At 39.3% G+C, this 72089-nt stretch overlaps 2 protein-coding genes across 8 annotated transcripts in view; one reads left to right on the plus strand and one right to left on the minus strand.

Annotated features, from left to right (window-relative positions):
• Window positions 1-5259: 5259 nt before the first annotated feature.
• Window positions 5260-49391, plus strand: rnf2 (ring finger protein 2). 7 transcript variants are annotated; one of them, XM_048602392.1, is made up of 8 exons: window positions 5260-5385; window positions 30308-30396; window positions 36639-36799; window positions 38124-38339; window positions 40601-40879; window positions 42490-42546; window positions 44859-45030; window positions 48316-49391. In XM_048602392.1, exons 2-8 carry the CDS (start codon window positions 30310-30312, stop codon window positions 48415-48417), a joined length of 1074 nt encoding a protein of 357 aa, XP_048458349.1. In that variant the 5' UTR covers window positions 5260-5385; window positions 30308-30309; the 3' UTR covers window positions 48418-49391. The 7 variants fall into 7 exon arrangements, with proteins under 7 accessions (XP_048458349.1, XP_048458348.1, XP_048458351.1 ...); XM_048602391.1 differs by lacking the exon at window positions 5260-5385 and adding an exon at window positions 5393-5649; XM_048602394.1 differs by lacking the exon at window positions 5260-5385 and adding an exon at window positions 6122-6196.
• A 15693-nt stretch (window positions 49392-65084) lies between these two features.
• The window catches only part of trmt1l (tRNA methyltransferase 1-like), a 78354-nt gene continuing 71349 nt past the window's right edge, over window positions 65085-72089 (minus strand). Inside the window, exon 15 of the mRNA XM_048601991.1 lies at window positions 65085-66488. Coding sequence (XP_048457948.1) covers window positions 66221-66488 — 268 coding nt within the window. The 3' untranslated portion in view covers window positions 65085-66220. The remainder of the gene's footprint in view (window positions 66489-72089) is intronic.

The following is a 72089-nucleotide window of genomic DNA, read 5'->3' on the forward strand; positions in this document are numbered from 1 at the left end:
TTTGTAAGTTTCAGTAAGATCACCTCTAACTTTTTGAAATACTGAAGAATACAGGCCCAGTTTGCCCAGACTTTATCATTTGACAGACCTGCAATACCAGGAACAAGCCTGACCGCACTCCCTCTGTGGCAATAATATCTTACCTTAGACAATGAAACTAAAACTGTACATAGTACTCCAGGTATGGTTTATTGAAGCTCCTATACAATTGGAGCAAGACTTCGCTACTTCTGTATTCAAGCCCTCTTACAATAAAAGCTAACTTTCCAACAGCTTTTCTAATAGCTTGATGTACCTTTATGATAGCCATTAGTGACATACCAACAAGGACACCTAGTTCCCTTTGTACATCTACACTTTCCATTTAAGAAATATTGTGCACATCTGTACCTCCTACAAACATGGATACCCTCACACTATCTTTACATAATATTTCATTTGTCAGTCCTTGTCCATTCACTAAGTTTATCCGAATCCTCCTAAGGCATTGGTACATCTTCTCACAACACACATTCATATTTAGCTTTGTATCATCTGTAAATTTTCAAAATATTATGTTTTCTCCCCAAATACAAATCATTGATGAATACTGAGAACAGCTGGGACCCAAGTACTGATTCTTACTGGTATCATACTAGTCACAGCCTCGAACGTGAGACTGTTTTTTGTCTGTCAGTCAATCCTTAATCCATGCCAGTACATTAGCAAAATTAAAGCACATGGTATAGAAGATAACTAACCTCCTGTAGAGGACCTCATAGAAAACCTGCTGAAAATCCAAATATACTACATCCCTTGACTTGCCTCAATCAATTTTGTTAGTAGAATCCTGAAAGTACTCTAACAAGTTTGTCAAGCATCATTTTCCAATCACGAATCCATGCTGACTAGAGCCAATCAGATCATTTTTATCTAAGTGTTCATTAATCACATCCTTTATAAGAGTTTCTAGCATTTTTCCTATGACTGATATGAGGCTGATGGTTCTGTGCTTCCCTGTTTTGTTCCATGCTCTCTTCTTAATTAGTGGAGTGATAGAATACTCTTGTTTGAATCAGCACAGCCCCAATAGCATTTATACAGCTTGACAACATCTAGCAAAAGAAAACTCTACTTGTTTAGCATCACTTGTACCACCTTAAGGATTCATTCATTGCATCAACAGTGCACAGTGGCTGTAAGTGTATACAATCTAATAGATGTACTTTTTAAAATGGGCATGTCACTTCTGCTGACTGGTCCAGCATTTATTATCCAGCCCTAGTTGCTCTTGAGAAGATGGTAGTGTGCTGTGTTCTTGAATGGCTGCAGTCCATTTGGTTTAGATAGTCCCACGTTGCTGTTGAGTAGAGAGTTCCAGGATTTTGACCCTGCAACACGGTAGGAATGGCAATTTTTTCCAAGTTAGTGGCTTGGAAAGGAACTTGCAGGTTGTGATATTCCTATGTATTTGCTATCCTTGTCCTTTGAGATTGTAGCTTTGGAAGGTGCTGCCTAAGGGGCCTTGTTAAATTTTTGCAGTGCATTTTGTAGAGGGTACACACTTTTGCTCCTGTGCCTCGGTGGTGGAGAGAATGAGTGTTTGAGGATATGGTGTGAATTAGGCTGACTGCTTGTTGGAGTTGCACTCATTTAAGCAAGTGGGACGTATTCTATCACACTCCTTGTGCCTTGTAGATGGTGGACAAGCTTTGGGGAGTCAGGAGGTAGGTTATTCACTGCAGGATTCCTAGCCTCTGACCTGCTCTTGGAATTATCATATTTATATGGCTAGTTCACTTCAATTTCTGGTCAATGGTAAATCCTAGGATGTTTGTACTGGGAGAATTCAATGGTGGTAATACCATTGGATATCAAGGGGCAATGGTTAGATTCTCTCTTGTTGGAGATGCTCATCGTCTGGCATTTGTGTGGCACAAATGTTACAGTGACTTGACACAATATCTTTGGTAACACCTTCTAAAACTGTAACCTTCACGATCTAGAAAGCCAAGAAGAGTATATGCATGAAAATACACACTAATAAACAGTTCTTCTCCAAGTCACATACCATTCTGAAATTCTGAAACAGCCTACAACCAGGTGAGGAGGGGGCATGGCTCCCCTCTTCTTAATCACCTTGCAGTTAGTTGCAACAATTTTTTTATCATGCAAGTAACTATCATTTAACTGGGGGAGTATCTTTGCCACCTGGACTGCTGCAGCTCAAGAAAGCAGTTTACCATCACTTTCACAAGGATAATTGGGAAGAAAAATAATTGCTGATCTGACCAGCAAAACACACTTCACATGAATGAATGAATGAAACCAAAATAGCTGTTGCAGAATGGCTGAAGCTATATACCTATGGTGCAAAATGTGTGACTACAGCACAATTGTTGTTCACCAGGATAAATACACAGCTTACATTTCCATATATACTATCTGATGTCTGAAATTAATTATTAAAGTCAAGGAAGTGAGATGGGGTATAAAGTCTGACTTCAAATATTTAAAAGTCATCAAAGGTAGTGATGTTGTATATTATAATATTTACGCAAAATATTTAACTATAGCTTTAGTTTTTGCATTGCTGAAACAAAGCACATATCTTGGCCAGCAGTGTAATCTGATCACTACATCAAAAACTGCCCATGTGGGGTTAGGGAAACCTCTGTATTAGTTAGATACACACTTAACAGAAACAAATCAATGTTTTACTTTATTAATTTCAAAAATCAATTTCATTTTAAATTTTAAATTCAAAGACTTCCTGAATGCCATTCTGTTTCAATGTGGTCAGTATGGTTAAAAATCAATCAGAATAATGTTAAAAACATAAAAGTAAATAATAAAGAAATATTTATGCTAAAAATATCAGAAATTACACCAAAAGCCCAAAATGCTTGCATGAGTTTTGTGGGATAATATTTCATTAAATCTTAAGTGGAGGTAATGAGAGTGTGGTTATTGTTCCAAGGCAGAATGTTATAGTCATCAGAGCCTGATATATGGTGCAATATAATTTTAAGCATTATGAATTTACAACAAACTGTCATTCAATAATCATCAATCTAGGTTCACAGTCATCCAAACATTCACCGCAATTTGTACGTAACAGGGAGAAAACAGATGGCAAACATATAATCTGCTCCCAATTTACAGAAGCAATAAGAAATTATCATTATGGCTAGTTAGTGACCAAATGAGGAAAGGTGAATTGGCTCCTCGTTTTTTAACCTCCTCGGGTGACCAAAACAAATATTTATGTTCTTTTTAGAATACATTTTAAATAAAAATGTATTTACATAATGTCTGAAGTGTCAGTAAGAAATTAATTATAAGATTTTCTTGAGTTAGAGAAGAACAATTTTATTATCTGCTAATCCAAGAAAAATAGTAAACACATGACATCAAGCATACATAAACACAGATACAAAGTTACTAAGGGGTAAAGATCAGTACAAAAGAAAAAAAAAGATGTCCAGTTTCAAGTCCTTAGGATGTCCCTGAGGAGTAAAGGTTTTAACATCAGTTATTTAATTGATGTCTTGTATCCTGAGCAGTCATGAATATTTCAGATCTCTTTAAGTTCTCAGTGCTCAGATGTTTCTTTCTAGTTTGTGTTGCCACCTTGTGCTATGTCCTTTGAGAGGCAGAGAGAGACAGAGAGAGAGAGAGAGAGAGAGCTTTATCCTATTCTGCAGTCACAATTCGATATGGTCAGCTCTGTCAAAAGCAACTCCTTGAAATACAGGCTGGCTTGTATATTTCTATGTCTAAGATTTTTTTTTACAAGCTTAATGATTTCAGGTGATATTTTTAGTCTCCAATACGTGAAACCTTTCATACAGGTGTGAAACAAAATAGGAAATGGGGTTTCTTCATGCCTGACTGGATATACTAGTTTCCTTGCACTTTAACTAAAATGTTAATTTCAGATGAGATTATTCTGTTTATTCTACATTGGTTTCATGAAGCTTGGCTAACCCATGTGATCAGCTGGTTGCTTTCACCATTTAAAATTAGAGCTTCGTAAACTTATTAAAATAATTTCAATTGATGAAAGTCCTAAATGATGGAATTTGTGAACCGGTAGTCCATTTTAATATCACTATCATGACAGTCTGAAGAACAGCTGTATTCTTAGTTCATACTTTATTTGATTTTAATGTGGGATTTGTCAACCTCAATGAAAATGTTCTTCTCACTGATAAATCAAATAGAATGTTTGGAAGGTGCCTATTATATAAGTTAATAATTATTTTTTAAAAATCAAGTTTTGAGTGTGCTTTCTTGAGGCTTCCTTCTGTGAACAGGAGGTTTCAAATATTATACATATTATCCACAAATTGCTCAGTAATGTCAATAAAAGAGCCAACATTGACTACCCCCAGGTCAAATGAAGTATGAACTAAGTGCAAAAGAAACTCACTTGAACTCTGGTCCAAAAGAATGACTGTACCACCATGACGTTTCAATTTTCCACATTGCAATCTTCATAATCTCCCTGATGAAGACAGCCACTTGGATGCCAGTTCATGGTGATTTTTTTAATGTTGTACTGACAAACTGAGCACATTAAGGATTGTGTCAGTCTCATTTAAGAACGAATAGGCCAACTAATACTCTGAGAGCTGACATAATTTGTAAACCACTAATTAATTGTTATAATAAAACAAAAAACTGAAAGCTGGAAATCTGAAACAAAATAGCAATTTCTGTTTTTATAATTAAGTGTTAGCCTTTTAAAAGACAACTTTGCTCACAAAGATATTTTTTCTCTTCTCTGGAGGATTGAACCCTTGAGCGTTGACTAATGCGTATTGCTATGGAAACAGAATTCCGACTGTTGGAATGCAGATGTTTCAGGTGTATCTCTGCTTAGTGACTGTCTCTGTGACTTTGAAAAGTGAGATTGCAGATTGAATAGGAGATTTCATGGCTTTAAAAGAACAGCTGTAAAGACCTTGGGTACTTTAAGCGTTAACTCGTGTTTTGAAATCCTACCGGAATTATACTCAACTTGATAATGTACCAAATTGGGAGCGTGAAACCGTCTAGCCGTCATGCAATTTCTTGAGATGGTGCCAGTGAAAGACACAACCAAACAGCACTGTCAGATTTTGGTTATTTGCTTAAAAGTTGCAGACCATAATGCATCACATTTTGCAGACACGTCTACTGAACGCAACAGAAATAAGCATGTCATATGTTGCACGTGTGAATCTTAACAGCATAATTCCAAACATTACAAAGATTGAGCCAGTCCTTCATCGAATATCGTAACGGTCAACAGCACCGGGATTGTCTGGGAAATCTAGAAGGCATCAGAATATCAGATGACCATCTGTAATTAATTCAATTTCAGGCAAGAATTACGGGGCTGTGATCAAATTACAGAGCGTGAGTATACTTATGGAAGAGAGCCTGGGGTTCTGTTTCACCTGAACAGATGCCAAGTACTTACAGACCCCTTTTGAAAGATAGTTCCAAAAAAAAACAATGACACGCAAAGACGAGGGGTACATCTGAAATATTTAACAAAAATTGGGAAATTCTAAGGTGTAAAGCAGCATCACTATAGCAACAGGAAAGTGGATGTCCCTGATAGAGTACAGCAACGTCAACATCAACCTGTATTTCAGTCCTGATTCAGTGGCAACGTTGGTAAGCTATCATTATTAGTATGTTACTCGATACAAAGTTTGCTGTATAATATTTTAGTTCCTCCTTCAAGTACAGCTAATATCGACCACACAATAGTTGCCAACAAAAATCGATTACAAAATTGCGTTATTTACAGAGATTAAAATAGTGTCGTTGCAACATAAATCGTTTAATTGAATTGCAAACATGCAAGTGAACAATAAGGATAAAAGTAGAAAACAAGGGAATGATTTCATAAATTGTGACATCTAGCTATTTGGATGAGGATGGGGAAACCTGTCTAATCCTATTGAGGTCACAATTTATTATTTAATTATTGTAAAATATGATTTTTTTTTTAAAAAAAGTCCAGTCTATCAGCATGTTAGAGCAGCAAAATCTACTTGTAAAATAATATTGTATATGCTGTGACTGTAAGAAGGCAGCAGGGCTGGAGGCTTTTTGGTTTATCCTCCAGTGTGCAGAGGGGAGAAGACTGTTGTAGTCTGGAGTTTCATTCCAGATGCTGATTTCTTTCCCAATGTCCATTGCGGAGACTCGCCATATTGTGAGTATTGTGGTGCTCCTGGGCTGTTTACATCGGGGGGGTGGGGGGAGTACCGGAGACGTTGCTGTTTTATCCCCGGTTCCTCGAAGGCGGTGAGTATCGGCCTGGGGTTGACCTGGTATTGGGGACCGGCTGAGAAGCGCGCACGGTGCGACGGCTGAACACCCCGGCGGAGCGCTAAAGAAAGGCAGCGACCAGAAGCTCGGTGTTGGGGAGTGAGCAGCACAGCAACTAACCTGGTTGTACACTTGGTTCTGTATATTTGCTTGTTTTTAAAAGAGAATGTACAAGATTTAAAAATAACACACACGATTTTAAAGGTCCATTGGGACACGCATTGAACAAAGAAGGTTTTGGTGTTGGTCTGTGGGTTAGGGGCTTGAACCACTTCTATATCCAGTAACTAATCGCTTTCGTGTGCGTCTCGTATTAATCAATTGATACAAGTGAATGGGAAGCGTTCGCATCGCAGCGACTTGCTTTTGAGTGTTTCTGAGTGATGCTGTACGCAGCTGCATTTCAGTGGAGGTAATACTGGTTAGAATTGCACTGAGCCTGTTTCTTGTTACTATGATAAGTTGCTGTTGAACTTATTATTTGTGTATGTTTTTTTTGAAAAGACTCCAAGCTTTGGTCGCCCCCCCTCCCGATAATCGCGATTGGTTGCAGAGCTTCGCACTAGGCGCTCAGCGATTTGTCAGGGGCTCTGCCAGTCTTCAAAGCAGCTGCATCGCTGCTTCACGAAGGACAAATTTCTACAAAGACAAATACTGCGCTTTCTTTCCGAAACGTATCGGCTTCTCATCATGTCTTTACATCTCTCCTTTCCTAAACACTTGCGCCATGCCCCGGAATAGCTTATTTCTTACACTAATGTTAACGTTACACCGGACGGATCCTAACGCTGTAAATGCATTGTAGATATTTTCTCATCTATCGGGTCAAGAAGGTGTTATGACACACCTCTAGTGCAGGTGGGGACTTGAACCCAGGACTCGTAGTCCGGAGGTGGGAAGCTACCACTGCACACTCGTTAAAAACTCCATACATAAATGCATTGTAGACTGTGGTGCTTACTAATGTCCAGTCCAGTGTTGCGAGCCAACACTATTGTCCAAACTCAAGTGTGTGACTGAACCAACAAGCAGTGGGGCTGAAGGAGTTTGAGTTATTGCACTCAGTATGACCCTGAGACTTTCTCTCAGCTTACAACACATAGTTGCACTCTTCTCCTCGTCCGTTTCCCCCCCTGCCCCATCATATGAAGGACAATGTCAGACCTGTCCTGTCCCCGTGAGCTGTGATCCTGACGAGCGGGCCAGTGGTGATTCCAAAACGGGCTGTGCGTTTGGCTGAGTGCAGTCTTTTCATTGGAATGGTCATGGAAAGTCAAGATTTAAAAAGGAGTAAACAAACGGTGACACACATGAGCATCTGGCAACCTTTTCGGCAAACAGGTTTTACATTGATCTTTTAGACCTCCATTGTTTGAATAATTACCAGTTAGGTTATTTAAACAATTCGATTGTTTCACCTCTACTTAATAAACTTAAACGATTGTTGCTACGTTTTGTTTGTGGGACTTTAGCAATAATTCAGTGAACTAATTTACCACCGGTACAAGACTGGAAGATATCATGTCCTAGGCTCCATCGCCTGTTTTGTATTGGATGGTCCTCTCAATCAAAGTAGCATTGAAAATGCAGCGATCGCAATGAGATACAAGGAGAGGTTGGACATTACTGCTGATCAGCACTGCATTACTAGGCAGGAATATCGTTCAATTCCACCCGAGATATGGAAGTGTGATGGAAACAGTGAGTTTTCATTTGATCCTGCTCACTGTGGTATGAATTGAACTTAAAACTTTATTTTTGTTAAGCAGTGATGGTTATTTATTCTACATTTTCCCCCAAATCATTCAAAACATTTTTTTAATTTAACCAATTTTTCTAATCCACCTGTTCAGAGATGTGATTACATACCTGGAGCATGTTGAACTTGAACCTGGGCCTCCTGGTTCAGGGGTAGAGACACTTCCAGTGCACCACAAGAAGGCCTTCATTATTCAAGTACATCCCACATACATCAGTGATTCCTCTGCTTTTTGCCAGTTTCAAAATTTCCAGTTTGCAGACTCCAGCTGCCTCCTCTTTACCATGGACATGCAATCCCTTTATACGTACTTTCCCTGCCAGGATGGTCTCAGGGCTCTCTGCTTCTTCCTGGAGCAAAGGCCTGAACCATCTCCACCCACCACCACCCTCCTCCGCTTGGCCGAGCTCATCCTCACACTCAACAACTTCTCTTTTAAGTCTTCAGGTCAGAGGGGTTGCCATGGGTACCCGCATGGGCCCCAGTTATGCCTGTCTCTTCGTGGGGTACGTGGAACATTTCTTGTTCCAGGTCTATTCCAGCCCCACCCACAATTCTTCCTGTGATATATCAATAATATCATCGCTGCTGCTTCCCTCTCTCGTCTGGAATTGGAAAAGTTCATTGATTTTTGCTTCCAATTTCCATCCCACCCTCACTTTCACCAGGTCTATCTGACTCCTCCCTTCTCCTCCTTGACATTTCTGTTTCCAATTTTGGGGATAGACTGGCCACTAATATCCACTATAAACCCATGACTTCCACAGCCACCTGGGCTATACATCCTTGCACCCTGCTTCCTGTGAAGATTCCATCCCATTCTCTCAGTTCCTCCGTCTCCATTGTACATGTTCAGATGAGGCCAACTTCGACAAGGGAGCGTCTGAAATGTCCATCTTCTTCCTCAACTGAGGAATCCCAGTTCCGTTGTCGACATGGCCCTCAACCGGGTCCAACCCATCTCCCGCGCTTCTGCCCTCACCCCCCCCTTCCCCTCCCACAACAGCAATAGGGTTCCCCTTGTTTTTAACCTACCATCCCACCAGCATCCAGATTCAGAAGATCGTCAAATGCCATTTCTGCCACTTCCAGCAAGATGCCACCACTGGTCACACATTGCCCTCCCCTCCCTTGTCTGCATTCCGCAGAGACCGTTTGCTCCAGGAGTCGATGGTCCATTTTATCTTCACTCAAACAATCCGCTGCCCCAACAGCTCCTCAGCATCTTTCCCCTGCAAACACCAAAGGTGTAACACCTGCTCATTTACCTCCCTCCCTCCCTAGTATCCAGGGGCTCAAAGCATACCTTCCAGATGAAGCCCCCTCTACATTGGGGAAACAAAGTGTAGGCTGGATGGACACTTTGCAGAACATCTATGTTCTGCTTGCAAAAAAGACCCTGAGCTTCCAGTTGCCTGCCACTTTAACACACCACCCTATTCCCTGGCCAACATCTCTGGCTCAAGCTCACTGTAGTGTTCCAGCAAAGCTCAGCGCAAGTTTGGAAGAACAACACCTCATTTTCCACTTGGGAATCCTGCAGCCCTCTTGACTCAATATCGAGTTCAATAGTTTTTGGGCCTGAGCTCTCCCATGCCCTAGCCCCCTACCTCACACACCGGGCCTTGTTAACACATAGTCTGCCATTACACACTACCTATTGTTAGCCACCAACAGTCTCCATTCACCCTCACAGCTATTCACCCTCCCAGCCAGATCGTTATCAAATCCTTTGTCAATTCAACTGCTCTTCTCTCTGTTTGTACTCTACCCCCACCTATCGTTTACTCCTTATTCCCCCCTCCCCATTTTCTGCATATAAACTGACACTTTCCTAGCTACCATCAGTTCAGAGGAAGGGTCACTGGACTCAAAACGTTAACTCTGATTTTTCTTCACAGATGCTGCCAGACCTGCTGAGCTTTTCCAGCAACTTCTGTTTTTGTTCCTTCATTGTTCAAAACTCTTAACTTCTTCCATGAAAAGGGAACAGGTGGCAACTATCAAATTAAATAATTGGATACTTGCTGTCTAGCCACTACATAAAGAATGGTCTTTTTGGTCGGGTGGCTGAGGATTGTTAAAAGTCCATGCAATCAAAGTCCATTATGAGCCATTGCTTTCGGGGAAGTTGGAGAAGATCAGGTAAATTTAAAAATCAAAAGAACTGCTGATGCTGTAAATCAGGAACAAAAACAAAGTTGTTGGAAAAGCTCAGCAGGTCTGGCAGCATCTGTGAAGGAGAAAACAGAGTTAAAGTTTCAGGTCTAGTGACCCTTCCTCAGAACAGTTCTGAGAAGGGTCACTAGACCCGAAACGTTAACTCAGGTGAATTTACTTTTTCCACTTTGTCATTAACCACTGTGTACATTGTGGTTTTACAATAAATCAAGCTTGCTGAAAAATGGATTATTTAATCTATTTTTCTAATCAACCTGTACAGACATGTTATTACATACCTCCTAGAGTATAAAGTTTTCGAGAAGATTTGTAGTTCAGGTTGTGGATGAAGTTGTAGACCTGCTTGCCCAGCCGGTCGGTTTGGTTGCAAATGTTTTGTCACCCTGCTAGGTAACGTCGTCAGTGTGCCTCCGGTAAAGCGTCTGTGTTCTGTCCCACTTGTTATTTATATGCCTCAGTTTGTTGGGGCATTTAGTACCACTTCCAGTTCTGCTTCTCAGTGATTTATACACCGGGTCTAATTCAATGTGTTTGTTGATGGCGTTCTGATTAGATTACCAGGCCTCCAGGATTCCCTGGCGTGTCTGTCTTTGGCTTTTGTGATTATCGATGTATTGTCCCAGTCAAATTCGTGTCCCTCTTTGTCCAAGTGTAGTGAGACAAGTGAGAATCAGTCGTGTCTTTTGGTGGCTAGTTGGTGTTCGTGTATCGGTATTGTCAGTTTTCTTCCAGTTTAGTCTATGTAGCGTTTCTCACAGGTATTTTGTATATTACCTTAGTTTTGCTGGTTTTGGGTTTGGGATCCTTTACATTCGTCATAGCGTGGTTGTCAGTTTGTGGCTACTCTGATACCTAGGGGTCTGAGTAGTCTTGTGGTCATCTCTGAAATGTCCTTGATGTACGGTAGGGTGATTAGTGAGTCTGGTCGTGTTGTGTCTTCCTGTTGCGGTCTGTCTTGGAGGTAGCAGCGGATTGTGCATTTTGGGTATCCATTCCTTTTGAAGACTCCATATAGGTGCTCCTGTGCAGCAACCCAGAACTATGCAAAGCAAAAATGTGTTGTGGCTCATTTAAATAGCGTCCTGATGCAGCTCCATTTGTGGGCATTGGGGAGGTTGCTAGTGTAATCGAGTATCTGGTCCGTATGCGTGGTCTTTCTATATACGCTCGTCTGGAGTTCCCAGTTGTTTTTGCGTTCTCCTATTTTGTCCAGGAAGGGTAGTTGGTTGTTCTCTTCATCATTCAAAACAACAAAACAGATACGGACCAGATACTATATTTACGCTAGCAATCTCCCCAACGCCCACAAACGGAGCTGCATCAGGACACTATTTAAATGAGCCACAACACATTTTTGCTTTGCATAGTTCTGGGTTGCTGCACAGGAGCACCTATACGGAGTTTTCAAAAGGAATGGATACCCAAAATGCACAATCCGCTGCTACCTCCAAGACAGACCGCAACAGGAAGACACAACATGACCAGACTCACTAATCACCCTACCGTACATCAAGGACATTTCAGAGATGACCATAAGACTACTCAGAACCCTAGGTATCAGAGTAGCCCACAAACCGACAACCATGCTATGACGGCTACTGACAAACGTAAAGGATCCCAAACCCAAAACTGACAAAACCGAGGTAATGTACAAAATACCTGTGAGACTGAGAGAAACACTACGTAGGCCAAACCAGAAGAAAACTGATAATATGGGTACACAAACACCATCTAGCCACCAAGAGACATAACCAATTCTCACTTGTCTCAGTGCACATGAACAATGAGGGACACAAATCCAGCTGGGACAACACATCCATAATCACACAAGCCAAAGAGAGACACTCCAGACAATTCCTGGAGGCCTGGTATTCTAACCAGAACTCCATCAACAAACCACTGGAAAACAGAATCAGAAGTGGTACCAAACACCCCAACAAACTGAGGCATATAAATAACATGCGGGACAGAACACCGACGCTTCACCGGAGGCGCGCTGATGATGTTACCTAGCAGGATGATGAAATGTTTACAACCAAACTCACTGGCTTGGTGAGCATGTCTACAGCCTCACCTCTGAAGTAGATGGGACTTGAACCTAAGCCTCCCAGCCACTGTGCCACAAGAGTGGCCTAAATCCGGGGAGCTTAGGTGTGTTCAAACACCTTGAGCCTAACGTGATTTGAACACACAACCTCCTGACCTGTAATCAGATGCACTACTGTTGCACCACAAGCTTGCTGAAATCCTGGCCATTCAATTTAAAACGGCATCTACTTGCATACAGTTGGCCAGAACCGATCACCATTTCAGTTGTTCAGTTGTGTTGGTCACTTCCTATACATGAAATCATTGTTAGCCTAAGTTTCCCTATGGCAATATAAGACTTTTTCAGTTGTAAAGGGATCATACCTTTAAAAGGATGTGTATATAAAGTTGTAATTGATACAGAAATGTAGTTTGAATTCACTTTCTGAATGTGATTTGATGATAGAAGAAGACAGAAGTTCAAACATGAAATGCAAATTTATTCAATGTGGTAATCACTTTCCGACAAACCTTGAATTTGCAAGTAAAGAAAGGTGGTCAAAAACCATTGGAAAGCAATGGGAATCTACAGTACAAAATTGAGTGATTTGACCCATGGTGGCTGCATCAGCACTTTGTTGAGGAATTCCCAAAATAATCTTATGGCCTAATGAACCTATCTCATTATCTGTTTCAAATGTTTATCTAATTTTTATTTAAATAATGCAATGGCTTCCACATCAGCTACTTGCTGTTGCAAAATATTCCATACCTGAACAACTCATTGTTTTTGGAAAAAATTGTCGAACTCTCAGTGATTCCCTAACAGGAAGAAATAATCCAGAAACCATTTATATAAGTAGAAATGGGGATATGATATTGAGGGAACTGTAGTGTCTTTCTGCATAGATAGCCCATCTTCATTCAACCAACTTTCCTTGTCTGTATTTACCTTACGAATTAAAAATATTAATGTATGTTTTTCTCCCCACCATCTTTGTTTTACTTAATTGTATGATGGGTTCTGAGTGACATAGACACTTTGAAGATTTAACACTGTCCTTTCATCTCTGGGATCTGGGTTCCATTCCAGAGCAGGCTGATTGACAGGAAACTTATTCTTCCTGTTAGTTGCAAAAGCTTCTTTATGAGAAGATTATTGGCTGTCTTGCTTAGAACTAACGATGCAAAGCCAAAAATGACGCCCAGTGTGTGTATAAGGTAAAGTTACCATCATCCCAGAGGACCATAGGGCTGTGCTGTCGTTAGAGGGAGACGACTAGTAGTGTTTTAACCCCTCAGCCAAGAGATGAGTTTGTGAAGGCAGGACCTTTAAGGGTGACCTCAGCTGGTACAGGAATTGAACCTGCACTGTTGACATCACTCTGCAATGCAAACCAGCTGCCACAAGTGTGTGTACCCGTTGACAGTAAACTGGTCATTTCACCATGGCTCCAGGCACAAGGTAATGCAAATACCACAGTGAACTGATGCATGTTTTCTGTAGCTGTGATTAAGATGCATTGGTGGGCAGGTTTAAGCAATATTACTCTATTACAGCTATTCTATATATGGCAGTGAGATTGAGCCAAATAAATGGAAATGCCCCATTCTGCAACACTGACAGTTAATATTACAAAAGCGTAAAAATTGTGTCAGAGTAAGAACTAAAGGTTGTGTATACTATTGACACCAAAACACCTGGAGCAGCTGTAGCAGCTGTATTTGTCTGTAAATATCTTCAATTACCACATGCAAAAAAAATGAGAAGATGGGTATGAAAAGCTAGAGGAGGTATTTATCTGTCTCACCACATTATTACTGTTCTCTCCCTTGGTCTATAATTCTGTCTCAATTTCAGTTATTCTGCCTTAACACAACTGTTGCAAATAGAAGTAAAACAGAAAAGCTTAGGTAGTAACTAAAATTTAAAAGAAAGTTGACAGGTTGATAAAATTGCATGAAATGAACGAGTTTGGTATCCTTTGAGAACGGATTCTGATGATTTGAATATTGGTAGGCAAACTATACACAGCCAGGCAAAGTGGGTATATGGTATGTGATGCAATGGCTCAGAGGTGGCACGGTTGCTCAGCGGTTAGCACTGCTGCCTCACGGCGCCAGGAACCTGGGTTCGATTCCACCCTTGGGCGACTATCTCTGCGGAGTTTGCACGTTCTCCTCATGTCTGCATGGGTTTCCTCCAGGTGCTCTGGTTTCCTCCCACAGTCCAATAATGTGCAGGCTAGGTGGATTGGCCATGTTAAATTGTCAATAGTGTTCAAGGATATGTAGATTAGGTGGGTTATGGGGGATGGGTCTGGGTGGGATGCTGTGAGGGTCGGTGTGGACTTGTTGGGCTGAAGCGCCTGTTTCCACACTGTAGGGATTCTATGATCTATGAATATTCTTTACTGTCAGGCAATATATAACAGAATAAGAAGAACATCTGCGTTACATCGTCTAACTGTGATGTAGGTGTGACTGTTTGTTTGAAAATGATCATTGCCAAGTTCTGTTTCTGGGCAGTGCACCATCCTCGGAAACTGGGAAAGATCTCACTAGGACAGAGTAAGGAAACATTATTGACTTGTAAAAGCAAATTGATCTCTTGGCTCACCTGTCGCCTATTTTACATTTAGTGTTCATAGAATTAACAAATTTACATGTGGCCATTACGACTAGTTTTCTAACATATTCAACCTAATCCTAGTTGCCAATTCTTTGTTTCATAGCCTTGTAGATTATGGCACTTTTATATGTGGAAATAGTATTTAAAGGCAATTAGGGTTTATGTGTCCGCTGCCTTTCAGACAGTAAGCTCTAACCTTCTACCATTCTCTCTGTTACTGCCTCTGGATATGCCAGAGGTGATTCACAGCCCATTTAGAGGCAACAGTATAGCTAAATTTACAGTGCCAGGACCAAGCTTTGTTTTCAACACCAGTGTATAATATATATTTTCCTTGTACAATGGGAGAAAACATTTTGGTTTTATTGAAGAACCTAGGCCCGAAACGTCAGCTTTCCTGCTCCTCTGCCGCTTGGCCTGCTGTGTTCATCCAGCTCTACACCTTGTTATCTTTGATTTTATTGCAGTTTGTTTTTGAGTTGCTAATAAAGATCTCACTGCAATCTCCTGAACTAGGTCGAATATGTCACTTAATTTTACGTCCGGATGACAAAGAGAAGTCGTAAACTAAAAGATTGTGAACAAAAAGGACCAAAAAAAACACCCAGGGAGAGGAAATAAACTGAGGCCACACTAATAAATAATATAAAAATGGACAGCAAGAGCTTCTTTAAATATGTAAAAGGGAAAAGGGATATCAAAGCAAAGATATGCCCCTTAGAGAATGAGGCTGAGGAAATAATAACGCAGAACTAGGAAATGGTAGAGAAGTTGAATAAATAATCTGTATCACTGTTCGCTGTGAAGGACATTAATTGCATTCCAAAATTGCTAAATAACCAAGAGCATAAAGAGGTTGAAGAAGAGGAAATAAACACACTATGACTAATGGAAAATATACTACGGAAGCTACTGGTGCTAAAGGCCAGATAACCTGGACCTGATGAGTTGTTTCCTAGTATTTTAAAGGAAGTGGCTATATTGAGATGGGATGCCCAGATTGTAATCTTCAAGAGTCCTTAGCAGATACAATGGCAGCTTTTGAAACCAATGTAACATGCTTATTTAAATGTTAGGGAGACAAAAAAAAAATGCCAGTAGGCCAGTTTCAACTTAACTGTAGTTGGGGAAAATGTTAGAGTATTATAAAGGATGTAAAATAGAGCATTTAGAAATACATAATATGATCAAGCAGAATCGGCATGGTTTCATGAAGGAGAAATTGTGCCTCACAAATCTATTAAAATTCTTTGAGATTACAAGCGGGATATAGAATGAGGAACCAGTAGGTGTCATATATCCTATTTCCGCAAGACGTTCAATGTAGTACCACATGGTAGGTTAACTAATAAGATAAGAGCCCATAACGTTGAAGGTAACTATCGGGTATTGAGTGAAGAAGAAAGTTGGGAAAGAGGGATGTTTTCAGGATCGTACCCTGTAACTAGTGGAGTGCCACAGGGTTCAGTGCTGGAGCCACAATCATTTACAATATATATTATTGATTTGGATGATGGAAGTAAATGTACTATTGCCAAGTTTACAGATTACACAAAAGTAGATAGGAAAGCAAGTAGTGTGGCTAACAGTAAGCAGAAGGACATAGACAGGTTAAGTGACTGGGGAAAACTAGGCAGATGGAATATAATGTGGGAAAATGTGATGTCACGCAGTTTAGTGGGAAGGATGGAAGATCTGAATATTATTTAAATGGAGAAAGACTACAGAGAGCTGAGAAACAGGGATTTGGGGGTCTACTTGCATGAATCTTATAAAGCTAGCATCCAAGTTCAAGGGGTAATAGAAGGCAGGTGGAATGTTTGCCTTTATTTTCAAAGGGAATGTAGAATTAAAATAGAGATATCTTAATACAACTATACAACCACTAGTTAGTCCACACCTGGAATACAATGACCAGTTTTGAGTCCCATTGTCCAAGGACAGAAATACTGGCATTGTCAGCTGTCCAGAGAAAGTTCACTAGACTTATTTTCGGTATGGATGGATTTTTCTATGAGGAGAGGTTGATTAGGTTGGGCTGTTACTCAGTGTTTAGAAGAATGAGAGATGACCTGAAGAGTGGGTTGAGGCTAAACCCCGCCAACTCTTCTAAACACGTTGGATGAAAAGTTGCATTTTGACATTGTTTCAAAAAACACAAGTGCATTAATAAATGAAACAAAATTATTTTTTAAATTGTCTTTATATTTCTTTCAAGGTGGAACAGTTTATTAACAATGATTGGTATGGAGCCAATCAGCAAAGCCATAGCCATCGAATAGCTTACGTTAAAATTACATGCATTAGCCACCCTGAACAAGAGTTTAACCTGCTGCTGTTGACATTCAAAATTGCTGTTGTTGCCACATTCCCTTCCGACAACATCCTGGATGTTACTCTGAAACCCAACTAATCCAATTACATATGTAGCATACCTATGAGAGCAAGTCAAAGACTAGGTATTTTGTGGTCAATCTTTCACAACCTAACTCCCCAAGAGCTTCTCAACTACCTACTAGCTCTTCACATGTTTAGATGGCTACAACTACAACAAGACTGAAGAGACTAAAGTCAGATGTCTCAGGACATCAGGCTATAGTTCAACAGGTCATTTCACCTGATGAAGGAGCAGTGCTGTGAAAGCTTGTGATTTCAAATAAACCTGTTGGACTATAACCTGGTGTTATGTGACTTCTGACTTTGTCCACCCCAGTCCAATGCCAGGATTTCTGCATCGAAGGGACTCAACCACATTTCAAGGTAAAGCAGTCCACTTGATTAGTACACACTAGATAAAAATCCTTTCCCACTGCCAATGTACCATCTAAGGGATACATTGCAATATCTCACCAAAGCGTCTTGTGCTGTAACTCTCTGATCATCAACTAGAGACTAAGAGCAGCAATTGCCTAGGAATGCCAACATATCCAAGTTCCCCTTCAAGACACACATTATTGACACTCCTTCAGAACTACTAGATTAAAATTTATGGAAATCCAACCTAGATTTGTGAGAACACATTTACTGCAGTTGCTGAGAAGGTAATTCGCTATTATTTTTGACATACAAAGTGTTGTGAACAATAATTGTCAGTCTTTCCATAACATCCAAATCCCTAAAAATAAATTGAAGCACTGATTCTGTTATGAGTAATGCCCACAATCATGATCCTTAAAAGAGGAATGGAATAATTGAATGGGAATAGGTGTGGTTACTGCTATTGCTATTATGAGCCTGAAATGCCATTTATAGTGAGTGGCGGGAAAAATCTGAAGACGAGTTTTTGCTTTGCCTTTTGACCTTCAGAGATGTGATCCAGCAGTACCCGAAGGTTTAGGATGACAAATGGAAACAGGATGCTTTTTCTTTAAAATGCAAGTACTTCAACATCATTTTCCAAGGAATTCATTTTTCATATGAGCTCCCTGAAGTTAATATTTGCGGTAATATAAGTTTTAAACTGACTCATACAAATGCCATTCTACATCAACTTGTGCTCCAATGTAGCACATAATATTTTATATTCAAACCCGAGTTCAACTCCCCTGTAAACATTAGTGAATAACTTATGCTGATCCTTCAGTGCAGCTCTGATGGAGTTGCAACCGTTTTGGATTAGTTGTTCTCCCAATGTCTTCTAAGCTCTGGAGGATAACCATTCAAAGAAGAGCAGGGAGTTCCTTTAGAATCCTGGTCAACATTCTCCCTGGCTATGAAGCAGTTTGAATTTCTTGTGAAAGATGCTACTAAATGAGAGGTTTTTTTTTCTGTTTCATTTATATTTGCAGTTTGTTCTTGAATGGTAAACCATCAACATAAGTGAAGCAGAGCTACTGCTCTAGAGTAGATGCATATCATCAAATGATATGGTTTCTCATAGTGCAGGTATTCATTGCTTGGAGGGTATTTTAATAAATTGTTTTCATCTTCACAGTGGTTTCAAAATGAGGTAATGTTTTCAGTTGGGGCTGCTGACCATGACTTTTATCTATCAGTCAGAACAGTTCCTGTGCATGAATCAAGTTTTTGGTGACTTTACTGCTGCACAAACCTCTGACCTCACGATAGTGTCAGGAGTCATGATATAGTCACCTTATTTAAATGGTATCTTGAGAAAGTGGGTATAATTTCAGCCCACTGCCCAAGTCGCTCCCTTAATTATTGGTCCTCTGTTGAGGAGGTTTAAATGTGAATCTTTAGGTGGGTTTCTATTCTGCCACTCCACTGTTTCTGACATCAGTGGCAATTTTTGGAGTGAACAAAGGTTGCATCCAACCAGGTCCCTGTGCAAACTGTCTACAGAAAGGATTTTGAGCAAAGCCTGAAGCCCTGTCAGAAATTCCACTTCTCTTGGCTTTCTTGAGGTTTGGCTTCCACCCTCTGAGCTTCGTTTACTACCAAAGAGTATTGGTTTCAGTAGTTAGGCAACATCTTGTAAATAATGATGAAGTTTGCATTTGCATGTTTGATAAGATTATTTGTTACTTGCGTTTCTGTGTTTAATTCATAAATTATGTCAAAGTAATCTGAGCGAAAGCTGCATCACCTTTCTCAACACCATTGCTGCAAAGAACATTGTTGGTGGACTAACAGTGGTTTACTAACCTCAGCTCATACATGTTTAAGCAATAGAGACCAATGATGGCTGATCTGCATCCAACTTCCTTAACTAATGGAGTGAACTGTGACCGTTAACCTTTGCACATTCGCAGTCTCTTTAACATGGAGCTGAATGAAGTAGATATCGTTTGTTATAAGCAGGACAGCTTCTAAAGCACAAACACTTCCTGTTTACTCCCAGGTCCAAACCACACAACATCGTATTACATGAGGCAGAAAGATAGAAGAATGGAAAGTATGCATCCAAGCCATGTATTAACTTCAATGAATTGCAATGAATGGCACATGATAATAAAAAAGAACTGAGGACTGCTGCATGAAAGGCAAATGAATCATGGAGACTTTGCAACTAAGTGGTTTTATACTTTAGTGTTAGGCTTTGTCATTCTTCAAGTTGATTGTTTCAAAAATTCTGTCACATAAAACCTTTTTCGCTTCAGCCTTCTGGTGACTTGCTAAGTCTCAGGTTTGGAATACATTTTCATTCGGGGTATTTTCCATTAATTTTCTACTGCTTGAACAGGGTACTTGATGGCTGTAGTTTGGTTGCCTTACAGCATTTAGTTCATAGGTTTTTAGGTTAGAAAACTTGCTTTAACAGGAGGACCATACAAAGTGTGCTGATGCGCTTCCTTCCACACTCCACTGCTGCTGAACTGACAATGGTCTCACCTCTTGATGACTCTGTAACCTGTTAACTGGCCCAAGTGGTGAAGACCCAGGTGACTGCTGTTCACTGAAGATCTCAACAGCCCTCAACTGCTTACAGATAGTAGAAAAGAAGAGTTCACTTTCTCCATAAGTGAAACACAAGGAAAAGCTCAAATTGTGATCCTGGCTGTCCAAGACAGGGCAAACATTCAGTATATGTTTAACCATCTAATGGATGCATTCCTGGTGCCACCACAACTGCTTCCGCTGCCAGAAAAATAAATTAGTCACCATTACTACTTGTAGGTCCATTTGATCTCCAGCTGTACACTCTAATTACCTTCTACCAATGAGATCTCTATCCAAGACTTTACTGATCTTGGTAGGGTCTCCCATTCCTCACTGGTAATTTATATCATATTTTGTCATTTTGAACTGTTTAAAAGTGGCAGATCCATCTTTCACATTTGATTTAGTTATGGTCTAATAACATTGTCCAAAGCAGTTACAGTATGATACAAATTAGTGACAGTCATCAGGACAATTATTTATTTATTTAAAGAAGGAGGTTATCCAGAATAAAAATGAAAAGGAGCAGTGCAACCAACAAACTTGGAGTTGGGAAACAATAGGAAGAAAGAGAAAGTTGGAGAGTGATAATGCATCATAGAGAAAAACCTAAAGAGGAGATGAAAGAATTTGGCTGTGGTTTGGTTGACAGCCTGCAGTGGCCTTCAGCACTGCATTCAAATGATCATTGTTCATGCATGATACTAGACAGTGCTCCCTCAGTGGTTTCTTCAATCATAAAGTCTATCACAAGGAAGTCTAAATTTTTCAGACCTTCACATATGTTCACTTCCAGTCTGTCACTAGCTGGTAAGTATTCTGGCATGGATACTGGGCCATTTTTTCTCACCTTCACAGTCCAATTAATGCACTGATGCTGAATAGCCTGCAAATTGATTTGAGTTATTTATTTATTGTCTCACAAAACTAGAAAGATACAATGAAAAGTGTTTTGTTGCCACAGTCTGGCACCACTTGGAATTACAGAAAGAATAAAAAGAAATTACATAAATAGAGTTCATCTTCTGTACAAGGGGTCTTCAACCACAGCTCCAGGGCACCAAAAGGTGTCCCAGGCCTCAAGGAGTCCCTGCTCTGAGTACAGCAGCAATAACTCGGGCAAGAATCCATGCTTCAGGCAGACCACAGCCAGGAGCCCTGCCTGCCACCAAGAATCCTTGCTGTGAGGACCATCACCACTGCAGCCAATGACCTGCCTAGCACCGCTATAGATAATGTCTTGCTGAGTCCAGTGTTGCCAGCTCATGGCAACCTGAATCCTTTTCTACAGTTCCCGCATGTCCATAGTTTCTCTCTATTGTAACTGCGCTTGTGTCTTGACAGGCAGATCATTAGCTGAAACTTTGCCCACCTACACAACAGGTGTATGGATTCTCCCACTCTGGTGCTTGTTCCTTCCATGTTCACAATCCCGTGATTTTCCAATTACAATAAGTTGACCAAATATCTCGGATCCTGATGTAATGTCTGGTTTCTGTTTGCCGACTGGAAATCCTCCTCCTCTTATACCCTGAAACTCCATGCTCACAATCAAAGATAACATCTATGTCCTGATGGATAGATTGATCCTGGCAGGTTTTGTTGCCGTGTCTCTTGGAATATCACAAGATGTTCACGAAGCATTTCCATCCATTCACCTCATTCATTGCCCCCTCCTTTCCATCTCCGTTTACAATATTTGTGGATCCATAAAAAAGCCATATCCGTCGCTGTCACTTGCTTTGATATTGAAACTAGCACCTGGAATTTCCACAAGGTGTTTTTGAATCTTGTTTCATGACCTTCAGTCAGTAGAATGAGTGCAGCTGTTTAGCTGGGAGTTCAACAGAAAGGCTTCAGCTACCTTGACATTCAGTTGAAGGAATTTGTGTCTCATTCCATGATTTAGATGCTAGTTTGCCTGTTGACGTTATGGAGGTGTTTGCATGGATCAAAGGAGGTGCTGGAAAGCAGGCTGCTGCATCAGTTTCCACATGAGTTTACATGATCTGCCTTTCTGTAGATGATTTCACCAAAGGGCAACATGTAGTTTGGGGTCGGGAGACAAAGTGCCCATGTGAGGAGAAACTATTGGAGATATGCAGCCTGTGGATAAGTATGAATGGGACTGCATATGGGACTGAAGGAGTATAGTATATTTGATCAGTGCTGCAGAACTTTTTCAAAAGATAAATATTAACCACTTCTGTAATTATAGAAGATGCCATTGGTGACTTTGACCTAGATGGCTTGAATCCAGCAGAGAATGGGCTGAAGTGATTGGAGAGTTGATAGCACAACATGGTCAAGGGTCATTGTAAATTATTTGAATAGGAGTAGTAACATTGTAGCTTACTAGACTGAATAAGAGGTTGATTTGCTGCTTGTGTGCATTTAAAGCATGGTTCATCTTGTATTGTGACGACTGCAAGCTATATAATACCAACTTGAACTTTATATGGTTGATACTCACCATTGTTTTAAAAAAAAATGTAGCTATCAACTTGTGCTGTGGATGTCATTCTAAAAGTAACTGTTTGTTTGTTTGTTTTTTTTTTAAACAAAGTGCAGACAGACAAGAGTAAGGGCCTATGTGAAAATGTTTTGGCAACTGTTTGGTGTATGTGGTTTTTGAAACGTGGGTAGATTAGTACTATAATTGTTTAAAAATGAACAGACACTAGAGTTTTTCCAAATTTGAATGAGCTCTGAGTTTTATTTAAATACCCTGCAAAGTACACAGACCTGTCTGGAATACCTTGGAGAAATAAGCAGGAGATATGTCCTATTAACAGACAAGTAAAACTGGAATGTGCAGAGTGCTGTGAATTGTGGGGAGTAAATCCACATTAAGAAGTGCTGTGAGGATTGGTCATCATTTTGTGGTCAGTAGAGCTCAATTTGTAATTAGTAAGGCTGTCCAATTAAACAAAGTTGTTTTTTTTTATTCTTTAAATTCCAGTGGAATTTTCCAATTTTGGCTGCATAAATGTTGTATTAAAAGGTGTTACTCCCTCGACTTCCTGAAGGAAGTTTAAACCTAAAGATTTACTATTGCTACTTGCTGACCAAATAATGAATCATGCCAATTTCAACTTAAATGCTGCCTTTTACCCCAATTATTTGGTAAAATCATTCCAATGGCTATTGTTCTTTTTAAATAAACTTTTCTAAGATCAATGTTTAAATTCACTTCACTTAAATTTCTGTCACTTTGTTCCTGGTTTCACTTGCCTTGATGTAGCACTTATGGGCATAGAGGCAGACCACATCAAGCTTTTAATTTATAGTGGGCAGAAAAGTAACACACATGCTCCTGGAGGAATATGTCAAATGAAAATGAGCAAAACAAGTTATTTGCAAATACATTTTCATTACAAATCCTTAATTGAATGGGTGACTTATACACCTTCAACTTTCAACTTTCACAATGCTGTGAAGAAGAAACACCCAAAAGTCAGGCTGGATTTTAATTCTTGAGTTGGGATTCAGTTGGGTGGGAGAAAGTGGTGGCAAGAATATGGATCAGGAAGTTCGGTTTCCATTTCAAGCGGTGGTGTGATAAAGGCTCAAACGGGCTCTTGTGATGAATGCTGAAACAGATCTTTCAGGATCTTCAAGAGGATGAGTGAGTTATAAAAGTCTTCTAAATCACTGCAGTCAGTCAACATACAAACATCTAAATTTGAGTTAGAAGTAGGCGATTCTGTCTTTCAAGCATTACCATTCAAAAAGATTATAGTTGATCTTTGTGTGTTCTAAATTCTACGTTCTCATTTATCCCTGATGACATTTGATTCCCTTGGCTAATAAGAATCTACCTCAATCTTTTAAACCTTGCCACCATCACATTCTGAGTCAGATAATGCCAAAGTTGCACAAAACTCAGAAAAAAATTCCAGGTATCAATCTTTTTTTAAAAAAATGCCTCTGAACTGCCTCGAATGCATTTGCATCCTCCTTTCCTTTAAATGAGAAGAGCAAAACTGTACCTAGTATTTGAGAGGTGGTTTCACCAATGCCATGCATAACTGAAGCATAACATCCTATTTTTAAGCACAATTCCTCTCGTAATAAAGCCTAGCATCATGTTGGCCTTCTTGATTATGTCCTGTACTTGCTTACTAATATTGTGTGGACCATGCAATAATACACCTTGATAGCTTTATAGTAAAATGAGAGGGAAAGCACCAGCAAGGGTGTTGAAATTGCATGGGCATGGGGGAAAGGTTAGAAGAGGCAGGGGTGACCTCCAAGACATCACAGACTGGGCAAAAATCTGCTATTAACATGATGGAATCAGGCAATTGATCCAGGATGTTATAGACACTGTTCAAAGGAAGGGATGGTGCCACCGCAAATGGGTCCACCTCTGCTGCACCTCCACACCATTGCGCCAGTGCAGAGCCAGCTTCATGCAGCATGAGAAAGGTCCCAGGGCAGCCAGAGAGTAATCCTCAAGGTGGAATTGACTGACTACCACACGGATTCAATGTACAGACCTCGGAATATTATGAAAAAGAAATCCTACCACTGTATCGAATTATTGAGCTCATGTATCACCTCCCCGCTGCTGCCTGTAGAGCCAAGTCTCTTTCAGTTCTCCCACCCCACCTCTGGGTATGTGTTTAGATTTGGGGTGATGAGGGTTACTCTCCCTGAGGAAGTGGTTTCTAACTCCCCTGTGAAATCAGCAAATGGGAAGTGAAAGCTGCCATAACTCCAGAGGACCATAGGCTGCTCTCTCGTTAGCAAGAGGGAAATGACTAGTAATGAATTTAATCTGAAGGTCACCACACCTCAAGAGGGCCAAAGTTGAGAAGGCAAGGCCTTTGTGGTGATCTCAGTCAGTACAGGAATCGGACCCATACTGTTTGCGTAACACTATCATAAACTAGCAGTCTAGCCATCTGAGATAGCTGACCTTGTGCCAGTATGCTGAAAACTGACTGTAAACCCGAGATTCTCCTTGGTTTGAGATCTGATTTGCTGTCTTAACTGCACTAATGGAGCACTCTAATATACAACCACTGGGTCTCCCTCATGGTCAAAATATGCTGAACCATAGGTCACAGCAAAGGGGAGTGAGGAGGCAGAGCATGAGGCAAGCTCGGGTCCTGTAAGGAGGAGCCAACGAAGGAGGAATGCCAAGGGACTACAAGGAAGAGGACTCTGTTACGGACAATGTACTGGAGAGACGTGATTGTTGCCATATCCAGATAGTGAGAGAGGGACCCATGCAGAATGCTTGTTGTGACAGACCCACCGATCTGGTTGTGAGTTAGTTGAATGTCCATGAGTATTTGAGCACCAGAGATGTGCCTGCTGATCTTGGACCAAGTCTGACCCTTCACAAGAAGTTCCTTTTACTATTTTCCCATCACACAAAGGGGTGGACTGTTGGCCGTAGTCTCCACTGGTGCCAAGCAGGGACTTAATAAGATCTTTATATTTAATAAATCATCTTGACATTGAGATGTGAAGGGCGTGCTAATCTTGCAAAAAGATTTCTTAAATTATCTCACCAATAACTAAAATACATGTAACAAACCACAGTAATCCATTTGGTGATCACTGCAATCACTCCTCTGAAGCCACAAGAAAATGTTGTAGGAGGTGTTGGCAGGCTGCTCATTTCTTGAGCTCAGCAGCTGTGAGGGCCTTGGTTGGCCTCGTCATGCATTGGGGCTTTCTGTATCCCTGCAGCACAGGCATTCTATTACATAGCTCTGCATGAGGCTAGTCTCTGTGCATTGGCCTCCATCTCCTGTCGTTTGCTGTGCTCCTCATCAAGTGCCTCAACTCTTCTACTGTGTTGTGATGCACTGTATCTGATGCTAATGCCTGGTGTTCCGATCTGATGTAACACTATATCGTCTGAGTTCTCTTGTTCTTAGTGGGATTCCTCAGCTTGTGGAGGTGGACATGGAGACTCTGAAAGTTTATCAATAATTTACATTTTCATACCCAGCCAGTTCAGTAGATAAACAGTACCATCAACCCAACTGCCCTCCGTCACCTGAACTGCTTCCCTAGCACATATGTTCTTGTGATTCTTTTCCACAGCTGTCTGCATGAGAAATAGGATCCTGCCATCACTATTACCAACGTGCTGTTGTGAGGACTCCCTGGCAATGTCTGTAACCCTCTCTTGCATGACTTGTATAGCCTTCACTGGTGATGTCACTCTCACAGGTATTGTGCACTTTTCATTCTGCAAGAATGAGAGGGAGATGGAGCACAGGAATGCTGCTTGGAGAAAGGCAGCTCCTTGTATGATGTGAGACATCAATTGTTTATTGATAGCTCAACTCTAAAACCATGGGAGCTGCCTTGGTGTCTGACCCCAGGAGGACTCCTCCAGCATCCTCCCAGGTGCTATGAATGGTGCAGGCTGTGAGTCAAGGGGAAAACACCAAATAGCTGGATGTCTCTCTCACCTTTTCCAAAACAGTTCGTAAAGCCATCACCATCTCTGCATTCATGTTTGGCAGTGCTTCCCTGAGGCAATTGCCACCTCAGCAGTCTGGGCCCATATCCTCTGTGAGGGCCAGGAACAACTTGCCATTAAAAGAATGACCCTCCTCTCATTGCCTGCGTACCTGAGTATATTGAGATGTTGGTTGGAGAATCGTGCAGCTCACTAGCTCTGATTCTCCTGCCTGTTGGATGACTATGGCTTTCTGGTGTTGGAGTATATGATGATTGTGGATCAGTGTGTGTGTGTGCCCCATGTACGGTGCATCATTATCTTGGCATGATTACATGATAATGAGAGGCTAATAGCTCATTTCAATAACAGTTGTTGCAGTTTGTAGACTTGATGGCTGTGTAGTTGCTGGAATGCTAGTGCAGTGTGGGTTGTTAGTGCACAGCAATACTGTAGGGGGGCCAGATTTCCAGCACACTAACCCAGTGAAGTGTCACACTATCCGGGACAAACTGCTTCTGCCAGTGGATTGAGGATCTATCTGGTGTGCTATAGCTGCAGCAGGTACTATCTATCAGATACACCTCCTTCCCTTAATTGTTTTGATTAAGACATGAATGGTAGCTAGAGTTCTATCCCTGTTATTCTTTGAAGACCTGCAATGAAATATTTGTTTCCCTGAGCAACAGACTTTGTTTTGGGTTTAAAATCTCATCAGAAATGCATCTTTGAAATGGAGCATCAACTTAAATTATGGATATGGGTTGGGCTTAAACCCAAACCTTTTGATGTTGTGGTAATTGTGCGATAGCTAAATAGATGTTGACACTTAACATGACTGTGGTTATCATCTGAGATGTCATTTATAACACCAATTTGCTTTTGCTATTTTTCAGGACAGCTAGAAGAACTACTCAAAGCTTAAGGGTCACTAGCATGATCTGTATCGTGTTTGAGTATTTCATATTTAATTTTTGTGAAGAAGTGACTGGTTAATAAATGGAATGCAGTAGATATAGCTTGTGGTTTTTCAGAAGGCATTTTATAGACTATATCCAAGAGACTTATTAGAGGTTCAGATCCATGGTATAAAGAAATGTAGCAGGATGAATAGAAAGATAGTTGATAGAAAAAGTATTTGGATAAATGGGTGTTGGTCAGGTTGGAGAAGCAATGGATTATGGTAAATGTGGATGAGTTGCTCATGGGCTCATTGAGTAACGTCTTACTTTGACAATGTGTGGCTGACTCTTAACCGCCCTCTGGGCAATTAGGGATGGAGAATAAATGCTGGCTGGCTAGCAATGCCCATATGTAGAGGGATTTAGCAGAGAATTTAAACAGGGAATGTTTGAGCACAAAGCCATGAAAACAGTTCCAAGCCTTGTGGGTTTTATAAATAGGTACATAGAGTACAAGAGTAAAGAATTAATTTAAAGCTTGAAAGCATTGGCTTGAGTAGAACATGAAATTTTGGTCGCCCTACTATAAAATAGATATTGAAGCCATAGAGCTCAAAGCATCAGTTCATAAAGGTTCATCAGGGATTGGGAACAAATGTCAAGAGACTGATGTACTAGAATCATTTCCATTGGAACAGAAAAAGAAAATGTTTTTAAAAATCACAATGGGTTTTGAGGGAATGAACAGAACTATACTTTTTGATCAGAGGTCATTTAATTAAAATGGTCATTAAGAGAACAAAATAAGAAGGTAGGAGATACTTATGCATGCAGCAGGATATTGGAGCACAGAATGTTTAATAATCGGGCTTAGTTAAAGCAGCAGCCATTACATTTTTTAAGGAATGTTAGATAAACATCTGAAGCACAAGAAGGTATATCACTTTGAAGCAGTATTTGTTTTGATTCGCACCTACAAAATGTCAACACAGACAAAATAAAAAAGGTTTCTTTTTGTACTGGATATCTACAAATGTTCACTGGAGGTACAGCAGTTATTTTAATAAATACATTAGTTAAGAGATGCATATTGTGTGTGATCAGCTTCATAAGACCATGAGAAATAGGAATAGGAGTAGGCCATTCGGCCTCTTGAGTTTTTCTGCCATTCAGTAAGATCATGGCTGATCTAAAATACCTCTGTGTGGCAAAGAATTCCAAAGACACTCAACTCTCAGAAAGGAAATTCTTCCTCATCTCAGTCTTAAAATGGCACCCCTTTATTCTGAGACTGTGCCCTCTGGTTCCAGACTCTCCCATGAAGGGAAACATCCTCTCAGCATTTACTCTGTCAAGCTCCTTATGAATCCTATATTTTTCTGACTATCAGTTTGTAAACAACTTATTGACTGCTTTATTGCTCTCTGATGTCAGCATGCAAAACAACCCTTTATTCCTGTAGGTTTAATTCAATATGTTTTGCCCAATGTGCACAAACTCTGCATTCTTTCTGTTGCATTACTAACTGATGTGTTACAATTTTGTTGCTATGCATTTTAGAACTTTTTTGAAGCATTAAGCTATGAGCCTGTTTTCCTTTGACACTTATGCAATGTCAGATGAAAATTATTGCTTTAACAGTGCATTGCACAGTGTTTCCGTCGTTACAAAGAAAGGTATATTCGACTTAGTGTGTTAAAAATGGATAGCAGAATCAGCTTGTGGTTTGCAAGAACAGTGACAAGTATAGCTCGTGCTGTCATGATGATAACAGAAAACGTTTGAGTGCTTGGTGGACTATATCGTGTTGTGTGACATCTCGTGGGTCAGTTGTTGGCAGTGCTGCCTGTCATCCAGAAGACCTAGGTTCAAATCTCTCTCCAAAGATGTTGTACATAGTATCTGAATCTGATTTGGTATCCACCTGGAAAGGAGAGGGAAAATAGAAAGAGCACATCACCTGAACTGTTTGTGCCTGACTGTGGTTTATTAGGGAACGCAGTTGATGTGCTTCAATACACGTAGGGGGAAACTTGTACCATTTACCAAATTAGTTTTAATTTGATTTCGTTGCATACCCTAAAACTCCAGGATCATGATTCTTATTGTCTGTATTCAAAGTAACGGTGCTAATGGTCTTGCATTTTGAACTGATCACTGTATGTGTAATGAAGCTAGACATAAGTCTTCAGAGGTGGGGTTAGTGGATATAGTAATGAGTCTCCATGGTCTTACCATTGCCTGTGAAAATAATGCACTTCTGTTCCTTGCCAAATTGCAAAAATGTTCCTTCTCCATGAAGGCGTCCATGAAGAAAAGCTGGAACTTTAAACTGTGGACAAATATTCCTTTTTAGTTACCAGTTGGTTGATGCTAACATAGATCATATAGGGAAAAAGGATGGACAGCAACCTATACTAATCCCTGAATTATACTGGTACTACATGAATCATTACTGAACCTGCATTGAGACTTTATTAGAATCATTACTAATTCCATGGGAACACCTGCAATCCACATGCTGCAGCTTTAACTCCACTTCTGTCTATAATTTGCAGTGGGTACCAATCTGTTTCTCGCTCCAGAACTCTGATGATTAATGCTATTTGAATAAATCTGGTATATCTAATATTTGGTTTATTGGAGGGATTTTTAAGGGTTGGCCTGATGGCGACAATTAAATAGATTTTCAAGTTTCATATGATGCACTATGTTTCTTACAGAAATGGCACAAATAGTGCAGACCAATGGAACCCAGCCTCTTAGCAAGACATGGGAACTCAGCTTATATGAGTTACAGAGAACACCTCAGGTAAATATAACAATTACATCATTACTTCTACTCTCTAGGATTAATGTTGTATACCTCTTAAGTGGACTAGGTCATTCTACAGCAAATAACATCTATATGGAGAAAAATAGGAAAATAGCTTGTGCACCTGATCTTGCCACCTTGAATTCTTATCTCAGTAGAGGAAGAAAGCATTTTCTTTAATTATAAAATTAATGGCATCTTTGGTAAATTGGCACAATAAGGCTTGAGTGAACAGGAAATAATACTAAATTTAGGAATCCACTAAAGAACAGCTCGCTTTTATTCATTCAAGGGATGAGGGCGTCTCTGGCTAGGCACTATTTATTGCCCATTGCATTGCTGTTGGTCTTGAGTCACATGTCACATGGTCACCAGACCAGGTAAAGATGGCAATTTCCTTCCCTAAAGGATGTTAGAGAACCAGATGGATTTTTCCTGACAATCTGAAATGCTTTCATGGCCATGTTTAGACTCTTAATTCTGCATTATTATTAAATTCAAATTCCACCATCTGCTGTGGCGGGATTTGAACCTGGGTCCCTGGAACGTCTGGGGTCTGGGTCTCTGGATTAACAGTCCAGTGATAATACCACTAGGCCATTGCCTTCCCTATAGTTGTTACCCAACTATAAGTGAAATTACCAAAAGCACCAGCATTCAATGATCCAATTAGAGATTTGTGTCAGCTTCAGATCAGATGTGAATTTGAGAATCTCTTCCTTTTGTAAACGAATGTAATAGAAACTACATGCAGAATTTTCCTATCACTTGAGTGGAATGAGCAATGACAAAAATTGTAAGAAAAAATGAAATTGAAAAATAGCTCATTCACAATATTAAGAACCTTTTGATTTCACTTTAAAGTTGCAACAGGAAGTTCTGAATCTCAGAATGGTGATTACCTTTTCCCTGTGCGTTTGGAAGCAATTATGGACTATTCTCTCTTCATTTCTATACAGCCTGCAATTCTCCCCTCCTCTTCTGAGAAACTGGCTGGCAACAATTCCTGACTTCAGTCAGAGCAGTTACCTGATGATATAGTTCACCACTTGTGTCTCCAGGCCACCGTTTTAATGTCCTTTGAACAACATTTCCTTGAATGTTGCGTGGACAGTAACCTCCTAGACCCTTTGTCCACCAAAGTTGACATCATCAAACCACCAGCTTCAGTACGTTATTATGACTGATCTTGGACCAACACTGAATCCTCTTCAGCCTTTCAGGATTTCACTTTGGAGCTCCGGGGCACACAGATACATCATGAACCTAGACTGGATTTATCTGATAGTTCTTAGCCTCATTTCCTAGTGATCACACACTTTTTTTTGTTCTTACTTGGTGGCTGCCAGCCTCTTTGGATTGCATAGTTTTATTTTTTACCAGAGGACAGGAAGGATTGCTTGTTGTAGAGGATGATGTGGGGGACAACCATTGGTGCTATGTGCAATAGTGACATTGGTAGTGCATGACCCTGCTTTCTCTGTCTTGGCCAAATGTGTTTGCTGTTTCGGCCACCCAACTCTGGTGGTCTCTCCAATAGAGAATGGCCTGCCCCTTCACCAAAACCGGGTGCTTGCTTTCCTTTCTGAGACTTCTCAGTTTCCTAATAGGACAGTGTTGGGGTATCTTCTGGAATGATGTGCAGCTGGGCGCCAGTGATTTGAACAGCAGCCGGTCCCAGCAGCGACGACAATTATCCCTCTCCTGCCACATTATTTCACGTGAAGGGTGTTGGTGAGGAGCAGAAGGTAATGAGAAATGCCACTGTGAACCATGATGACACCACTGCCATCAAGCTCTATGAAAATAACCGTTGACCTCAGAATGGGAAAGTCCAGCCCCATGACACTATTTGAAGGGGAGCAGGAAATTCAGACAGTGATCAACACCATGAAAAACAAGAGCTGGCGACTGTTTGATGTTTGTGGGATTTTGCTATGCAAGTACTCCCTAATACATTTTCTTATATATCTGTGAGGACACACAATCACAGAATTGTTCTGGTGCAGAAACAGGCCATTTGGCTCATCATGTCTCTACTGGATTTCTGAGCGTTTTAACTTAGTTTCAATCTCCAGTCTTTTGCCTGTAAACCTGCACATTGGATATTATTTAAGTAAAAACAGTGCTCTCTAGAATGCCTCCGTGAAATCTGCCTCCACCACATTTCCAGATGGTGCATTCATTCCCTAAGTACTTGCAGTGTGGCAACAAAAATTATCACCTCGTTTACTTCTGTAAGAAAACACATTAAAACTGTGCTTCTGGTTCTCAATCTGTTTGAGTGGGAACAGTTTCTCTCTATTTACTTTATCTATTCCCCTCATAATTTTGAAATCTTTTTATCAAATCTTCGTAGTTTTCTCATCTCCAAGGAAAACTGTCTCAACTTCTCCAATCTTTCCTCATAACTGAAGAGTCTTATCCCTGAAACCATTCTTATAGTATGGTGGCTGCACACTGTATGCAGAACTCCAGCTAAGATCTATCTAGGGCCATTTATAAATTCATCATAATCTCCATGCTTTTGTATTCTGCACCCCTGTTTATGAAGCCTACTAGAGTGCTGGAACACTTCAGTAATTAATTGACTGTAAAGTGCTTTGGGACATCCTGAGGAAGTGAAAGACACCACGTTATTGCTACTTTATTCTTTATGTGATCTGTTTGTAAATTAAACCTCTGCTCTTTAGTAAAAAAGAAAAACGGGGAAATGCAGAATTTGCTGGAAGTCAATTGTCAGAAAAGGATTAGAACATGTTTCTAAATAAATCTTAGCAACGCAGCTTATAAAATCATAGTTTGAGATGAAGTCAAGGTAGTTCTGCGAAAGTGTTTTATGGAGTTGTTCAGAATGTAATGAAGATGGCATATAAAGAGAATCAGTAAGTATTACATACTTCAATTTTTGCAAAGAATTTAGTAAGATGAGGTAAATATGCAATGAGTTAGGCTAATATATTAGCATGGATAGAGGTAATGTAATGTAACGTAAAGTTGCCATAGTTCCAGAGGACCATAGGGCTGCTCGCTGATTAGGGATGACTGGTGGTGAGTTTAACCTGAGGTTCAGCACTCCTTCTCAGTGACCTCAGCCGGTACGATAATTGGCACCATACTGTTGACATTACATTGCAAACCAATTGTCTGGCCAACTAAGCTAATCTACCACCTTTTGAGGGCATTTTCGAGTTGGCAGATTCTGACTAACTGTCATGAGGATCATTGCTGGGACAATCTATATGAATGTCTTTGAAGATAGAGTAACGTGTCCAAGTTTGCTGATGATGCAAAGCTAGGTGGGAATGTAAACTGTGAGGAGGACACAAAAAGGGTTTGATAGGTTGTGAATGGGCTCCAAATTGGCAAATGTCCTGAACTATGAGGAAGTGTGTGGTTATTCACTTTGGTGCTGAAAAAAAATGAAAAACAGAATTTTTTTAAGAAGAAATGAAGCACACAATTTGAAAAGCAAAGAGCATGTTGGCCTTTATTGCAAGGAGATTGGAATACAAGAATCAGGAACTCTCAATACAATTTTATAGGATTTTGCTAAGACCTCACCTGGAATTTTGTACAGGGTTTTGGTTTCCACATTTTAAGGACATAATTTGTATTTGAGGTAGTGCAATGAACTTCCACTAGACTAGTACCAGGGAATCTGGAATAGGGAAGTTGCCTTATCATGAAGCTGAGCTAATTAAGTCTGTACTGTCTCTGGTATTTAGAAGAATGAGAGGTGATCACATTGAAACGTACAACATTCTAAAGGAACTTGACAGGTGTCAGTGCTAAAGGGGCTGTCCTCCTGCTAGGGAATTTAAAACACAGGCACAGTCTCAGGGAAATGGGAAAATTAGTTAGGATTGAAGTGAAGAGAAATTACTTGTGAATCTTAGGAACTGTCTATCCCACTGGGTTCTGAATACTCTACAGTTGAATATATTTAAGGTTGAGATAGACAGATTTCTTTGTCTGTTATGCAACAGACTGATATATAGAGAGGCTTTTTTAAAAAAAAAAAAGTGGAGGTGAAGCCACTTTTATTTTTAGTGAATCTTAAAGTTCTGGTACTTACACACTTGTATAACTTTAACAATAAAGAAATCTAACTTAGCAGTTCCCAAAACGCTTCATGTTCTGAAATGATAGACTCCCTACAAAACAAAAGCTTAATAACTGTACGTCAATGCTGGTAAACCCGGGAAAAGAACCCTTCTCAACTTTTACTTTTTTTTTTCTCACTTCCTCCTGCCTTCTTTCTTCTTGTTATCTGTTTCCATCATATTTCCTCCTCTCGTTCGTTCTTTCGTTCTTTCGTTCTTACACATCTTCCCTCTGTATCGCTTCCTTCATTTTGGACTTTCTTATTTTCTCTGTGTGAGTAACATTGTTTTTCCAATTTCTGACTGTCTCTGTCAAATTCCCTTGAAGTAATCCCTCTTATTTTGCATAGATTGCAGATGGATTAAATGGTGATGCTGAATGGCCTTTATTGTTAACAATGTCATAAAAGTAGAACTTAAAATACCAAAGAGGGAAGTGATTTGTGCTGCATCGTTCTGTCTGCAAAGAATAGAAGGAATTGCCATAATTTGCTTTAAAAGTCAAGTGACAGACAGAAATGGCACAACATTTTATGAATGACATTGGTGTCAGCTGAGCAGTATGGGTTTCTAGTGGAGAGGGACCAAATAGCAACCCTTTTTAACCACTGAGAGATCATGGGCACAAATTAAGTTCCAGAAGGAAATTGCAGCAAAGGGAGGGGATGTCGTCTTGTGGTGGTAACCCAGAGTTGGAGATCAATCCTTTGGGAACATGGGTTTGAATTCCCACAGTGACAGATGGTGAAATTTGAATTCAATAAAAATCTGGAATTATTTTCTAATCTAACAGTGAGCATGTAACACTGTTGATTGTCGTAAATACCCATCTGGTTTGCTAATGTTCTTTCTGCCATCCCTACCTGGTTTGACCTAAATGTGACTTCAGACTCTTGATTGCCCTCTGAAATGGCCTAGGAAGCCACTCAGTTCAAGCGTAATTAGGACACTGGCCCAACCAGTGATGCCCAAGTCCTATGAACAAGTAAACCAACATCTTAAATTTTTACTTTTTATTATACTGCAAAGTAAGAGAATAATTAGTGTTTTAAAACTTAATGTTTTGGGTAATTACTTTAAATGCTGGTCAGCTTGATACAAAGACCTGGTTGAAATTCTCCACATGATAAGTTGCAGTCCACCAGAGAAAAATATCCAGATTATCAGGTTAAGAAACAACTGGTTTTCATTTAAATCATAATCTGTTGTTAATGTTTCTCAAAATGCAAAAATTTCACTGTAGAGCCCAATATGGTAAGATCACATGCTGTAATGTGAACTTTGCCTGTTAGTCAAAAGGCCTCATTATATCGGAGCAGATGGTGCTTTGTTTTGCCAGGAACTGAAACTAACTGAGAACTCCTTAGTAGGCCAGTAATATTGCTTGCAAAGTAAAGAATATGTCTGGTAAATTTAACAACATGTTTCTATGTAGACTACCCATTCTGCCATTCAGTTTCTTGCAAATAATTCATAGCTTAGGCATTTTCCAGGCAAAGTGAAGCTTCAATATTATAACTCATACCTTGGCTACTTTGAATTTGACTTGTGTAGGTATCCGGTTTCAACTTAAAGGGAACTGGTATCAAGAAAGTGTTTGGAATATATTTTAAAATGTGAAAATAGGCAACATAGTAAGAAATTGCATCTAAATGCATCATTAAGTAACTGCTTTATAACAATGTCAGGATTTTTTTTTAAAAAAAAATGTATGAAGTTCCTCTCTGATTCCAAGGAAAATCTATGCTAACATTTTGGGTCCTTTTTTTGTTGTTATGATCCTACCTGCCTATCTCCATTTTGGAACAGCTGGAATGTCACAATTGTTGATGGTGAGCACTGCACATCATGAATTAATTCTGCTTTATTTTCTTTCTTCCCACCATGTCCAGCTGAGGTGAGGTACTTTCGGTGGAAATCTACTTTCTGGTCTGTCTGAAAACTAGGGTTTTCAATTATAATATGATGTGAATGGTAACTGAAGCTGAGTACAGACTGGCTGAGAGAAAACATGCTGCCACTTTTTTTGTTTTGTTTTAAAATGCACTTTGAAATGCAAATTAGGCAGGTCACCAAAAGCTTTTTATTCTGTCCAACATCCATAAAGTTGATCGATAACTTTGTGACTTACAGGAGGCAATCACAGATGGCATGGAGATTGCAGTGTCACCCAGAAGTCTGCACAGTGAGCTGATGTGTCCTATCTGTCTAGATATGCTGAAGAACACTATGACAACCAAAGAGTGCCTCCATCGCTTCTGTGCTGATTGCATTGTTACTGCCCTCAGGAGTGGGTATGTAATAGCAGACTGGCTGCAAGATATGACAAACAAGCCGTGTACCTCCCTCATTCTTTGTCTCATCTGTTACGCTATAGGAACAGCGAAAGGTCAAACTTTATATGCCCTAATATTGATAATTAGGAAATGCTTAGAATAGTAATTTTTTCAAGAATAATTATACTTAGGCATACTGACTTCGAATGTACGGAACAGCAAAATGCCTATTTCCTCATCACGCTGTCAGTTTTCTACCAATGTATCAATCTGTGAACACTGAAGCAGTAGATAGTTGGAACCTTTGTATGGCCATTCCTAAAGGCAAGTGGAAAGGAACTTAGTCCTAGAGATGTACAGCACAGAAACAGACTCTTTGGTCCAACTCAACTATGCTAACCAGATATTCATGGGAAAATATCAATATTTATCAGTGATTGAAGTGACTCTTTAGAAAAACACCTATAAACAGTGCACATGTCCATCAAGCAATTCACTTTTAAGTCCTTCCAGCTTTTAGTGCCTAATTTCAAGTAGGGAAGTTTGTTGCTATCTTTCTTTCTATTCTAATGACTAAAGCTAAAAGGTACTTCTTAATTCTTTCCATTTCCTCTTTGGTTATCTTTTAACAGACAGTTAACAGGTGGTTCTCCTCCTCCTCCACCCCCAAACCCATTCCTGTTGTCCCTTGGGAAACCATTGGCTTTTGCTTTAATGGCTCTCCACAACAGCACAGCTGAAACTATAAACTCCCAGGGAATCATGGGCATATACCAATATCCTTTGGCTCGTTAGTACAGGGTTTGAAGCTCCTGCACACAGCACCAGCCTGCAGTCTACCAACAAAGTTTTTAATTTTTACTTTAATTTTGTTTTGCTGTCCTCAAGACCACATGAGAGGAGCAAAAGTAAGCCATTCAGCTCATTGAGCCTGCAGGGCCATTCAGTGAGATCATGGCTGATCTGATAATCCTGAATTCCACGTTCCTGCCTTTTCCCTTAGAACCCTTGATTCCCTTACTGATTGATTGAAAATCTGTCCCACTCAGCCTTGAATATACGCAACAACCCAATCTCTACAGCCCTCTGTGGTAAAGAAGTCTTTAACACTATGCATGGTTCAAATATGGTGGATCAGAGAAGTATTAATTGATTGCAAATGACCGCAATTGGCTTTTAAATAACATAGCCATGTTTTATGTAAAAACCTGAAAATAGCAGTATTTGGAGAAAGGTCTGCACCTCTTGAAAACCTATGAACTGTGGATAGTTCAGTTGCATGACTTTTTTTTTTAAACATACAGTTTCTGGTGCAGATCTAATGAAGAACTTCTCTTCTTAGAAACAAAGAGTGTCCAACATGTAGAAAGAAACTGGTTTCCAAGAGATCGTTGCGGCCAGATCCAAACTTCGACGCGCTCATCAGTAAAATATATCCCAGTCGAGATGAGTATGAGGCACACCAAGAGCGGGTGCTGGCCCGGATCAGCAAGCACCATAACCAACAAGCCCTGAGCCACAGCATTGAAGAGGGACTCAAAATGCAAGCACTTAATAGGTAAGGATTGTGCAACACTCCAAAGCTAGTAAATTCTCTTAAACTGACTGCTATTTACTGTTGCACCCATTGAAATGTTAATGAAGAAGGTCTGGGTTTGGAGGTGGTTCTGTCCCCTCGCACAGCAGCTGAGTCTGTACTAGTAACCGAGTCAAGAAAACAACTGGTTTCCCAGAAACCAATTCTGACACGCGCGCACGTGAACATACACAACTATTCTAAAAACAATTTTGACTTCTGTGACTAAAAACATGTAGAATTGAACTGCCATTTCTGAACATTTATTTGTTGTTGAGTTGAATGCACGCAAAAAGCAGCTGGTTAGGAAAAATAGATGAAATTGTGATGCTCTTTATTTTTCTAGCTGACAATGCATTGTGTCTTAAGAATCATCTATTAAATGTGTCAAGGGGACAGTAGTTGGAGGAGAAAAATACTAAAGAAAAGGAGTAAGCCATTTAGCTCCTCAAGAACTAAAGGCTACAGTAAATCCAATTTATCTACTCCAATTTGGATCCTGAAAAACATGGGGTTTCACAAAATACAGCTGAATTCCTACGTGCGAGACTTAAATATTAATATAAAAGAACAGCATCCCATATATATCACTTTCTTTGCCATCTTTAGAACCATTTAAGGGTTGCATGCTTGGATCTATGGTCTTGCAATATTAACATGTAGTTACTTATTACAGCTGAACTTCAATTAACATTAATGGGCTGGTTAATAAGTGTACTACCTTAATAGGATTCATTGTTTTCTAACACAATTGTGAATACACTTAAGTCAATATTCATCAGTATTGCTTAAGAAGAATGCTTTGGGATGATTTAATACACATCAGTAAGTTCCTGTTAAGAAAATTCAATACCAGCCACTTAGAGCAGCACCTCTGATTAGTACTGATAAATAAACTAAGATGTCTTTATTACTGCATTTAAGTGCACTGCAGTGTTATTTGGAAAATTATTGATTACACAAGGCTTAAACTGCACTTTATATTGTAGCGATGCCTTCTGTAAGTGTTGTAATATGGAGCACTGAGACAAACCTTATTAAATGATTTTCTTTGAGAGATCTCCAGAGGCAAACCTGAATTTCTGTCTTTAGTCCTCATTTTTTTATGAGCACAATTGGCTTGTGGCACTGTTGGTCCATTATTTTAGATGGTACAGGAGAGGCCATTGCCAGAAACTAGAAACCATAAAGCTGATTTTGAGCAATAGGTGTTTCAGTATTATAGCTGCTGCTCATGAGGGTGCTGCAAAGTCGACAGGTTGAATTCAAACTACCAGCATCCTAAGCACAATATCAGAATGCAACAAGTGAAGTAACTGAAGAAGCAACTTTGAATAACCTGGATTAGAAGAGAAATAATCTAATAGAATTTAGTTTAGCTTGCATTGCACTATTTTGTAGTAAGTAACGAAGAAATTTTTTTTCCCCAAGATTTTCTCTGTGTGCTTTTTCACTCTTCTGGAAAAAAAGACTTGCATTTTAAGCATTCGCGGTCATTAACAAAAGATCTTTTAGAAAAAAAGTACTTTAAAGTTCCTATGTAACAACAGTTTTACTTTTAACTGACCAATCAGAGCCTTTGTGAGACTTAAACATGTTTACGTTAATATTTTTTACATTGAAACCACAAACTGTGGACTCAGCTGGAAGAATGCTGACACAGTGGTCACATGGCTATTTCCATAAATCATCATCATAAAGTATTGTACTACTAAGCCTTTATTGGACTTTGTTTTTCTCTGCACATATGTTAATTAACAAACAGCATTTCTATTCTGGATGAAAATCACAGTTGGTGTAAAGCCTGATAAGAATTTGATCTTTCCTTCAAAGAAATTAATTCAAATGCCACATTTATTACTTTGGTAATTAGGGATTTATAAGTTCATAGGAGGCATTAATTCTTGTGTTCTAGTGGTGTGGAGGAACCGTAGGATACTGTTTATGAATGTAAACTGATTTAATGACTTATATTCTTTTAACAAGAAGACTTTATCTGCAAGCTGCTTTGTAACAAAAATACATTAAGATTGTTGAAGAACTAAATATTTGCCTTTGCGAACTATTTTAGTAATTTTAAATATTTGTTTCACCGACTGTTCAAATGCATTAAAATATGATAACATTACGAGCTGATTCGAATTCTGAATCACACTAACATCTTCTGAATGAATCAAACGTGTTGATGTTTTTCTTAGCAACTGTCCAGTTTAAAATCAACATGTTGAATTGTTGTCTGGTAGAGCACAGAGGGTGAGAAAACACCAAGCTGAGAATGGAAGTGGAGCCGAAGACAATGGGGACAGTTCACATTGCAGTAATGCTTCCACACATAGCAACCAGGAGGCAGGACCAAGTCAAAAACGTGCAAAGACATCAGATGAGTCTGGTCCTGATCTTGACACCATGAATGAGAATGGGACAGGGGATCCTGATCCAGTGACTGATGGAACCAATGAAATTGAACTGGTCTTCAGGCCTCATCCTACGTTAATGGAGAAAGATGAAACAGCACAGACCAGGTATGTAGGTGAGAGGGATTATCATCGTTCAGCAAATCAGAAGAATTCAGAATTTGTTTTGAGGAAGTGTGAATGCTAATAACAGAAACAGTTATTTCTGGAAGTATAGATCTGGTCAAGTCAGTGTCTGAAAGAGAATGCTAGATTACCATTTCTGGAGTGTACTTCATCAATACCACAGAAATCGAAGCCCTGGAATCACTTGCAGCCATATTATGCATAAGATCACAAGTTCTACTACTTCAATTTAAAAAGAACAAAATAATTTGCAATTATTATATTTAAATTTGTGGAAACTTTTTAAATATTGAGCTACAAGCTTTTAGGATGACAGACACATTTGCAAAATGAACAAAAGCATAATGTTCAATGGAGCTTAACTTGGAGAAACCCTTCGGGAGGACTAATATCAAAATACACCAAATTCGTGGTGTGTTTTGATAAGTATGGATGAGCAGAAGGACCTTTGTATATGTACATACATCCTTAAATGTAGCAGGACAACTTCATAAAATGGTGAAAAGACCATAGGATTACTTAGGTTTACAAAAAGAGGAAGCGAACATAAGCCCAAATATGCCATACTCGAACTTTATAAATCACTGTCTATAAATCTGATGTGGTGAATTGTGGACAATTCTGGGTCCTCTGTTATCTGAAGGCCTTAAAAAGGCTACAGAAGAGATTATTTAGAATAACGTAAGGGTTGTGAAACTAATGGGGAGCGTTTGGAAAAGTTAGAATTCCTCTTCCTGGTTTACAAGATTAAAAGATATTGACAGCTTAAACAGAAAATTCATTTCCCTGGCAAGTCTTTCAATAATTAAAGATGAGAGTGTCATGATCTTTGGCTAAAGATCTGGAGGGGAGATGAGACTTTTTCACTAAGTTATACCAGAAAAGGTGATGAAAGAAGATTCATTTTGAAAAGATAAGTTTGGTAGATAATTGACAAAAGTTCTTCAGGGCTATGGGCAGCAAAATGTGGTTGTGGTAACAAGTGCTACCACACTTTTTGAAACAGTTAGTATAGGCGCAACAGGCCTAATGATTGCTTGCTAGGCCTTACTTTTCTGTGATACATTGTATCATCTTTAGACTTGAAGCAGTGTAGCATGAATGGATTTGTGTTGTCTACAGTATCCAATGCAGCCTGTGTTGAGTTACCTGATCTCAACTAAGGCAGTAGATAAGGCTTTGAGCTTGGTCTCAGTGACCCTGGGATAATGAAATGGAAAAGATTAGCCAGAGTTGCCTCTCCACTGGTTATTAATTGACTTTTGCTGGAAATTATACCCATGAACAGTTTCAGCTCAATTGGCATGGTTTTTGTGATTGAATGTGTTGCCAACTCTCACTATCTCAAGTTACTCATTCCCCAGCATGTGCCAGTAACTTAAGGAAAGTCAATGAAAGAAAACTTGGAAGGACAGGCAAACGTGAATTATTTTGACATGCATACAGAAGTTACGGCCAGAAGTGGTGATTTCTGTGTTCTGCAAGTTTAATGGTGTTGATATTTTCAAATATAGTAAAGGTGATCATACAGCATGCTACCAATTAAGAGCTACCTGTTTTATGACTCTAAATATTTTTCTCTTTTAACCAAGGCAGGTCACGGTTGGTGTCCAGAGGATTGTGGGGCGCACACCGGTGTCGAGAAAGCGGTAAGCAGTTTCACTGCAACCGGTTTCTCCACAAACCAGTAACAGACCACCTACAAATGGAGGTCTGGGAGAATCCGCTTCAATTTGATTCACGGACACTTTCTTGAGTCCACACTGTCAGTTTGTAAAATGAATAGTGCCAAAAATGTTAAAGGGCAATGTGATCAGTTTACACCTGACAGTCAGTACTCAGTTTTAGCATTGTAGTCAGTATGGTGCTGACCTGCTGGTTTGCTGGTGATCTTAGACTGTGTTTCTATCAGATGGATAGATTTGAATTCCAGGATCTGTATCACCAGTGGACGTGACTACAGCTCTGGATGAATATTCCTGACAAACCCAGTCGGGGCTGGAAAAATCCACTGTCAGGCCTCCTGTTGTTTAAGTCTTTGGAACTTTGTTTTGTTTATATATAACTATTTTTACAACTCATTCCTCTTTTCAAAATAGTTACTCCTGCTGTGACATGCTTTTACAGGTGTGTGAGGTCCTCTAATATTGTGGCAAATAATCATTCTTCTTGTGACTCTCAAACAGTGCGTTTTGAGATGGAGACTTGCATTTGAAATAGATCTTGACATCCCAGATGTAGACCTTTTTGTTGTTCCCAACTGACATCATCAAATTCTGCCTAGGCCAGGAAACAAACTTTGTCAATTATGAGCATTTTCAGCCATCAGCCAAGCTCCACTGCAGATACATTTGATCAATTATTACACAGGTATTTGTATTTCAACAAAGCAGCATAATGAAATTGTGGCATTATTCACAGCAGCTAAAGAAGTGATAACAGTTTGAGGGCCACAGGTGCTGTCTATGAAAACAAAACCTCTGGGCCTGTGGGACTTTCAAACTCTGAAACATAGAAAACGGTCATCGATGTTGTGCATAATAGGATCTCTTAAACCATTGAGTAGAAGCAGGAATAATTCTGTATGATAACTTCCTGGTTATATACAGTTGCATTATGACAACAATAAACCACAATGGTTCAATATCTTTTCATGTGCAGCTTTGTTTCTCCACTGTTATTTACTCCTTTTTCTCCCAGAGGTGTGACAATACTCCCAGGATCATCAGTTTGACCGCTCAAGGCCTCCTTGGTTGATCCTCTCCTCACCTAATGGCCATGCACAGACTCTCTCAATCCCACACTGGTATTAGAACATAGAACATTACAGCACAGTACAGGCCCTTCGGCCCTCAATGTTGCGCCGACCTGTGAAACCAATCTGAAGCCCATCTAACCTAAACTATTCCATTATCATCCATATTTGGGTACAGGATCTCTGACTGAATCCACCTTTTTAACCTAAGGCAGTTGATGCAATGCTCAAGTTAATGCTCCACTGGTCACAACGTAAAATGAGAATAGTTTTCCCAGTTTTCAAGATAGCCAATGGAATACTTTGTCGTTGAAAAAATAATTTATCAACTGGGTTCCTTTATGTGCAATTATTGGCTTATTATCAAAACAAAACTTATTCAATAGGGTACAATAAATGGTTAAATTCTACATTTGATAATATGAAAATTTAAATGTTTATCCCTCTAACTCAAAACTCTCTCTTGCTCCTGCGCACATTCTCTCTCACTCTCGTACATGCATGAACACTCTAACACTATCTTAGTCACTCTGTCTCATACACATACAATGATGTTTCAGTTACCTCTTTTAAATATACCACTCCAGGTATGTCTATTCAACTTGAAATCGAATCAATTTTTCCCCAATATTTCAGAGTTCCAGTCCTCTAAGAAATATTTAATATGAAGTATGTTTGTAGCATTAGTTGATACAAGTCAAGGATCATCTTAGACCTTCCTAAATGGAACCACTCACTAGATTGATGCAGTGAGATGGTTTAAACCCTTATTCATGTAATCTTGAAAGCTATTTAAAATTACTTGTGCATTTACCATATGCTGCGTTTGAGACTGGAAAATCTAGGGCCCTTGCAATTCTGTTTGTTAATCAATATAATTAATGTTGTTACTTAAGCAAAAAATTTGTAAAAGACACTAAATACTTAGATTAGGTTTTCTAATCTTAAATAATTAACTTATCCCATTCTGACATAATTTACAAGTCTTAAAATATGGAATAATGAGTATGAGGAGACAAAGAAGGGAAGGCAAATCAGTCCTTCTACCAGTTTTAGGATGGATGCTCCATGCTAACACTAATGATAAAACAACACATTGTGTACTTATCCCCTAACCCCTTTTTAAGATTGAGGTGATTGTAGGAGAAGCATAGTACATGGCCTTGTGTCTCATGTTCCTTCTCTCTTCTTTTCTGCTGGAACTAGGTATATAAAAACAACAGGAAATGCCACTGTTGACCATCTGTCCAAGTACTTGGCTATGAGATTAGCCCTGGAAGAACTCAGGAAAAATGAAGAAGCAAATCCAATGAATGTGGAAACAGTCAGTGAGAAACAGTACACCATTTACATTGCAACAGTGAATGGTCAATTCACTGTAAGTATCTACACTGTTTTTCAAGGGTGAGGAGTTTTATTTTTAAATTTCAGATAAAAAGAAATGTCCACAAATAGCTAGCATTTGAAACACAAAGGTAAGTTAAAGTTTCCATCCTAGAGAAATTTATATTGTATATGTGTCAAGTAATTTCACAATGACAGAGAGTGCAGGTGATTTTTCTAATTGAAACATTGCACACATTCCCATTGAAGTGCTCATTCTAGAGCTTTAAATATTGAAATGACATCTGACTTTGGTTGAGAATAGTGAATAGGTCCAAGCCTCAGTCATTTCAGCACTTTTACCATCGGTTTAAACCACAGTTATACAGGGCTGGCATTGTGAGGTGAAACAGTTCACTCATTCGCTCTGTGTGGTATGCTTATGTGAAATCCCATTTCCTAAAAAATTTCATGTGGGTGTTCAGCAATAATTTTGCTTGCACTGGTTTAGATGCTGTATGGTCTGATTTCCTAGGGAACAGGGTGAACAATTTACTAATGTATTTTGCAGCATCAGGAGGTATTTGACTCTGAATAATTGGAAGGGAAGACAATTGACTTGAGTTTTAACATCCTGCATCAGCTCTAAATCTTGCATCAGAAACATGAAGTTAGAGCCTCATTTTCCGTGCTTTGAAGGGAAGTTTACTGCGAGGTACTTCAACTGAAAAGTGATTATTTTATACCAGTTGTGTGTTTTTGTACTAGTGATAAGAGGCTACAGTATAGTGGAGATAGTGGGTGATATCTTGTAGCTCTTGGGGTAGTGGATGCAGGCAGTGCAACAGAGGGATTGGAAAATGAAAAGCAGAAAGTATGCAAAGGTTGCTTGGCTGGAGGAGCTAGGGAACAATGTGGTCACTATCTGAAGATGATGAAATCTTTAGTTGCACTATTAACATGGGCCAGATGTAGTGGATTTTGGCAAAGCTGAGATTTGCGAGCCTTGGTTCAAGAAGGCAGGTGAAGCAAAGCCCTCTCCATGGCAAGTGGTGGCAAGGAGAAAGCTGGGGAATTCTAGTCGAAGTGTAAGTGGTAGGGCTTCAAGATAGATGAGGAAAGATGGGTGGACCTGAAAGCCCTTTGGAAACAAAGCTGAGTTTTGCTGTGAGGGTTGCAAACATTCCGAACCTCTGGGCTTAGCTGAAGGTGGCAGCCAGTTGCCTGGATAGCCAGGGTCAGAGATGAGAAAGTTTTGTTGAAGCTGACGAGGACAGCTTCAAGACTGGATTTCTGTTGCTACCAACATAAATGGAGGATCAAATTTATAATTGTACCATGAGGAGCAAGCTTCAGCTGAAGGTGCTCCCATCAACTGTTTAAGCTTTCTTTATTTTAATGTTTTCTCCCTCTTATAAGATATATGCACCAGCAAAACATTGAAAATGTTCCAGTTATTGTAATGCGACGGATAAACTATTTAAATGAGATTTTCTTTTGACATGTATGACCATTTATTGGTCATTGCTTTGCTGAAGTGGCTGTATTTTGTATGACTACATGTTTTGACAGTCGTTCCTCTTGAACAGTGATCGTTGCTTGCAGGGAGCCTGTTCTGTAAAAGTACCATATGGGATTCTCAACAATGAATATATGAGTATTGTCCCCAGTAACAATCCACGATTGGGATTTGGGATGGAGCACCTCCTAGCTACAAATCCATAATGTTTTTAGATTCTCAAGCCTGTTTTAGAAGGATTTGAGCTATATTTCAAAGGCAGCACTTATTATTTGAGTGTTTTTGCCTTTACAGCAAAATGTTAAAGTGAGACTGTAGGACTAGATCAGGGAAGTGTGCCAGTGTTGCTACTGGAGATAAGTTTAAAAATAAAGGATCAACAATGTCATTTGGAGCAAACTTCAAGTCAGCAGGTCCAATTTTCTTCTTCTCGATCTTGAGAAGAAGGTAACGAGACTAACTATAATATTCTTTAAAGCAAAGAGACAGGATTTGGGCCAAGGAACTGATGGGTGGCAAATGTTACACTTCACTTTAAAAAGGGGAAAGAATAAACCAACAACCAATAGTCAGTCAGTTGAAAGTAAAGGCATGGTTTTATGAGACTTTATTGACTCCACACAGGATGTGTAATTGCAGAAAAGAAAGAACAAAGTTCCCACTGAGGTTATCTAACTCAGAACTGACCCTGGTTAGTTCTGAGTTAGATAACCTCAGTGGGAATTTTGTTAATACTTCCTGCCCCATATGATTCAGACAATTTATTTCTGATGTTCATTGTTAATCCATTTTAGTCAGACACAGTAATGTGGCTTCATCAAGTCTTGCCACTGTTTGGTATGGTAATCTAATAAAAGTGAATTGCAAGGGACTTGAGCATATGGTAGTGATCCTTAGTTGTTGCATGATGTAATCTGTTACTAGTCAGAGGTTTTGCAATGAAATTGATTTCAAAATTTTAGCTCCGTGGTAGCCACATGACCCCGAGTTAGAAAGTCATAGATTTAAGTCCCACTCCAGGGATCTATTCTTTTAAAATGTCCCATTGCATAATGTATGCTGACACTTCAATACACTGTGGGAGTGTTGCACAATTAGGAACGCTACCTTTTGAATGCATCATTATATGAAGCCCATCTTTTCCTCAGGTGGATGCAACAAATCCTAGGCATCTCAGACACATCTTTTCCTCATCTATTATCTTCAGAAGACCTGCTGCTTTGTGAATATCTAGCTGCGTTGGCCTCCTGCCTGTTAGATGTTACTGAATGCATTGTTGCAGTTAGAAAAAAGGACAAAGAGAATAATGTACACACATATTTGTATCTACTATAACAAGTATTATATATTAACTTGTATAAAACAACCAAAATAGTAAACCTAGGCAAATGGAGATGTTATGCTTTGGCAGTATGGTGGCTCAGTGGTTAGCACTGCTGCCTCACTGCGCCAGGTACCCAGGTTTGATTCCAGCCTCGGAAAACTGTCTGTCTGGAGTTTGCACATTCTCCCCCCATGCCATGTCCGTGTGGGTTTCCTCCTAGGTGCTCCGGTTTCCTCCCACAGTCCAAAAATGTTCAGGTTAGATGGATTGGCTATGCTAAATTGCCCATAGTGCCTAGGGTGGGAAATGCAGGGAAAGGGGTTGGGTCTGGGTGGGATGTTCTTCGGAGGGTCGGTGTGGACTCAGTGGGCCAAATGGCCTGCTTCCACACTGTAGGGATGCTATGAAATTAGCAGTGCCCTCGAGTATGTCACTGGTCAGGATTGTGACTTTTTATGCAAAGGATTTGTAAAATGTACAATTTTTTGTTTTCCTAGTTGCTGAATGGCTCCTTTTCGCTGGAACTTGTTAGTGAGAAGTACTGGAAGGTGAACAAACCAATGGAACTTTATTATGCACCGACCAAGGAACACAAATAAACATTGGTGCAAGATCCGTGACACAGACATGAAGTCTGTACTTTTGCTGGTTGTGACGCATTTGTCTTCCACACAACAACAACCAGTATCATGAGATGTTCTGTTGAATAAAAATTGTCACACGTTCAAGTTTACAGATCTGTGACGTGCAAATTCACAACTTAACATCGCAGGCTTGGGCAAGAGGACAATGTCCCATTAAATTTTCTTATCTGATCATGATATTGTGGACGCCACATGGAATTCAGGAAGTAGAAGTTTGTAGTGTGTTGCTTCTTGGTTTCTTGGTTTATGGATTATATCCCAGGCAGTAGTTATATATAGTTTCGGTTGCTGTGTATCTCTTGCAAACCTATTGGCAAGGACCAAATTTCACATTTTGAAAAGTTTAAAAAAAAAAAATTCTTTAAACCCCTAAAGAGTCAAACAGATGTTGGAGAACAGTATAACAGCAGTCCTACAGGCTTAATTTAAGTGACTACACTCCAGATGTGAGTCAGAACAGGGTATGTCAATAAGTTGACAATGGAAGACAATGAGAATATCACAGGCTTCCTCCCTGTAACCCCAAGGGCGAGGACTAATTGTCATGCCCCAAGCCATGCTCTGAGTGTCACTTGAACCTGAGGGCTACGCCATGCAGTGTATTAACATACTAAGTTATTAGGAGGGTAACCAAATTTTTTAATTTGAAGGCAAGTGACTTTTAACATTGCAAACCTATGGTTTAAAACAAACTTCTACATTCCAAAATGGAGTGCTACAAAAAGACCAGGCATTGCGCAAACAGATAAATATATTTTCAGTGTCCTTTTTTTTTTTAAAGTCATTTTTTCATGTCAAATGTATGATGGGTATTTATATTGTCAATCAAGTACTGGTAGTTGTACCGTGAAACTATACTGTACCTGGGCATCTACTTATTTGTACGCTGTACCATCAAATTGAAATTAAATAATTCTGTTTCTTTACATGAATAAAACGTTGCAGTAATTACTAGCAAATACCAGCATAATTAAGGGTGATGGCGTAAGCAATTCCAGCATGTTATAGGTCTACTTACACCAAATGGACTGTAGCAGTTCAAGAAGGCAACTCACCACCAACACCTTCTCAAAGGCAACCAGCAATGGGCAATAAATGTTAGCCCAGCTGGCGATGTCCCCATCCCACAAATGAATTTTTAAAAGTTGTTGTTTAGTTTAAAATAAGAATATGGGATTTCAATTTGGAACCTATTTGTAGCAATACCAGGCGTTAAATGGTTTTAACTAACACCAAACAATGTTAGAAATACTCTGAAAGATTGTCGACTTGACGTGTTACTTCTGTTTTTCAGCCTGCATAATGTTGCCAGACCTGCTGAATATTTCTAGCATGTCTTGCTTTGATTTCAGATTTCCAGCATTTGCAGTATTCTGCTTTTGAATTAAACACTCTTCCTTTAGGTCTTAAGTGGCTGTTTTGAGGCTGCTTCAGAAACCTGTTCTGAAATGATCTCTGACTGCAGCTTTAAGCCTTCATCAAACCTGTGAATGTAAGGACTGTCGGCTGAACTTTACTGGAAATCAGTTGTCTGTTTTGACAAGTTTCATGGGAGGTTTCTCTATGAATCCTAGTGAGATTTCACATGCTATTTTCCAAAGCTTTCCACATTAGCTATGCATCCCCAAGCCCCCATGGCATCCTGCTGATCGTATCTTCCCTCTACCTGAAGCTGAAGTACTCGGCACTGTTGGGACATCCTGGGATTCTTGGTGCTGTATTTAAAATGCATTTGTGTATCAGGGTCAACGGCTGTCAGTCCAGAGCTGCCCTGCACAGTTTCTTCATCTCCAGAACTGCCCCAGATTGGTGGACAGAGGTAATATGGCACCCCACTTTGACAGGGACCTTGAGGTTCTAGTGGTCAAGATGGTGCAGAAGAGGGACTTCCATTTTGCTTGGGACCAGCAGAGGCAACACAGTGCCAGACCCTGCCAACCTGGTCCAAGGTTCTCACTTGGGTCAGTGTAGTTTCCACAGTCCAGAGGAACTGGAGTGGTATCAGAGGCTGCCTTTTATTTACTCTCTGGGAAGTCCCTCCTCGTAGGGTGTGTCCCTTGACATGGATAAGGGCTTACTCCCCTTAGACTTCGAGACATGGTCATTTGGTTGATGCACCTGTATGTTTGCCACATATGTTGTTGGCACATGGTGCAGGAATGTGATTTGACCTAGCATGGTGACTTACAGCAACATATCCACACCTTGACTAACAATTACTGACAGTCATGACAAGCTGCCATGTGCTAAAAGGCTAGTTGATTTTAAAAGTATCATGAACCTTTAAATTTTGGCTGAGGGGGCAATGCACTACTTGGATGCTCACTACATCCCTGTTTTTACCTTTTTGTGCTAAAAGAGCAAGTAAGGATCCCTCGGGCACATCCTGGATAAATCCTGTCCCACTGTGCAAAGTGTCCTGGCAGCAAAATTTCAATAAAAGGTGTTGGTGTGCTCTGTAGTGCAGGACCATATCATACGTGGACCAGAGATGTGTCACGAGGATATGGTGAGGCTAGGGATCAGCCAATGTCTATGGAAAAGGCATTTGAGTAGTCACTGCCCATGGAGTATACCCTGAGATGTTGGTGACGCTGTCCAAACAGAGGGCAAGAAAAGCAAGCAGTGAGCTGGTATATTTGCTCTGATTTTTATATCAGGAATTGTTGGCATCTAGTTTCTAACCAGTGAGTGGAAAAATGTGAAACTGCATATAAATAAGGCAGGATTAGGAATTATTAAATGGATACAAATAGGCCTTTACTGCCCACTAGCAAGATTCTTATCTCATTATTCAAGAGTTGGTTGAAAAAGGGACTTTTTGCTCTCGACATGGCCAATCTATTTCCCTAACCTTCTTGCCAATGCACGTCATTTTGAGGGCTGCTAAAAGTCTGTCCTGTGTGTTTGTGCTCAAAACTTGGTGTAACAGAACTGAGTCATTAGTATTTTGTACATTACAGAGATCCTATTATAAACTTCAACAGTTGTCTTCATGAAGCACCCCAATAAAATATGGAAGCCTAAGTGTTTGGATACCATATGTCAGACTTCATTGTGAAAGCTGAGGGACTGCAAGGGGTCCATTTGTTCAAACATCTTAAAATGAAGCAGTGAAATTTGACAACTCTGTATTTGCATGTATGGATTTCTGAAGGACCTTCATTTTATAGAAATGTCCTATTTTAACTTGTGACAGAATAGAGAGAAAGGTGCCTAGTACTTCCTGACCCTTCTCACTACAGTAAAATGTTATTTGTGTCATGCTATTTTTAGGTCTAGTATTTGACATTTCCTCTATATATGGCTGACTTCCTGACATTTAAATAGTGTCTTGTTGCAGAATGAACTGTTACATTGGTTACTGAATGCTTTAAAATGGAAATAACATCTGCAGGCACAACTTTCCAAGCATTAGTTTTGAAGTTTTAGTTACTTCGGCTAAGTTTTCTGAGTACAGCATGATGGGAAAAGAATGTAGTACGTGCTGGAACAGGGAACTTTGTCCTTGATAGTTTTGTCTGCTTCTTTTTGGACTTCTGAAATTTTCCATGTACAATTGAAGGAAGGAAAGGCCACTGTTCTTGACCAAATATCAATGTGTGATTTGCTGTCTGTATTTTTCTCATCTGCTGCTGTCAGACTCAGTGATCTGATTCTAATCAGGGGCTTTACGCGTGGTAAATTGTGGGGAAAGAGCGGAAAAAAAAAAAAGTTTAAAAACTGTCAGTACTAGCATAATGCATTGTTCCACCATTTGGAGTTGAAAGTTTTTTTTGAAATTGGAGAATAATTTTCTAATTTCTTTTTGAATATGCAGTCCATAAATTTTTAAAGTGGAAACTGGATACTATATAGAAACTTAAATGCAGAAATATGTAGAGAAATTAATGGAGACACGAATAATTAAACATTTTTGAAGAAGTATTAATCAACAAAAATACATTTGATAAATACATAGGTTGGACTCCCAAATTTAATCATTCTAACACTGATGGCCACGTTTGCAGATGCCCAGATTCTAAACTGTGGAATTCTCTTCCGTGAAACTTTCCACCATTTCAACTTTCTTCTTTTAAGACTCCCTTTAAAACCTAACTTGTTGCCCAAATTTTAAGTCGCTTGTCCTAATTCCCTCTATAGTCTCTGTGCTAAAGTTTTTTTCAATAATGCTCCTGTGTGAGTGTTTTGGGAAGTGTTACTACCTTTTAAAAGTGCTGATGCAAATGGTATTGCTCAGTATCCAATTTAGGATTGGCTAAAAAGTGGTAATTTAAACTAATCTGTGAGCAAATAGTTCTGCAGAAGTAGAATCTTTTCCATTACATTAGAAACACAAGATAAGTTTGACATATAGTCTGGAAATTGCTCTCCTGTTAAGGTATGATTCAGAAATTTGAAGGGGGATTGTGAGAAAGGTGGTTTACCATCGCAATGCAATATTTTTTGATTCCGTTTTGCATTGTACGTGCTTTGGAGAATCCAGTTTGATTTGTATCTGGGAATCTACATCTCTCTGGCAATACATTTTGAGCAAAGTAACAGACAGAATGTAAGATTTCATGTAAATTAGCAAAGGACATTGAAAAGAAGGCACTGTCTTTTAAGTGGATCACAGCCCTCTTTTATCCTTCTATCCACAAGTGACTTTCTGAAGTATAGTTGGAGTGTGACTAATGATTGGGGCATAGTGTTATGTGGGCTGTAATCTAGACTCAGCTGAAATCTAGAGGTGAGCTGCATACAAAGTGACTCCATTCTGTGTTAAAAGTGCTCAAATTCTCCTCATCATTTACTAAACCTCATGTGTTTTCTGAGAAATTCGTCTCTCCTGCATCGGTCACGTTTTCTAACCAAGACAACAATCTATATCAATTTCATCAACACTCTCTGCTTTCCCAGGCAGCTTTTCCTCTGCTTTCCTAACCAAAAACCCCTCCTACCCTGCTTATACTCTCTTCCACCCTCTTCCATTGGGCAGAAGATATAAAAGTTTGTATAGATGTGTAAACAGATTCAAAAACCATTTCTTCCCTGTTGATATCAGACTTCTGAATGGACTTCTTTAATGTTAATGTTGATCTCTCTCTGAACCTTCTCAGCAGCTGTAACACTGTATCCTGCACTCTGTTCTGTTACCCTTGATGCACTTGTATGGAGTCATACAACATAGAAACAGACCCTGTGATCCAACCAGTCCACAGCGACCATGTTCCCAAACTAAACTTGTCCTGCCTGCCTGTGTTTGGCCCACATCCCCTCAAACCTTTCCTATTCATGAACTTATCCAGGTGAATTTTAAACATTGTAACTGTACCTGCTTTCACCACTTTCTCTGGCAATTCATCCCACACACAAACTACACTCTGTGTAAACAAAAAAAGAAAAGTTGGCCCTCATGTCCTTTTTAAAATCTTTCTCCTCTCACCTTAAAAATATGCACCCTAGTTTTGAACAACTCCATCCTGGGGAAAAGACCCTTGTCATTCACCCTTATCTATGCCCCTCATGATTTTATAAACCTCTAAGGTTACCCCTCAACCTCCTATGCTCCAGTAAAAGAAATCCCAGCCTTTCTAGTCTATTTTTATATCTCAAACCTTTCATTCCTGGCAACATTCTGGTAGATCTTTTCTGAAACCTTTCCAGTTTAATAATATCCTTCCTATAATAGGGCGACCAGAACTGCACACAGTACTCCAGAAGAGGCCTCACCAACGTCCTGTACAACCTCAATGTGACATCCCAACTCCTGTACTCAGTGGTCTGAGCTGTACAGGTAAGTGTGCTAAATGCTTTCTTAACCCCCTGTCTACCTGTGATGCAAATTTCAAAGAATTATGTACCTGAACCCCTAGGTCTCTCTGTTCTACATCACTACCCAGGGCCCTACCATTAATTGTATAAGTCCCATCCTTGTCTTATTGTCATCTGCAAACTTATTAACCATGCCTCCTATATTCTCATCCAAACCGTTTATATAAATGACAAACAAAAGTAAAATCAGTACCAATCCCTGTGGAACACTGTTTTTCAAAGGCATCCAGTCTGACAAACAACCTTCCGCCATCACACTTTTTGTTTCCGACCATAAAGCCAATTCTGTATCCAACTGGCAAGGTCATTCTGAATGACATGTGATCTAGCTTTACTAATTAGCCTACCATGTGGAATCTTGTCAAAGGCTTTACTCAAGCCCAAGTAAACAATGTCTACTGTTCTGCCCGAATCAATCTTTTTGATTATTTCATTTAAACTAATCACTAATTAAACTCAAACACCATTTTCCTCACACAAAACTGTGCTGACTATTCCTAATTAATCCTTGCCTCTCCAAATGCGTATAAATCTTTCAGCATCACCTCCAACAACTTCCCCACAACTGCTGTCAGACTCACAGGTCTATAGTTCCTCAGTTTCTCCTTACAGCCTTCTTTTTGATCCCTCTTTTGTCCCACTCTTTCTTTGACTACACTTCAAAAATATTTCTATGCTTATACACGATTATTGGCGTTCCTTCAATGGAAGCCGTCAATCTATTTTCATAAGTGAGATTTTAGGAGAAACCAATCACAATCATGACTGCTGAGAAGTCAGATTAATGACTATGATAAGCCTTCCAATTTTCCTAACATTTTGAACCAGAAACAATCATTCCAAGAAGCACGACTATTCCATACATCAAATCTAGTTGCATGGACCAAATCCGACATTCTCAGTGATTTGATAGAGTCAAGAACCACAGCCCGATACAACGCTGCCACAGTTAAAGACACAGTGAAGGTGCCAAGAAAAGCTGTGACCTTGTAGGTTAACTTTGGAACATTAGCTGATTTTCTCAGGAGGTATAACTAAGGCAGGTGTTGCTAAAAGTGAGGATTTATTTCTCTGTCAAATCAAGTGACTGGAACATATAAATTTGAAAAAAAAACACTATCCTTTCTTTGCGTAATTGCAATTTAGTAGCACTGGATTTTTCAAAAACCAAATTCCAAGATTTTCTCAATTTCCTCTGCAATTTTCCTGTAATTTCCACTGGTAAGCCAACTAGTTGTTAAAAATTCATCAGCTGTGCCAGATGTTTACCTGTGTTTTCATGTGTTTCAAAAATAAATAGATATCATTTCTTACAGATAATTGGCCACATACTGATTTTGTCATTGGATGAGTAATTTAAAAATTAGTCATTTACAGACATGAACCGCTAACCAATGATCCAATTCATACTATGAGATAGTAAGATGACTTGCCTTCAGAAAATTCACAGGATTACATTCATTCACTAATTAATGTAGAAACATAGATAGGAGCAAGAGGAGGCCGTTTGGCCGTTAGAGCCTGCTCCGCCATTCTTCACAATCATGGCTGATTTGTCCAACTTAATAGCCTTATCCTGCTTTCTCCCCATAACCTTTGATCCCATTCACCTGAGTGCCATATCTAGTTGCCTCTTGAATACGTTCAATATTTTGGCATCAACTACTTCCTGTCGTAATGAATTCCACAGGCTCACCACTCTTTGGGTGAAGAAATGTCTCCTCATCGCCGTCCTAAATCGGCTATCCCAAATCCTCATACTTTCACATTCCTTCAGGTACTCCTCAATTCATCTGTGTTCATTTTCCTTCTCGTAGAGCTTTACATTTGTGCTCTTTCCACTTCTTTTTTCTTCTCAATCTCATCTACTGCCTGCCTTCTTTTCAGTTCCACTTTCTGCAAAATCCTTTTGATCTTAGTTTTAACAACTTCTTTTTCATTGTCTAAAATGTACTGTAATCTGAGGGGGTAGTTCAATCACATGTAAATCACATGAGATGACACTTTTTCATTGTACATCGGTACACATGACAGTAATAAATCAAATCAAAAGTCTGTGTTGGGTTAGTTTATATACAACTTGGTAGTAAAGAAAATGGCCTGTTTTGGCTGCAATATTTGCTGAAATTCAACTCCATTTTCCTGCTTTTTAAAACATTTACAAGGTGAAAAAATACTCAATAACGCTTCTATTCTATTCTGGCATCACTGGTTTTGGCTGGTCTTCTGATTGTTCGCTAGCGTCTAATCCTCTTTCTGCTGTTGTCTCAGAATTAACCCTACATCATATTTAAGTACCAAGTTTGAAATTTATTACAGAGAAGAAGTTACATTCCTTTTACTATTTTCTTGTCTCAATATGAAAACGTAACTCACCTTGTCTTTTCACTTCTCATTCACATTCCATGATGTAAATATTGTACAAAGTGTGAGAAATTTTGCTCAATCAGTGGGCATCACTGGCCAGGCCAACATTTATTTCTTGTCCCTAATTGCTCCAAGGGCAAATAAGTGTCAACTACATTACTACGGGTCTACAGTCACATGTAGGCCAGGTAAGGATGGTAATTTCCTTCTTCAAAGGGAATTAGTGAACCACCTGAGTTTTTCTTTCCCAACAATCAACAGTGGTTTCATTATTAGATTCCTGGTTCCAGACTTTTTTTTTGTATTCAAATTCCACCATCTGCCACGGTGTAGAACAAACACAGGTCTCTAGAAGCTGGGCCTCTGGATTAATCGTCTATTGATAATACCACTAGGCTATTGCCTGCCCTCAGATGGGTTATAATGGATGTTCAACATTTCTTTTTAAATTTCTACTTCAAAGTAACACTAGTATTGCTAAATTTAGATACTTTTTGTTTTACTTTTGCTTACCTTTCCTGGACCAAGGGACAGAGGTGATATCTAAACCTCATCCACAATTTCATAGATCTTGTCAAGGACTCTGAAATTAGGACCAGAGCAGATGCTTCCAAGCACAGAAACCCTAGTGAATAAATCAGAACATAGAGAAACCGATGTTGAAATACACTGGAGCAAGAGACCAAACACAAACAGTAGAGATGGACTACAGGAGACTAACAGGTACATATGCAGAGAAAGGCACCACACAAAGACCGCAACAGATGGACAATCAAGACATGGAGTGAGGGACAAATTTATGGACAAACAGATGGCAACACGTAATATGGGGCAAAAAGATCATGACAAAGATACTTGGCCAGAGCGCATAAAGGACACAAAGAAATCTGAGTAAAAGTAAAGGGAATGTCAAAAATGTGACATGTTGACATAGTATACAAGACTCTTGTTTGGTGCCAAACATCATGTTTATCCTTATGTTTCGTGTATAAGTAGACTTTCACTTTCCAGCTAATAAATACTACATGTGCATTAGGAGGTGGCATTAATTTTTCACCTCAAAAGCATATGTTATCCATCTTAGAAGGAATCAAGTAGACGATATATACTCTGTTACGAGGAAAATGCATAAGAGTTAATCAGGAACAGAAATGCGTCCTCCAGGAAAATGAAACAAGTGAAAGGCTAGTTTCAAGCTAAAAGTTATAATATTTGCTAACACATCAAATAGCTGCAGTAAGGGAATTTGGTATTAATATAAAAATGGTGTGGGAATGGATGAAATCTGTAATGATCTCACTGCTGTTAACACTGAACAAGTCATATCTGAGTGAAACTTAGCTTGATAAATCATATTTTCATTCTTACAGTTGGTTCTTACAGCTATTATTTACAGAACATACTTACATTAGGCTGTCAATGTTCTTTAACAATAGAACATAAGTTTATTACACGAAAGGAAAAAAAAACAAACAAAACCATATAAATATATAGAAGATAGTTTGAAAGAGTTTAACATAGACATCAAAACAAACCAAGCTACAGATCTTTGCCAAAACTTTATATAGAAGATAGTTTGAAAGAGTTTAACATAGACATCAAAACAAAGTTTCAATCTTGTCTCACAGCATTTGTCATTGAGACTCAGTTCCAGTGGAATATCACTCCTATCTTAGCTTTTCAAATCTTAACCTGCGCTGTTCAGTTCTTTTCCCCTAGATTGCTCAGACGATAGTTTGAGTATGCCTCTCGAAGTCTGCTAGCATGAACCTAATGACCCTGACGGCCTAAACTTTCTTGTTTTTGATAACTTAAGACTTCTATACAAACTCCTCGTTGACAGACCAGAAATCGCTTCTGCTGAGATAACTACCTTCCCTGAGGTGAATTGAAAACCTTGGTTCTCCAGCTATGAGGAAAAATTGTGCTCCTCTGAACGGAACTGAGTTTTTCTGAATTGAGAACTTGAACATTCTGTTCTTAAGTGACAAGTTGCTTTGAATAATCTACATTATCACTCTGCCCTGAAGAAGATGACCAAGACCAACTGTACCAGTAGAATGTAGACCAGCAATTGGCCTGATGTAGAGAAGTATGTATTGGGATATTTCTCAAAAATTGGAACGGCTTCATCATCACCAGAAATGCAATACGCATGTTTATACTTAAGTGGGCCAAATGAAACACTAAATTAAGAAAAAAATTCAGAGCAATAGTAAGTTGGGTGTAGCTGGTAAATGGAACAAAGATGTCTCATAATGTACCATAGGACCAAAATAATTCGGAGATTACCAAAGGACCTAATGCCAAAGTAACCAGGTTCCAGTGAACAAAAAACATGTATGAAATGTTTATCATGTCTGGTATATCACACAACCACAATGGTTCTTGCCTGCATGACTGACAGACTAAAATTAAACACTGTGGTGATTTTCAAATGTAAAACATGCTGAAAATCAAATTCGCTGCAAAATTGTGCATATCAATAACATCATTGGATGGATAGGGATGAAGTGAAGTTGCGCACTCAGAATTAAGATAATAAACTTTGCTTTGGATGCCAAAGATGATTAATTTGATGATTTTAAGAATGTTTTGATTTTGCTTAAAGGTATCTTTGTAGGATTAATTCTTTAAGTAAAACATGTTACATTGGTTTGATTTGAATTATTGCTGCTTTTTCTTTAACATTTGAAAAACTGGTAGCTTACATTTAATACGTGCCCTGTCTTTGGAAGGAATTTTAGAAGTTTCAAAGATAATTTATATGCTGAGATCAATGGTACGTGCATCACATTCAAAAAGGATGGGAAATTAATTTAAAATATCAAACAAAAAATCAAAACAGATGATTGCATTAAGGCAGATCAGGGGAAACAAATGATAGAAATTCAGACAACAGAAGATATCCAACTGTCAAAATAGCAATTTAAAAATAATACAAAAGAAAAGAGATCTACTAGAAAATCATTTGAAGTACACTTTCAGGTAATTAAGAATCCTGAACTCCCGGATAAATGATACATATTTCCCTATTAATAACAGACAATTTAAAAATTAAGGCATGAAGAGTTCTTCAATATTGATTTTGCATGGAATTATTCAATTTTACATTAACTACATGTAATCTTTTAACTTGAAACAACTTAGCTCAAAATCCATAGATTCCTATAGCGCAATCAGTTTACTCTAAAATCTGAACAGGTCCTGTTGAAATGCACTTTTTAAATCTAAACTAGTTGAATGAATACTATGGGGATTGGATGTTTCAGTAATTTTGAACATCTAATTTTGTCATCGTATAGGTAGTGAATACAGGCTGCTTTTACCTCCATGTGTCATTTGCCCTTGCAACAGCCTGCAATGAAAACTGTCACTGAATGAAATACTGAGTTCCAGCCAAAGTAGGTGACTGAGAAGCAAAAACTGATGCAGTGGCAGCTATTCTAGGATCAAAGTTTAAGTGTTTTATTGATGCAATTTTTGAACCCACGTTCCATGCCAAAGGCATGAGACTAACACAGTTACTTATATAGAGTAGCTCCAATCTTTGATTCTAGTACACACCTGACTTAAATTGCTTGCTTAATTTCACCAACTGAACATTCAGTATTTCCTGTGAAATGGTTTTATTTCTATTTCCAGGAGTGAGGCTGAGAGGTAATTTCTAAATGATTAAGAACAAATTAAAACATATGGAGTTAAATTCAGTCACCTCTGGGAACATGTGCAGAGTTTGCAATGCCTGATTAACCTAGACAATGCAGTTAGCATGCCAGCTACATATTGTTTGTGTTGTAAGCTTGTCAAGGCAATAGTATGACCTTATTGAAACTAGCTGCAAGGTAGTAGTGCCTCATGGTGAAGGTCGGATGACTATGGCAGGCCAGAGGAGGCATATTGGTTCAGATAGCTTTTCTATTCTAAATAGCCTGCTTATATCTGTGACTGCAATCTTAAATTTTAAATAAAATTCAAATTAAATTATTTAAAATCCCAATTTTATGCCTTATTTTTCACAGGGAAACATTGAACAACGGGGAGGGAGACACTGTTTGTAAACTGCTATTTCGTTGGGTGCATCAGCTGGGAACCAATATTGTGAATGGCTTTAAGCACAATAGCCTGCACCGCTTAAAGCGAGTCTGCACCACTGCAAGAGAAGGTGCATTGTAGCTGGATGCAGAAAGTAAATCTTACCTGCAAAACATTGAAAACTAGCACTTCATGGAAGAGATTGGGCCTTAATATTTTCAGAAACTGCACTGGAAGCCTTTGATGAAGAAAATTAAAAGGAGGAGTGAAGTTTTGTATCCAGAGAATGCCAAATAGAAAATGGCAATAGTTAGAAGACAGCAACTAATAGCTGAACTGTAATTAGTTGATGATCCCTCTAAGGAGTGGGGATCGTTTCTGTGACTGAATGTGCGAGCAGCTGTCTCAGGTTAGGACAAAATGATGGGCTCCTTTGGAGCAATGGTAGTCCCACCTGCTCCAGAGGTGTGTCATAATATCTCTGTATCAGATTGATTAGAAAATATCAATCTCTAAATGGTACTGTTGGTATCAGATCAGTATTGGCTGTTCTGTATGCTTCATGCAAACACTAACACAGAACACTTATGCCCTCACCAATCTGGTGCAATTCACTGTAAAATGGCAGACTTATCCTGTAATGTTATTTTCAAGGCTTAAGGGAATTTTTCTAATGGAAGATGAAAATAATCCCAATTTTATGCCTTATTTTTCATGGGGGGACATTGGACAATGGGGAGGGAGACGTTGTATGTAAAGGGAGGATTTGTGAAGTTCTCAGTTGAAGGCTGTACACTGCGAAGGTCAAAGACAGCACTCCTACCTCCAACTTGGCCAAGACCAATATCAAAGATGGCTGTAATTGATCAATATCTCCTGCAATAATACTAACCTTGCACAGCTGGACAAGGATGACATGTCAGTACTTCTGAAGATTGTACTCCTCGATTCTTGTACCGGTAGATTTATCCAGGTGGGAGCAGGTTAAATTTAGAACATTTCAACATTCACTGTGCATAGCTGCACCAGGAGATAACAAAGGCCCAGCATAGGGTCTTGAATGGTCAACTCTCTTAATGGAATGAATACATGACTTTGTCAGGCTGCTGGGATTCAAATAGTGCAGAGTGCTATTGACTCCATGCATATGGCTTCACATATAAATGGAAAGATGTACTGCAATCGAGGGTTGCTACTCCATAAACGCAAAGTTGGTCATGACTATACACAGAATATCACATTGTGCACCTTGATAGCAGCAATGAAGCAGAGTCATAGCAGGTGAATCAGAGGCTGAGAAAGGTTATTTGCTCTGCACCTGGTTCATGTCTGCCCTCTGCCACCTGTCTGCACATGATGTGAATAGTGCCACTGGGAGTGTGGTAGAACAAATAAATCAGTGGTTTGAGAATACAGTAACTTCTGCCACTGATTGGAAGGTGTCTCTGCACTCACCTTGTGCTGCGTCTGCCTACACAAGCATAGTTTCTCCCATTCGCAATCTCATGAGAAGCCACCCAATAGCTAATTCATCTATGCCAGTACAAACCTGCATAGGTTCCAGAGGCGTGTGTGTGGTGATAAAACTGGATACAGAGATTGTTTCATAACTAGACCCCATTGATAAAAGCTAATCACCATGAAATTCGACAGAGAATTTATTTGTTGATTTTTGTGCTTTGCTGGCAAACAGCTTAATTGTTTGCCCCTAATAGCTCTTGAATGAATGGCTTGCAAGGTCATTTTAGAGGAATGTTAACAGCCAATCCAATTGCTATGGTCCTGGGGTCAGAAGTGGTCAGACTAATTTAGGACAAGTTTCCTTCCCTAAAAAACATGAACAAATCAGATGGACTTTTACACCAACCAATGATAATTTCATGCATCATTACTGAGACTAGCTTTCAGTTAGTGAAATCAACTAACATAATGAGCCCATATGGGGCCTCAAAGTATTAGCCTCAGCCTCTGGATTACCAGTGACATTACAACTATGTTGCTATCTCCTTAAAATACAGATGCATCTAAGTGGAAGCAAGACAAATATATTCGAAGAGGAGAGTAGAGGATTATAACAGTAGATTTAGAGAAAGATCAGTTCAGTGCTCTGAGTGGAGCATAAATGGTGACATTCACTGGTTGGAGCAAATGACTTGTTTCTTCGTTGACTAATCTATGTAATGCTATATGCTGATGTCATTGCTAATAAGCACCTGTTCAGTGATATCATCACACTGCACCAATTGCCGACTTCTTCTCCTGGTTCACATTCAGGGACAAATCATATGAAACTTTCCAGCTGCTGGCTCCACCAGAAGATTTTGAAAACAGTAACATTGTTTCAGAGGTGAGTATTTTGTGTTTCATTTATATTTTATTTATTAGAATATTTAGTGAACAGCTATGTTTTCTGTGAGTGGGTCCATGGCTCCTTTGCTGTGGATCTTAATCTATGTTCATCTATTGTTATATTCATTCCTTCCCTCACTGAATGCCTCTTTGCTATTGCATGTGACCCTTTGCCTCTAATGATGAGCATATTTTGACATTTTAATGTTGCTTTTGACAATCGTGACTAAAAGAGGTTTCCATCCTTTGATCATGTGTTTCTGACGTATTACCTTCATCTTCCTACAGTATGGTCAGGAATTGACCTTCCTTTGTACTGCCAATGTTTATTTCACTTCTGAACTTATATTGACCACCAGTTTTGCATCATTTTTATTCAATTCTGAACACTTTATGGGTATAAAATGGCACTTTATCAAAAGTTTTATAAGAAATTGTCATAAAGTCAGAAAGGATAAATGACCAGGTATTATGCCTGAAATTCAATATTTTGTCCCATTGGCACTGTCTGTAACATCTTTTGTTTTCCTTCATTAGATGCTTTCCTTATGAACTATTATTTTTGAATCCAGCTTCAATGTGAGACAGTAAAATAATTTTATTTCCATGCTAAAATAGTAGTCATTCTGCTAATGAAACCTATTTTTCTTCCTGATGTGCAACCCCATCACATTCTATTCTACTAGGACTGTTTCGACCAAGAGTTGAATTATTTTCCATATTTTCTTCCCTTATTGTGTGTCTTCTAAGTATTTATCAGTGTATGCACATTTTTGTTCTATTAGTGAATAATTCCCCAATGTGGAAAATTGTGTCTATGTTGGATGCCTCTGGTATAACAGGGGTAGTTAATAAACAGTGTGAATGGGACAAAGGCACTGTTGGCTAGATCAGTATTTAGTTGCCCATCCCCAGTTGTTGTTTAGAAGGTGGTTGAGCTGCCTTCTTGAATTGTGCAGTCCATGTGATGTATCTACACTCTTAGTACTAAGTTTTTGACCTGGTGAAAAAGAAGCAACAGTAACATAATTTCAATCTAAAACTGGAGGGGAGCTCGTGTTCCTGCATATCTGCTGCTCGTAACCTTCTAAAATGCAAAGATTCTGTCAAAGAAACTTTGGTGAGTTGCTGCAGTGCATGTTGTAGCTGTGCATATATTCTGCCACTATGTAATGGTGATGGAGGAAGTGAATGCTTAAAGTGCTGATCAAGTTGGCTGCTTTGTCCTGGATGCTGTCAATCACTTTCAGTATTATTGGAATTGCATCCATCCAGACAATTGGAGAGCGTTTCAACACACTCCTGAACTTGGCCTTGGAGGCAGTGAACAGGCTTTTGCTTTCTGTTCAAAGTGGAGATCCTTAAATAGTCAATTATTTCCACAGATGATGGGTGGCCTGCAGCATTTTAAAATTTGTCTTTTGCTTCAAAAGCAGTTTAAATTTAATTTTAATTTTATATTCCTAGGTTTGGCAGACAACTTGGATTCATAAATCAAAAGCTGTTCTAAGACTTTTAAGACAAGAACAACAAATGAAATATGCTCCCTTAAACCGTATGCTTGTTGCTTTGGAGGATGAAAGTGTTTCCTTTTCTCCTGTTATTTGAAATATCTACGAGTGAAGGCTTAACCTCTTTCTAAACACTGGTCAGTCCACCTCGAACAGCTGGCATGAGGTATAAAGGTAGAAATAATTCTCCATCATTTGAAGATGTGCTTGGTCTCTACATGTGTATCCTCTTGGATGGGGTGAAGTCAAGCGATTGAACATATAGCTATTAACTACATGGTGCCATGTATTTCAATATAACTCCTTGTAATGCTGCATGGTACCATACGTTTCACTCTTAAAACTCCATCCGCAAGGTGCTTTGGAACCGGACAGTTCAACATGGCAAACAATAGTAGAAAAGTGCTGAAACTGTTCTTAAAAACTTCATAAAACATTGGTCTTTAGGTGATTTGTTTTACATAAATATTCTGATACAAAATCAGAATAACCACAAAAAATATCAAAGCAGGCATGCTTATGATCTTAATAGAGTTCAATAGATGCTTTTGTAAACAATGCTATTTAATTCGCTTGAGTGAAATATGTAACAATGTACAGAAACATGAATTCTCAGCAGTAAAAGACTATAGATGCTAATGATTCGTTGGTTCAGTTTATCAAAATTTACAATAAGCAGCCCAGTGAGGACTGCAACAAGGTATTTAGCATCTCACTCAGTTTGTGGCTATCATAATGAAAGAACATTTGCAATGGGTGCAAGAACGATACTCAACACAATGTACAAAAATGTTACTCCAGCAGTTACAATTTGAACAGAACTCTCAATGTGAAAGTTTCTAAGATAGATGCTGAACCAAAAAATCCTGTTTTTCAGCAAACTTGTAAATACAAAAGGAAAAAAAAACAATTTATCTTCAAGTTACAGTTTCAGCTGGCTTCCTTTTACTTTCAACACACTAGTTGCAAGTTCTGAACAGAAAACAACTCCTCTATGGTGGAGTCGGCACTAACACATAATACAGAGCGACGTTCCAATTGGAACTTTCTTTTGTGTAGGTGTGCGTCTTTTCTAATTATTGCTTCCTCATAAAAATTAGAAAAAAGTATTACATAGATAGTAGGAACTGCAGATGCTGGAGAATCTGAGATAACAAGGTGTAGAGCTGGATGAACACAGCAGGCCAAGCAGCATTTTCAGGAGCAGGAAGGCTAACATTTCAGGCCTAGTCCCTTCTTCAGAAATTTCTGAAGAAAGGTCTAGGCCCGAAACGTTAGCATTCCTGCTCCTCTGATACTGCTTGGCCTGCTGTGTTCATCCAGCTCTACACCTTGTTATCTCAAAAAGTATTACATACCTGACAAGCAAATTCTTAATTGCTGTACTTTGAGAATTAATGAAGTCAAGTAAATGAAGTGAAAACATTCTCTTTAATATTTAGGACTCAACAGCATCAAGATAAATCTAATATCTGTGCACAACTGATGAATAATATATCATATTCTTCTATACAAAGATTAAAATCAATCTTAAAATCAATTTTACATATAATGCACATTGATTTGTGAACCATCAGTGTTGGCTCTTCAACGATGCAACAATCAAGTGATGAGCTGCAAATCTGACCTCAATGGAGGGGTACAATGGTTAATTTAGATCATGCAGGATCAAACTTGATTTATCCTGACTCAGGTTTGACTTCTTCAGCAGGCTGATCAACTTCAAGTGCCTCTGGAATTGAATATTGCACAGGTTCTGAAATAGGTTCTGCTGAAGCATGACTGTGAATTCCAGGTTGACTGTCAGTATGCGTTGGCAGACTGTACTTCATGAGTATGGCTTTCAATTGTGCAAGTGTGGCATCTGTACGGATTCCTGTTGGATCAAAATGGGTACGCCCAACACGAAATCCAGCTTGTGTAAGATAGGGTAGAAATTTGTTTATCCTGTAGAAACAATTAGCTTCTTTTAGATTCTTTTAAAAACCTCTGGAATGCAATATGCTAGAGTAGCTCATGAAATATACAGGCCAGGTAGCAACTGCACGGTACAAAAATGACAAACAGATCATTTTCAATACTGTACTATAATTGAAAGGAAAAAAGGTATTTGGAATGATTAAAAAAAACACTGCTCACAACTTGCAGCTTCTGAAACTTCATAATGTGCTTTTTTTGATTTCTTAGCCCTGTAACAAGTTGATACATAGGCAAATTTATAATTTAAATATCATGAATTATTTTTGCATCCCTTGAAACTGCATGAACTACTTGTATGTACTATAGCATTGGATCTTCTCTCCTTGGTACCTTTAGTAAAATAGCAAATTACTCTCTAATTTGAATGAGATACATTTCAGAAAAGGGATGGGTAGGGGTCAGAATCTGGCAGTTAGAGAAAAGCACATATATATTGAAAATCTCTCTCAAAAATCATAAGGAGCTTTCTGAATTAAATTTCTAACAACGTGCATGATTAAAAAAATTATAAAATGGTCCCACATTACCAATACCCACAATTTGTTGTCCAACATTCTAAACGAGAAGGTAGACAAACAGGAGGCTGGAAGAACACACCAGGCCAGGCAGCATCTGGAGGAAAGGAGCAGTCAACCTTTTGGGTATTACCCTTCTTAGCTTGGATTCCAGCATCTGCAGTTTTTTTTGTCTTATTCTAGAGTACTTTCTGCTTATCAGCTACATTCCTCTTATTAGTGAAGCAGCATGCTGGATTTAAAAGACCAGTGGAACTCAAGATGGTTCAATGACAACTAGCAGTTTGGTTACCAAGGACTTGGAAGTCCAGTTCTGCTGGACTTTTCAACTTGCAAAGTCATGCTCTTCAGTTATTCTGGTGCATGGAGCATTTTGGTTTTGAAGGGGCTTGTGTGAAGTACATGTAACGATTTATGGTTACATTTACATGCCAAGGATATTTTATATCTTCCTTCATTCTCACTGGGTGGATTTTCATGTACAGCGTCAACATTAAAAACTGTGCTATAAATACAAACACATTAGTCTTCCGCACATGCGGGAACTCATTCCATTGCAGTTCTTCTTGGTTCAATATGTAAAAACGTTGCAAAATTGTGCACAGATATCTCTGATGCCATCAGATTAATCACTGGAGAAACTTAAAACGGCTTGTTACTCTGTCATTTAAATCAAGCATTTTGGTGTTGCTTACATCTCTGTATGGCAGTGGAACAAAGTTAATTAAAATGATTCTATTAAAGAAAGTTACAATACAGAATATATTCAAAAGAGAATGAGGAAACATTTAAATAATTACAAGAAAACAATTGAATAGGAAAAAGGTGAAATGCTGAACATGCTATTGTCTTAATAGTGGAATATCTTCCAAGTAACAAAGTTGTAAGCTAATACTTTCCTTTGACTTGCACTAACCTAAAATATGAGAGTTTTTAATGTACTAACAAGCTAATGTTAGGTCTATGTTAAGCTAATATAATAAAACATTTGATGTTAAATGCATGTTTCAAGCAGTTTTACAGTGGTGTAAAGTATCAAAAAAAAAAGGAACTGAGCCGAAGGAAAAATTAAGTAGGGTCTCAGTCTAAGATAAAGTGGACAGAAATATGGAGGTTAATAAAATAATTTGAATTTTAAGTCTGGGGTTCTGGAAAACTGGAATCCAAAGCAGGTTGGTGAGAACATGCATGATGGGAGAAGAAGGCAGGTGCAATACTGGGCATAACATAACATGCTCAGTGGTATTGAATAAACTGGAGTTTACAAAGCTGTAAGGTGGGCGGTTGACCAAGGGAATATTAGAATAAGGGAGGCTGGCCTGACAAAGACACAGCTGAGGGTTTGAGAGGCAGATGGCCTGAAATGGAGGCCAAAAGGAGCTTTGTATTGGAAGTGCAAGTAGACAAAGGGGATTTAGAATTAGAAAATGAGCTCAAAATGAAACAGGATGATATGGTTGCAATCAACCAATCTGGCACAGCCCAGGATGATGACAAAGAAATAGGATTGCTTCACTAGAAAGGGTACAAGCATTTGTAGCAAGGGCTATTTTGGTTAATGATTTCATGGGATGGGAGCATCACTAGCAAGGATAGCACTCTTGCCTTGAGGTGTTGGTGGTTTTGCTGTGCTGCCTTCTTGAACAGCTGCAATCAATGTGGTCTAGGTACACTCTCAGCTATACTGTTACAAAGGGAATTCTAGGATATGACCCAGCTACAAGGAAGGAATATCATTACAGTTCCAAATCAGGATGGAATGTGGTTTGTAGATGGTGGTATCTCCACATGTATTGTCGCCTTTGTCCTTACAGTGTCAGAGGTCACAAGTTTAAAAGGTGCTGGTGAAGGTGAATTCTTGCAATGCTTTTTGTACATGGTGCACACTGTTGGCATGGTGTGCTGATGTTGGAAGGAACATTTAAGGTGTTAGGCAGGATGTCCATGAAACAGGCTGCTTGTTCCTCAATGCAGTTGGAACCATAGTCATCTAGGCCAGTGGAATATTCCACTGTATTTCTGACTTGTACCTTGTAGATAAAAACTGAAAGAACTGCGGATGCTGTAAATCAGAAACAAAAATAGAAGTTGCTGGAAAAACTCAGCAGGTCAGGCAGCATTGAAGAGAAATCAGAATTAACCTTATTGGGTTGAGTGACCCCTCCTCAGAACTAATGGTAGCTGCTAAAATATTGGTTTATGTGCAGAAAATAGGTGGGGAGATTGGTAAGGAGTAAACATTAGGGGGGGCGGGATAGAGCCCAAAGAGAGAGAAGAACAGTTGGACAGACAAAGGATTGGATAACGATCTGGCTAGGAGGGTGAATTGCTATTAATGGGGATTGTTAGTGGCTAATCATGGGTTGTGTGTAATAGCAAACTGTGTGATACCAGGGTCTGGTGTGGGGAGGTTGGGTAAGGACATAGGACAGCTCTCGCCCTAAAGTTGTTAAACTCGATATTAAGTCCAGAAGGTTGCAGGGTACCCAAGTGGAAAATGAGGTGCTGTTCTTCCAGCTTGAACTGAGCTTCACAGGAGCACTGCAGCAAACCTGAGACAGACACATTGGCAAGGGAACAGGGTGGTGTGTTGAAGTGGCAGGAACTGGAAGCTCAGGGTCTTTTTTGTGGACACCCTCCTAGCCAGATCATTCCCCACTCCTTTGTCTGTTCAACTGTTCTTCTCACCCTTTGGGCTCTATCCCCACCTATCATTTACTCCTTATCTCTTCGGCCAGCCTATCCTATGCATATAAACCAACATTTTCATAGCTACCATCAGTTCTGAGGAAGACTCTCTTGACCCAATATGTTAACTCGATTTCTCTCCACAGGTACTGCCAGACCTGCTGAGCTTTTCCAGCAATTTCTGTTTTTGTACCTTGTAGATGCTGGACAAACTTTGGGGAGTCAGGGGGTGGGTTATTTGCTGCAGAACTCCCAGCCTCAGACTTGCTCTTGTAAACACTGTATTCATATGGCTGGTCAAGTTTAGTTTCTGGTCAATGGTAACCCGTAGGATGTTGTTAGTAGGTATTCAGTGATGGTTAATGCTCTTGAATGTCAAGGGGAGATGGTAAGGTTTTCTTTTGTTGGAGATGGCCTCTGCATTGCACTTGTTGGGTCAAAGTCTTACTGATTTATCAATCTAAGCCTCAATGCTTTCCAGCTCTTGCTGCACTTTGACATGGATTGATTCAGTATCTGAGAAGACACAAATGCTACTCAAGCCTGAGCAATAATCAATGAATACCTGCCGGGGCGGGTAGTGGAGTCGGCCTCATTAGGGGCATTTAAACGGCTATTAGATAGGCATATGGATGATAGTATAAGGTAGGGGTGGAGGTTAGGTAGACTTTAGGATTAGGGTAAAAATTCGGCACAACATCGCGGGCCGAAGGGCCTGTACTGTGCTGTACTGTTCTTTGTTCAATTCTATTCTTATGAAAGTCACTGAAACAGCTGAACAGGGTTGGGCCTTGGACATCATCCTGATGAATAGCTGCAGCGACACCCTGGGCTGAGATGATTGCCATCCAACAATCAACAGCAACATTTTGGTATTGTTACTGTGAAACCAGGTCTTTATCTCCACAATGATTAAACAATGGTCTCTCTAATTGATACTGTTGTGAATAGATACATTCCAGTGTGATAGATTGGTGACATTGAGGTCAAAAAGGACTTTTCCCCCTCTTGTTGGTTCCATCACCACCTGTCATAGTCCCAGACTGGAAGATATGTTTTCTGAGACTCTGCTGAATGATGCCACTGAGCCACCCTTGGTGACTGGCATTGTAGTCCCTCAAACAGAGAGCATTCTGTACCTTGATAACCTCAGTACTTCTTCCAAGTGGTATTCAACACAAAAGTTCTGATTTATCAGCTAAAGGACAGCAGTAAATGGTAATCAGTGGGAGGCAAACTTGCCTACGTTTCACCCTATGCCACACACTTCATAGAACTGTACTGACTGCTGAGAACTTTGAGGGCAACTCCCACCCAACAGCACTACTACCTCTGGTGGGTCTGATCTATCAGTGGGATTGGACATACCAAAGAATCGTGATGAAGGCGTCTGGGATATTGGCTGTAAAATATGATCCGATAATTAAAACTATGTCAGGCAACTGCTCAAGGGTCTTTAGGACAGTTCTTCCAATTTTGTTACAAGCTCCTAGAAGCTAAGGAGGACTTTACATGCCGAGGTCAATTCTGGATGGTCTGACTAGTTTTATTCCTTTTCCACCATTCTGTATTTGATACAACTAAGTGCTTGCTTAGTCATTTCAGAGGGCCAACTACATTGCTTCAGGTCTGTAGTCACTTTTATGCTAAATCAGATATACAAATAGCAGATTTTCTTTCCTGAAAGACATCACCTTAGTTTTCAGAACATTTAGGTGGTGGAAATTATAGTTCATCAACAATTGCATGTTTGATAAATAATCAGTCAACATATGATTTATACAGGAGTTGAAAGGAGTGGCAAAGTGTACAGCTGGAAGCCATAGTTGTTTCTAAGGAATCTAAATTCATATCTGAAGATTTTGTTGCCAAACAATCACATCAGGAAGGGCAAAAGGAGCAAGGATAGAACTTTGGGGGAATTGGAAGAAGATAAGACAGGGCAAGAAAAGACGTCAGCTGCAGATGCTCTGGCTACAATCAAAGTGATCATACTGTAACCAAACAAGAGCAATCCTACAGAGGTGAACAAAGATGTGGCTTGGAGTAGAATGGTGTAGATAAATACGTCAGTAACTGGAGATAGATCATAGGAGGTTAATACATTAGGGTGACTATGACAAATCCATAATTCATGTTTTGCTAAGAGCTGTTTTGACAGAAGTATTACTTAAATAGGGAACTAAATATGTACTGAAGAGCTGTAACTGAATCAGAGTATTTTTAAATGTATTTTATGCTCCCTCCTAATTTTTCTCCCTTTTTCATCAGTTAAAAATACAATTCACTACATCAAGAAAGCAGTCACTTCAACATCACTTTTTTGTACTATAATTCACTAAGCTACTGATTGATAGACCTGGAA

The sequence above is a fragment of the Rhincodon typus genome, chromosome 10, assembly GCF_021869965.1.
Source record: "Rhincodon typus isolate 14 chromosome 10, sRhiTyp1.1, whole genome shotgun sequence".
NCBI classification, from domain to species: domain Eukaryota; kingdom Metazoa; phylum Chordata; class Chondrichthyes; order Orectolobiformes; family Rhincodontidae; genus Rhincodon; species Rhincodon typus.

Bases quoted from the DNA above. Each gene is read 5' to 3' on its own strand.
- rnf2 (XM_048602392.1), top strand. From the start codon at position 30,310: ATGGCACAAATAGTGCAGACCAATGGAACCCAGCCTCTTAGCAAGACA. The intron at 38,340-40,600 runs GTAAGGATTGTG...GTTGTCTGGTAG, and splicing joins AAAATGCAAGCACTTAATAG to AGCACAGAGGGTGAGAAAAC. The intron at 42,547-44,858 runs GTAAGCAGTTTC...TGCTGGAACTAG, and splicing joins ACACCGGTGTCGAGAAAGCG to GTATATAAAAACAACAGGAA.